The sequence below is a fragment of the Engystomops pustulosus genome, chromosome 7 (assembly GCF_040894005.1).
Source record: "Engystomops pustulosus chromosome 7, aEngPut4.maternal, whole genome shotgun sequence".
NCBI lineage: Eukaryota > Metazoa > Chordata > Amphibia > Anura > Leptodactylidae > Engystomops > Engystomops pustulosus.
Genome location: NC_092417.1, coordinates 112,950,984 through 113,023,072, shown reverse-complemented (window position 1 = coordinate 113,023,072; position 72,089 = coordinate 112,950,984). Strand labels below are relative to the sequence as shown.

General features: G+C 42.7%; 1 protein-coding gene across 1 annotated transcript; it reads left to right on the top strand.

Moving 5' to 3' along the window:
* Positions 1–22,035: 22,035 nt before the first annotated feature.
* Positions 22,036–52,316, top strand: LOC140068933 (5-hydroxytryptamine receptor 3A-like). The gene is made up of 9 exons (XM_072114282.1): positions 22,036–22,111; positions 24,760–24,905; positions 27,865–27,909; positions 34,789–34,898; positions 37,581–37,753; positions 42,427–42,587; positions 47,466–47,673; positions 51,471–51,677; positions 51,755–52,316. The coding sequence occupies exons 1-9, from the start codon at positions 22,066–22,068 to the stop codon at positions 52,024–52,026; spliced, it is 1,368 nt and encodes a 455-aa protein (XP_071970383.1). The 5' UTR covers positions 22,036–22,065; the 3' UTR covers positions 52,027–52,316.
* Positions 52,317–72,089: the final 19,773 nt, after the last annotated feature.

The following is a 72,089-nucleotide window of genomic DNA, read 5'->3' as shown; positions in this document are numbered from 1 at the left end:
ATGTGATAGAACATGAAATCCTCACAGAGCCTCATGTCAGGGTAAATTTAAAGCCATACAGGATCCCTGAGGCCAGTAGGGAGGTAATCTCCAAAGAAGTCCACAGGATGTTAGAACTGGGAGTGATTGAGAGGTCCAAAAGTGGGTGGTCCAGCCCCATAGTGTTAGTGCCAAAGCCAAATGGTGAATGGAGATTCTGCAATGACTACCGCAGACTCAATGAGGTATCCACAGTGGATGCTTACCCCATGCCCAGGGTGGATGAGCTAATAGAGCAATTAGGGCCAGCCAGGTACATCAGCACCCTAGACCTTACTAAGGGGTATTGGCAGATTCCATTGTCTAAAGAGGCTAAGGAAAAAACAGCTTTTTCCACACCTGAGGGGAGTTTCCAGTACATTCGGATGCCATTTGGGTTGCAGGGGGCCCCTGCCACTTTCCAGAGAGCCATGGACCAGGTTCTACGTCCTCACAGGAAGTATGCAGCAGAGTACTTGGATGATATTGTTATTTTTAGTCATGACTGGGAAAGTCTCCTCATTAAGCTTAAGGCTGTCCTGAATTCTCTAAGATTTACGATTAATCCAAATAAATGTGCCCTAGGAATGGATGAAACCAGGTACCTGGGTTACATAGTGGGAAGAGGGGAAATTAAACCCCAACTGAATAAAGTGGAAGCTATTCAGAATTGGCCCCGCCCACTTAACAAGAATAAGGACCGGGCATTTCTAGGAATTGTTGGATACTACAGGCGATTTGTTCCCAGGTTTGCAGAGATAGCAGTTCCTTTGACTGACCTCACAAAGGGTACAAAATCGGCAATGGTGCAGTGGTCTCCAGAAGCAGAGTGGGCTTTTAAAGAGTTAAAGGAAGCCTTGTGTAGTCAACCAGTGTTGATAGCTCCTGACTAGAGATGAGCGAACACACTCGTCCGAGCTTGATGCTCGTTCGAGCATTAGCTTACTCGAAACTGCTCGTTGCTCGGACGAGTATTTCGCCAGCTCGAGAGAATGGCATCTCGCGCCGTTGTGATTTTTGGCGGCCAGAAACAGAGCCAATCACAAGCCAGGAGACTCTGCACTCCACCCAGCATGACGTGGTACCCTTACACGTCGATAGCAGTGGTTGGCTGGCCTGATCAGGTGACCCTGGAATAGACTAGCCCCTGCCCGCGCTCCTCGGATCATTCTCTGTCTGGATGCCGTTAGGGAGAGAGCTGCTGCTGGTCAGGGAAAGCGTTAGGGTGTTCTATTAGAATAGTGTTAGTCAGGAGTGATTCTACAAGAACCCAACAGCCCTTCTTAGGGCTACAATAACGTTATATATATATTTTTTTTATTTACTTGTGGCTGGGCTTGCTGGCACTAGTAGTGCAGCTAGTACCATATTGTGAGGAATTTGCAGGGAGACTTGCGACGGTTGTGTTTAGCTCCTAGTGACACACATATCCACCTCAAACACTGAAGTGGGACAATTTATTAGGGGTTTGATTTAAATTAGGCACAGTCTGCTCATTTAATTTTTTTTTACGTTTATTTACTTTTATAACTCAAAGTCATCAGGCACAGCACAAAATCCAGTTGTGTGCTGTCAGTGTAGGTTAGAAACGAGCCATAGCAATAGGATAGCATCGTTTTGTTTAAAAAAAAAAAAAAAAAAAAAACACAAAAAAAATTAAATAAATTTACAGTTTACACTTTAATTTTGAAAATGTTTTACCCGAGGGCTAGGGGTAGAGGACGAGGACGTAAGCGTCCAACTACTGCAGGGGTCAGAGGCCGTGGTCCTGGGCGGAGTGAGACACCACCTGCTGATGAGGGAGCAGGGGAACGCCGCAGAGCTACACTCCCTAGGTTCATGTCTCAAGTTACTGGGACTCTTGGTAGAGCATGGTTGAGGCCAGAACAGTGCGAAGAGGTGATGTCGTGGATTAGGGACAATGCTTCTAGCCATTTGTCCACCAGTCAGTTTTCCACGCAGTCCACCCATGTCACCAAAATCAGCACTCCTCCACCTCAGCATCCTTCCCCCCAGTCTGCCCCCTCCCAGGAAAATTTGACATTTGAACCGGCATACTCTGAGGAACTGTTTTCTGGACCCTTCCCAGAGAGAAAAAATATCACGGGTTATGGGGATAAAACATTTATTTAATTCTTAAAGGTTGGACTTGATGGACTTGCGTCTCCTTCCAGCCTTATATACTATGATACCATGAAACCACTTGTCCGGTTGCTGCTGAGCTATTTTCCGATGCCCAGGTTTTCCACCGGTCGCAGTCTATGGGTGATGATGACATTATTGACGTAGTGGAAGAAGTGTGTAAAGAGGTGTCGGACGATGAGGAGACACAGTTGTCAGACAGTGGTGAAGTTGTTGTCAGGGCAGGAAGTCCGAGGGGGGAGCAGACTGAGGGATCGGAGGATGATGAGGTGACAGACCCAAGCTGGGTTGATAGGCCGGGTGAACACAGTGCTTCTAAGACGGAGGCGAGTCCTATACCAGAACAGGTTGGAAGAGGCAGTGGTAGGGCCAGAGCTGGTGCATCAGCGCCAAATGTTTCACGTAGTCAAGCTCCCGTGGCGAGGGCTAGATTTTCAGAAGTCAGCTCTCCATACCCCAGACGCTGGAGCGCAAAAGGAAGTATAGTGCAACCCACCCACACGCCCAAGCCCTCAACGTCCACATCTCCAAACTGCTTAGCCTGGAGATGCTGCCCTATAGGCTGGTAGAGACCGAGGCCTTTCGAAACCTCATGGCGGCGGCCGCCCCTCGGTATTCGGTCCCCAGCCGCCACTACTTTTCCCGATGTGCTGTCCCAGCCCTGCACAAGCACATGTCAGACAACATCATCCGTGCCCTGACCAACGCCGTTTCTGACAAGGTCCACCTGACCACGGATACGTGGACGAGTGCTGCCGGGCAGGGCCACTATATATCACTGACGGCACATTGGGTTAACTTGGTGGAGGCTGGGACCGAGTCTGACCCTGGGGCTGGTCATATACTGCCGACACCGAGGATTGCGGGGCCTACCTCGGTCCAGGTCTCAAAGGCCTACTATGCCTCCTCCCACCCCTCCTCCACCTCCTCCTCCGAATTACCATCCGTGGGCATGGCGCCATCAGTCGGTAGCTCTAGGCACAGCAGCAGTGCCATCGCTAAGCGACAGCAGGCGGTGCTCAAATTGCTGAGCCTAGGCAATAAATGGCACACAGCCCAAGAGCTATTACAGGGCATCACGGCACAGACTGATCTGTGGCTGGCACCGCTGAACCTGAAGCCAGGCATGGTTGTGTGTGACAACGGCCGTAACCTGGTGGCGGCTCTGCAACTCGGCAGACTGACACATGTGCCATGCCTGGCCCATGTGTTAAATCTCATAGTTCAGCGGTTCCTCAAGGCATACCCCAATCTGTCTGATTTGCTCACGAAGGTGCGCCGCATCTGTGCGCATTTCAGGAAGTTCAGCACAGATGCTGCCACTCTCAGGGCAGCACAGCGCCTCCTCCAACTGCCCGCTCACCGACTGTTGTGCGACGTGCCCACGAGGTGGAATTCAACATTAACCATGTTATCCAGAGTTTACCAGCAGCGCAGAGCGATTGTAGACTGCCAGATGTCAACTTCCACCAGAACTGGTAGTCAGGTCAGTCAGCTTCCTCAAGTCTACAATGAGGAGTGGACATGGATGTCTGATATCTGTCAGGTGCTGAGTAACTTTGAGGAGTCTACACAGATGGTCAGTCGCGATGCCGCCATCATCAGCCTAACCATCCTGCTGCTTGGCTTGTTGAAAAACTCTCTGGTCAGCATGAAGTCGGAAGCTTTGCGCTCGTCACAAGAGACAGGGGAAGATGATTCCCTTGTTGATAGCCAAAGCACCCTCAGGTCTGTTTCTCAGCGCATATCGGAGGAGGTGGAGGAGGGTGAGAAGGAAGAGGAGGAGAATGTTGGTGAGACAGAAGAGGTGACCATTGTTCAGTCCTTCACTGTTCAGCGTGTATGGGCAGAAGAAGAGGAGTTGGAGGATGAGGAAATGGAGAGTCAGGCCAGTGAGGGGAGTGAATTCTTGCGCGTTGGGACTCTGGCGCATATGGCAGATTTCATGCTAGGCTGCCTATCCCGTGACCCTCGCGGTCAAAGAGTTTATTCCAGCACCGATTACTGGGTATTCACTCTCTTGGACCCACGGTACAAGCAAAATCTTTCCACTCTCATCCCTGGAGAGGAAAGGAGTGTGAGAATGCATGAATACCAGCAGGCCCTGGTGCACAAGCTGAGTATTTCAACAGTATTTCCCTTCTGACAGCGCTAGCGGCAGAGGGCATACTTCTGCGGGACAAGTAGCGAGGGAGAGTAGGCGAGCAGGCAGCTTGTCCAGCACTGGCAGGGGTACGCTTTACAAGGCCTTTGCCAGTTTTATGTCACCCCAGCAAGACACTGTCACCTGTCCCCAGTCTCAGCAGAGTAGGGCTGATCTTTACAGAAAGATGGTGACGGAGTACGTAGCTGACCATACCATCGTCCTAAATGATCACACAGCTCCCTACAACTACTGGGTTTTAAAGCTGGACATGTGGCACAAACTGGCGCTGTACGCCTTGGAGGTCCTTGCCTGCCCTGCCGCTAGCGTGTTGTTCGAGAGGGTTTTCAGTGCAGCTGGTGGCATCATCACCGATAAGCATACATGCCTGTCGACTGACAGCGCTGACAGGCTGACGCTTATCAAGATGAATAAAGCCTGGATTTCTCGGGATTTCCATTCTCCACCAGGTGAAAGAAGCTCAACCTGAATAATTTATGCACTCCTCCTCCTCATTGTCCTCCTCTCCTCTCCTTTGTACACTAAAGCAGAGGAAACTGGCTATTTTTTGCCAGGGCCAACTGGCTCTAGCTATAGTACTCTATGTATTTAATTTTTCTGGAGGGCCACCTACCCGGTCCTCTGTTTTAAACAATTTTTGGGACTGCCACATACAGGCACTCAATCTAGTTAATTTTTCTGGAGGAGCACCTACCTGCTCCTCTGGTTTGAAAACTTTTTTGGACTGCCACATACAGGCACTATCCAAATTAAATTGTCTCCATAGCAGCCTCCACACCTCGTCTTTTTAGCTGCCTCCACACGTTGTCTCCGTTGCTACCTCCACACGTCATTGCCATAGCTTCCTCCAAAAGTCGTCCATATAGCTGCCTCCATACATTGTCCCCTTATCAAACAAGCTGTGTCAGGCAGAATTTTGGGTTGTTTTCATGGCTTCCACATCAAACTTGTTAACTTTGTCGCCACCCTGCTGTGTAATCCACAAAATATACTGGCAAACTTTTATCATTTACCGATATTATTTCAGCGCTTCTTGCGCATCTGTTTACATTCCCCTCACCCGCCATAACCCAAACTTATAAGAACACTACTACACTTGATCTTATACAAAAGGTTCTTAGAAGTGCTGTTTGGGGAGTAGCCGAGAGACAGGGGTTTGGATTGGCGAAAGCTTGCCTGGCAGCGGAGCGCCAGCTCCATGCCAAGATCCAAATAACATAGTTTTAACTGCAGCACCTTTAATCTACTACTATTTCACTGCCTCCATACATCGTCCCCTTATCAAACGAGCTGTGTCAGGCAGAATTTTCCGGTGTTTCACCAGATACATAGTGGAACACGGCCCATCTGTCGTCACCATGCTGGAGACCTGAAGTCTCAATCATAGCAGCGCAATATGGATGCCCCATACTGTCGCTCTTAATCATGGAAGTCGTCTCCATGGCTGTCTCCACATGTTGTCCCCTTATCAAACGAGCTGTGTCAGGCTTATTTTTCGGGTGTTTCACCAGATACGTTATGGAACTTGGTCACTATATCGCCACCATGCTGTGTTATCGACTAAATATACCGTCAACCTTTTGTTCACATAGGAAATCATTTCAGCGCTTCTTGCTCACCTCCTTTTGTTCCTCTCTGCCACCCATTGGTTTGAAGCCTGAGTCCATTTAGGGTATGTCGCCATGACACTCTCTATCCTGCCGCCGCTGCCTCTGCATGCCGTCCCCTATAGTATCAGGGTCAATTATTGCATGTTTTAGATGCTATCTAGCCTCATTCGGTCACTCTGTCATCGCCATGCTGTTGCCCATAATTTTGGCATAATGGTAAGGATTAAGCAGCCTGAGAGGCATCCATGCATGCTGCCCCTGCTGTTTCCTGTCCATTTCTGTTGTGTTTCCATCCTTTTCTGAGGTTCCCAGGTGTTTGGCCAAGCTTCCCTGTGCAGAGCCTTGGTCCCCTGGAAAAATGCTCGAGTCTCCCATTGACTTCAGCATCGGGAAAAGTTTGTCTCGAATAACGAGCACCCGAGCATTTTAGTGCTCGCTCATCTCTACTCCTGACTTCTCCCGTGAGTTTGTGGTCCCAACAGATGCGTCTGATGTAGGTCTGGGTACAGTTATGTCTCAAGTAGTAAATGGGGAAGAGCACCCAGTAATTTATCTTAGCAGGAAGCTGTCCCCAGCCGAGAGAAATTATGCCATTTTTGAGAAAGAATGTCTGGCCATAAAGTGGGCACTAGACTTCCTCAGGTACTATTTATTGGGAAGGAGGTTCAAACTAGTGTCAGACCATGCCCCACTAAGATGGATGCGGGAGAAGAAGGAGAAAAATGCCCGGGTCACCCGCTGGTTCCTGGCCCTACAAGATTTTTCTTTTACGGTGGAGCACAGGCCAGGAAAAATGCAGGGAAATGCAGACGCCCTGTCAAGGGTGCATAGTCTGGTGGCTAAAGGTGCCATAACCCCCAGCTTTTGTCAGAGGGGGGTATGTGAGAAGGTACAAGGAGCTATTATTGATGGCAGATATGTGTCACCGAGGTGCCTGGGCTCAGTGAAGTGAGCCGGTTAATGTTTGGTCAGGAACCTTAGGTTTCTGACAATTGTTAATGTAGCAAAGCTGCTTAATGCAGTTGATCCGGGCCGGCTTTCATTGGAGTAGTCAAGAGCAGGGTGGGTGACTACTCCTACATATCCAGGCCAGGTTTTGGCTGAGAGATAAAGCCAGGAAGCTCAGGTGAGCTGGGGGATGTGTTTGTAGTCTGGAAGTCTCTGCTATACTGCATGCAGAGCTGGAGGGGTTACACAGCCAAGGATACGCAATAGTGACATTGTCGGTTTATGCTGCTGGATGGATACACCACCTACAAAGGATTGAGTCAAGCCTGTTTATATGGACTGTAGTTTCTGTTATATGCTGAAGCAAGCTATTCTGTTTTTGAAAGAAATAAAACAGCTACCTGGACTGTTACTGAAGTTGCCATTTGAGTTGATCCCCTACACCACTTAAACAGCTTAAAGAGCCCAATGGGTACAGTGCTTGGAACAGTACATAATGTTACAGTAAACAGGATGGCTATTTATAATAGCAAAAAGGGTAACAATGTCCATTTCCTAAAAAGAAAGGCATGATATGCACAGTAGCATTGATGAAGAGTTCTTTTAACCTGAAAGAGAAGGCAATGTATTGGCACATAAGCAAAATGTCTCTCAAGGGAAGGCATATTGTGCACAAAAATAAACTTTTTTCTCAGCGTATTTGGCTATAAGTCTGTCAGAGAGCTCTGGCACAGAGAGTCCATCCTCTGGGCACAGTCCTTGGTGAAAAATCATACAAAGGGTCTCTTCTTGAGGTGAGGGACACAGTCCTTTGAAGAAGAGGCTGCGCACTGTCAGCAGAGAGGGTTGCTTTCATAGCACAATGGGGGGAAAGTTCAAGAAGAGTCTCTTGACTTTGTGATAAACATTTAAAAACGCATGCATTTTAAAAACACACAGGTTTTTAAACGGACTGAAAACACTTAAAACGGTCCAAAAACAGGACATGTGGCATCACCCTTAGGCCTCATGCAGACACACCTATGCTCGCCCAGACCGTAGCCCAGGTCAGGCAGAAGACGAGCACTACACACCCCTCCCGCCTCCATAGAGGAATGCAGGGCCGGCGCTGTAATACAGTGAAATATAGGACATGTCCTATATTTCTCCATGCATGGTCACGATGTGGTGAGACAATGGTCCACATTTATTATTGGTGAGGCAAACTGCACTAATGTGCAGTGTGCGCCATGTTCATGATTTTGGCGCCCAAAACACATGAACTGCAACAGAAAAAAACTTGTGCACTTAATCAGTTTAACGGGCTTGCAACACATTTGTGTCAGACTTCTGACATCATTGTGGCGGCTGGTGCGAATATGCACAGGAAGCCTCTTTCTATCCACAGTATAGTGTCACAGCTTACTAGTACAAACACTTCATAACTATGCAACACCCCCCCACTGGGGCCTAGCCTTTTCTTGGTGATCCGGAGGCAGCCGGGGCCCAGAATACCGGAGAGGCTGGCTAGTGCGGCCTTGGCCACAATGTGGTCACAGTGCTTGGTATGGGGACCGGAGGGCTGACCTACAGCCTGGCAGGTCTCCAGCAGGTGGTGTTTGCAAGAAATAAGGAGGGAGAGGCTGACTCCATGGGGCAACCCCTAAGTGTCTGTAGGATTAGTCTCTGGGTAATGGATGAGAAAGCCTGTGATGTTAAACAGCCATATCCAGGGATCAGACGGAGGCAATGTTGTGCAAATCAACTTACAGTTCTTTATTGAATAGCAGGGAACGGCTAAACACGATGAAACAGCAGATTCTTGGATGCTGGGGTGCTCATGGAGAGTTGGTCCGCAGGAAAGGTGCACACAGCCTAAAAGTAGATGCAGGCTGGGCTGGTTCAAATGGAAGAGGGAGTCCAAATGGTGGAATCTGCAGTTCGGCGCTTAAGTCTCTGGGTGCTAGGCACTAGACCTGAGGCACTAGAAGTTCCTGGGATTGATGGCTGTGGCAGCACTGAAGGTGTGATGCTCACTCTGTCTCCTTGGGATCAGACCATGAGGTCTGACTCTCTCCTCTGACTGACAATGTGCTTCCACCTATCAGGGGTTTTTATACTCCCCCTGGTCAGGTGGTAGTACCTCTCCAATCACATTCCAGCTTTCATAGCAGACATATTGGAGCAGATTTATCAAGCTGTCTGAAAGTCAGAATATTTCTAGTTGTCCATGGCACAGCTCAGCTTTCATTTTACCAGTGCTCATAAATATTTTAAAGGTGAGCTGTGATTGGTTGCCATGGGCAACTAGAAATATTCTGACTTTCAGACAGCTTGATAAATCTGCCCCATTATTGATTTATTGCATACACCAGTTAACTGTTGAATATCCAGGCAGTATCTACAGCTACAATTACACTAAGTTCTCCTAGCATTATCCTCTGAATGAGTTGCGCAGGCTCACCAAATAGATCCTGACATGGAGTCGGCACTATTCGCAACTACCCCCTGCCTGTATGTACTAACAAACAGGGACCAACAGGGCAGCGCCAGCCTGTATGTACTAACAAACAGGGACCAACAGGGCAGCGCCAGCCTGTATGTACTAACAAACAGGGACCAACAGGGCAGCGCCAGCCTGTATGTACTAACAAACAGGGACCAACAGGGCAGCGCCAGCCTGTATGTACTAACATAATTTAACATTAATTTAAAAATATTTACTATAAATTCCACTTTTAACCCCAAATAAGTACAGGTGGTCCCCTACTTAAGGACACCCAACTTACAGACGACCCGTAGTTACAGACGGACCCCTGTGCCCACTGTGGCCTCTGGTGTAGCTCTCTGAATCCTTTACTATAGTCCTAGATTGCAATCATCAGCAGTAAAGTGACTGTAATGAAGCTTTATTGATGATCCTTGGTCCCATTGCAGCAAAAATATTTGAAACTCCAATTGTCACTGGGGCAAAAGAAAAAAATTGTCTAGAACTACAATTATAAAATATACAGTTTCGACTTACATACAAATTCAACCCAGGGACTGCCTGTATATGAATGAAAATGTTTAAAAACTTTTATTAGGTTTTAACTAACTCTATGGGGATTATTTACTAAGGGTCCCGTGGCCACATTTCCGCGTGGGTCTTCCAACTTTTCGGGGATCACGTCGCCAGGACAGGCATTTAGAAGAAGATTCTGTCACACGTGACAGAAATCGGGGGGCGGGTTCGGACTGAGCGTGGGATTTGACTTTACAAATGTGTTGCAAGCCATGTACTTACATATACCAGGAAGAAGAAGGTGAACTCCGGCGGACCTAAGCGGGGAGTTATGTAGGCAGGATATTGGGCGCACGCTCGTAGTGAATTGCGGCACAATCCATGATTGTTGGACAATCCGGATCAGGGATTGCGACATGGACAGGTAAGTAAATGTGTCCCAATAAAAACATCTTATAAAATTTTAAGGTAGCACACAAAAAAGAAAGTTATTGGCCTTAAACCGCCGGTCACGAATATTCGCTAAAAATGCCCAGTTACTAGAGCCTTTTCAGGACACAACAGTAAGAAGTTAAAGGAAATTTACCATAAAAATTCATAGACTGTCAGCTCTTGTGTCACCTCCTCATCGTCATAGAATGTAAGCTCTTGTGTCACCCCCTCATCCTCATAGACTGTAAGCTCTTGTGTAACCCCCTCATCCTCACAGACTGTAAGCTCTTGTGTCACCCCCTCATCCTCAAAGACTGTAAGCTCTTGTGTCACCCCCTCATCCTCATAGAATGTAAGCTCTTGTGTCACCCCCTCATCCTCATAGAATGTAAGCTCTTGTGTCACCCCCTCATCCTCATAGAATGTAAGCTCTTGTGTAACCCCCTCATCCTCATAGAATGTAAGCTCTTGTGTCACCCCCTCATCCTCATAGAATGTAAGCTCTTGTGTCACACCCTCATCCTCATAGAATGTAAGATCTTGTGTCACCCCCTCATCCTCATAGAATGTAAGCTCTGGTGTCACCCCCCTCATCCTCATAGAATGTAAGCTCTTGTGTCACACCCTCATCCTCATAGAATGTAAGCTCTTGTGTCACCCCCTCATCCTCATAGAATGTAAGCTCTTGTGTCACCCCCTCATCCTCATAGAATGTAAGCTCTTGTGTCACACCCTCATCCTCATAGAATGTAAGATCTTGTGTCACCCCCTCATCCTCATAGAATGTAAGCTCTGGTGTCACCCCCCTCATCCTCATAGAATGTAAGCTCTTGTGTCACACCCTCATCCTCATAGAATGTAAGCTCTTGTGTCACCCCCTCATCCTCATAGAATGTAAGCTCTTGTGTCACCCCTTCATCCTCATAGAATGTAAGCTCCTGTGTCACCCCCTCATCCTCATAGAATGTAAGCTCCTGTGTCACCCCCTCATCCTCATAGAATGTAAGCTCCTGTGTCACCCCCTCATCCTCATAGAATGTAAGCTCCTGTGTCACCCCCTCATCCTCATAGACTGTGAGCTCTTGTGAGCAGGGCCCTCACTCCTATTGTTCCATATAACTGTTTGTACTCTGTAATGTAATATTATATTTGTATATGTCCCCTATGATTTGTAAAGCTCTACGGAATGTGATGGCGCTATATAAATAAAGATTATTATTATAGATTATTATAAAATCCATCATGATAAAGCAGGAACAATAATCCATGGCCTCCTTCTTTCCCAAATTTTCAATTTTTGCTAATGAGTCAGAAGGACCTTTGGGACTGTTACCAGGGTCTCTTTGTGCTGCAGATTCAAAGAATGTTACATTGTGAAGGAGTACTTCTCCCTACTGTGTGCTGAAAGTGAGATGCAGAGAAATTACATCAGGCAGAGAAATATTTTGACAGTAATCCATGATGACAGTAATCCATAATTTCCTTTAAATTGCATTCCCATACAAATCTATAAGAACATGAAAGCATAAGAAAAAATAAGAATGCTACACAGTTGTCATTTAATATAATGGGGAAGATTTATCAAGCTGTCTGAAAGTCAGAATATTTCTTGTTGCCTATGGCAACCAATTACAGCTCAGCTTTCATTTTACCAGTGGTCATAAATATTTAAAAGGGAGCTGTGATTGGTTGCCACGGGCAACTAGAAATGTTCTGACTTTCAGACAGCTTGATAAATCTGCCCCAATGGGGCAGATTTACTAACCCGCACTAAGGCAGTTCCTCCGACGTCTACCAGGTGTCGCTGCTGCGCTGAAGTCCACCGAGGTCTGCCGGAGTTCACGCTCCTATTCCTGGTGAAGGTAAGCGCGTGTCCAGCGACACTTTTTTTTTTTTTTAAATGCGACGGTTTCTCCAAATCCGTCGGGTTTTTGTCTGGCCATGCCCCCCGATTTCCGTCGCTACAAACCGATCGCGTCCGCCAAAAACCCAGGGCAATTCAGGAAAAAATGGTGCAAATCGTAAATATTCGGGTAATACGTCGGGAAAACACATATCGGGAACCTTAGTATATGAACCCCAATAATAATAATAATTCTTTATTTATATAGCACACACAGATTACACAGAGCTTGCCAAATTAGCCCCTGTCTCCAATGGGGCTCACAATCTAATCAACCTACCAGTATGCTTTGGAGAGGAAACCCACACAAACACGGAGAGAATATACAAAGTCTTTGCAGATGATGACATGGGTGGGACTTAAACCCAGGACCCCAGCACTGCAAGGCTGTAGTGCTAACCACTAAGCCACCAGGTTGTGACAGCATTCGCTAAACTTATGCTTTTGTGGATTCGCAAATACAGTTGACACACAGATCACACACATACTATTTATGGCTCAGAAACTGATTACACACTGATGACACAATGGGGCACATTTACTAAGTGTGCCAGTTTTCTGTCGGACTTTGGACATTTTTTTCACTGCTTGCACAGGTATTTAAGAACTGTCCGACACATATGCGATGCAGGCAACCTGACACAACACAAAATTCTGCACTGAAACTGTGCTAATTCGGACCGTGGGCCACACTTATCATGCAGTGTCCGACAGAATTGTGTTGCACCCCGTATGTTTAAGGTGCACCAAAAAGAAGTTGGTGCTTTCTGTTGGGGGGGTGAGGGAGGGCCAGACTCATGAAGAACATGCGCCAGAAATCATGAATCTGGCACCCTCTGCACACTACACAGGCAAACTGCCCTGTTAGCCTGCACTTCTGTCATTATATTCTATTCTGTGTCATGTACTGAGAAGCAGGAACATTTTTTAACACAAAATAAACAAAAGTAATGCTATTTTCATACAAGCTTTGTTTTTATGGCTTTCAAAGTGCACTCCATAATACACTTACACTTACATCCCTTTATTCTATTGGTAAGTACAATCACAGACTTTGAATAGCTTTCAAAACAATTTTTAAAAAAAACTATTTTATATCACCATTTTCTAACACCTGTTTTTTGGGTGAAGTAAGAAGTTTTGCGGGACAAGGTGACGTTTGCATTGATAAAATGTTTTAAAATGTACATCCTTTTACTGTATATACTCGAGTATAAGCCGAGTTTTTCAGCACAGCAAACAATTTTTTTGCCTGTGACGGGAGGGGGGGGGGGGGCATTACGCAGAGCCAATGGATAGAAGAAGACCTGCCGGAGGGGGCGGCGGAAGGTGAGTACACGTTTTGTTTTTTTCCTACAGGCATGGCTGCAGACTATATACAGGGGGGCAGGGGCTGGCAGGCTATATACTGGGGGGGCTGTGACCAATGCATTTCCCACCCTCGGCTTATACTCAAGTCAATAGGTTTTCTCAGTTTTTTGTGCAAAAATTAGGGGTCTCGGCTTATACTCAGGGCTTTTATTCCAATATTTGTTGAAATGATGTAAAATATGCATTTTGGACAATCTGCAGGGGATAAAATGAAGCTATAGAAAATTAAGAATAAGCTGAAGAACTACAACTTTGAGCAGTTCTTTCAGCTGCTGGGAGTTGATTTCTCAGATTCAAATTACTCATGTGAATTGTAATGCATTTTATTTCTGTACATACCTATTGCTCTGTGCAGGAGGCCTTCATCATGGTATTCCTGCCGCCGTGCACATCGGAATGAGGTAAGGCCTGTTCTTAAAAAGCAGGCTGTGCTGAAACCCCAGTGATAACGCTTCAGCGTTAGTTTCTCCCGTCAGTTTCTCCCGTCCTTCAGGCAGCACTGATTGGTAAAGAGTCAGGAGTCCTAATTATGACAGAAGAACGCAATAACAATGTTAATTAGCAATAAATCAATTAACCAACTGCCCAATAAGTATCTTAGGATTCAAGGAAGAGGTGTGTTTATTTCTTCAGTCCTAATTAGGTTTACTACCAGTATCCTCTTACTCCCCAAAAGCCTGGGCTGTGGTACACATCCAGCAGGGTAGTAGCAGATGTCTTAACAGTGCAATACTGGTGAAATTACATTCTGAGGCTGTACTTTTTCCCCTGTTGTGGCGGAAGTTCAGTGTTTGTTGGAGTTCAGGATAAACTCCTCTACCGCGTCTCCTATTAGAAGCTGGGAACCGCTGTCTTCTCAGATATGGCTTTTGAGTAATGGGAGGTCAGCTTTGTTTTGCACTCAATACACTGAGCAATAGCTGCCGTATTGACGCATCTCTCCCTTTCCTAAAGCCACCATCTGCATATTCATGTACTGTAAGGTGGTTTCTATATTGTTATGAACAAAGCTCTTGCTAACCTTAGGGCTCAGCGCCTCCTGGGTATCCTTCTCTCATGTCAACTTCTGTGTCTGGGCATGAGTTCTGTTATGTGGCGCAGTACACATTACTGCCATTAGGAGCTGTGCTCCCTTTGTACTATTCTGTATACATCTGTGTACCCTTACCTGGGCTGTCCATGCATTGTCTCTCCTGGAATTTTTAGCACATTTTAAAGAATTAATTTGTTATCAATAAAGTTTTTCAATTTTTTTAAGACTATCATTGGCATGGATTTCCCTCTTTTCGTCTAGTTTTTGGTATTTATTTAATATTTGTGAGGGCCACCTCTGACCACTCTGGCATAGTGGAGTAACTTTTATGATTAGGTCTTAATTGACCTCTGTTACTGGTAGTATTGTTAACTATTGTTTTGTTTTATTAAATTAATTTAGTTTCCCACAAGTAAATCCACAGAACAGTGCACATACAGGATGTATATGGTGACCAGCCTGGTAGCTTCCATCACATGGAGGAGCAGGGAACATGTAATAAGTGGTAGAAATCATTAGTACACCAGTTACAGGCAGTCTATAGCCTGTGCTGTGTGAACACTAAGGGTTAATAGCATTTCTGGACAGAGCTGACACTGCCGATGACAAGGTGGGAAAGTGAACAGTGAGAAGAGCAGAGACAGACAAAGTTCTGTATAATCACAGATTGGGATTGAGGGAGTGAACAGGGCGATCTTGTACCTTCTGTGCAGGAGACATCTGCATATACACTCACCGGCCACTTTATTAGGTACACCATGCTAGTAACGGGTTGGACCCCCTTTTGCCAACAGAACGTTGATACAAGGCAGGATGGATCTATGCTTTCATGTTGTTGACGCCAAGTTCTGACTCTACCATCCGAATGTCGCAGCAGAAATCGAGACTCATCAGACCAGGCAACGTTTTTCCAATCTTCCACTGTCAAATTTCAATGAGCATGTGCAAATTGTAGCCTCAGTTTCCTGTTCTTAGCTAAAAGAAGTGGCACCCGGTGTGGTCTTCTGCTGCTGTAGCCCATCTGCCTCAAAGTTCGACGTACTGTGCATTCAGAGATGCTCTTCTGCCTACCTTGGTTGTAACGGGTGGCGATTTGAGTCACTGTTGCCTTTCTATCAGCTCGAACCAGTCTGCCCATGCTCCTCTGACCTCTGGCATCAACAAGGCATTTCCGCCCACAGAACTGCCGCTCACTAAATGTTTTTTCTTTTTCGGACCATTCTCTGTGAACCCTAGAGATGGTTGTGCGTGAAAATCCCAGTAGATCAGCAGTTTCTGAAATACTCAGACCAGCCCTTCTGGCACCAACAACCATGCCACGTTCAAAGGCACTCAAATCACCTTTCTTCCCCATACTGATGCTTGGTTTGAACTGCAGGAGATTGTCTTGACCATGTCTACATGCCTAAATGCACTGAGTTGCCGCCATGTGATAGAAATTAAGTGTTAACGAGCAGTTGGACAGGTGTACCTAATAAAGTGGCCGGTGAGTGTACATCCAGCTCTGCTACATTCACTAAAACATGACCTTCTCCTCTGTGAGCAGAGGGCAGCAGCTCCGCCCCTCCCATGAAACCGTGGCTTGTTTAATGGGAACCTGTCACCATGAACCTCATTTTCACTAAAGACAGGTTGCAGAAGCTTATTACACCTGCAGTACAAATATGCCTCTCTGCCTTTTCTAAGCATTTGCAATACAAAATAATTGTGTGTTATAACTTACCTTGCATCCTGATAAAATCCTGGGGTAGTCTCAGGGGCTGGACAATGGTTTGGACGCATTTCAAAAAACAATATGTGACTTGTCTGTGTTACTCGCTCCTCAGAGCTTAGCCCCCACCTTTGTGCTCCTGTACAACTGTACCTCCTGCTCCTTCTCAGAGGTCACAGCCTGGTGAGATGACATAAGTGGGGGAGGGACAGAGCTGTACAGGAGCACAAAGATGGAGAAAGCCTGGAGCTCAGACAAGTCACATGTTGTTTTTTGAAATGCATTAAAACCAAAGCCCAGCCTCTGTGACTACCCCAGGATTTTATCAGGATGCAAGAGTAAGTTATAACACAAAATTATACTGTACTGCAAATGCTTAGAAAAAGCAAACCGGCATGGGCTTTTACTGTTTTTAGTGAAAATTAGGTCCCTGGTGACAGGTTCCCTTTAACTCTGCTTCTCTGTTGGATTCCAAGGCTTATCAGCACATGGAGAGGAGGCAGCCATTACAGTAATGAGGTAATGTGAGGGCTATAGCAAGGAAACTGCATATACGTAATAAAGATAATAAGCAAAGTTGTTTTACATCCCAAGAGATATTGATTTGTGAAAAACAAAAAACCTTTACAGTTACTCTTTACGACTTACTGCTAGGGTATGATCTCTGCACCTGCCAGGCAGCCGAGCCAGTTTGAGCTTAAGGTTTGTTTCTTTCCTTAATGTCCTTGTTTCTTCATTTGGCATGTTCTAACATGTGTTGTTTGTGTTACAGATACCCAGACTTGGTAAAAGAATGAGAAAGTTACGTCATAGAGACTGTATTAGCTGTGAGCAACCTATACCGGATAATTGCCCTGATGACGTTTGTGCCCCTTGTGCAGCTCCTGCTCAGACTTCAGGAGGAGATGTCTTTTCAGTGGATGAAGGAAAAAATGTCTGGTGTATTTGAGATGAGTTCAAAGAAAAAGAAGTCTAAAAGACATCATAAATAGAGATGAGCGAGTATACTCGTCCGAGCTTGATGCTCGTTCGAGTATTAAGGTACTCGAAACGGCTCGTTGCTCGGACGAGTATTTCCCCTGCTCGAGATCGAGCATTTAATTAAAAAAACACAGTGAAGAACAATGAAGAATAGAATAAAAACAGTGAACACAGTGAACACAGGATCATTTAAGTGAAAAACACAGTGAAAAACACAGTGAAGAATAGATTACAGATGTTCGGCACATCTGCTTACTTGTCGGGAGATACGCGCGGAACGGTGCGAACAAAATAGTATGTGAAGAACAATATATATGTGTGAAGAACACATTGCAGAACACGGTGAGCAGCACAGAGACAACGAGGAGCAGCACAGAGACACCGGGGAGCAGCACAGAGACACCGGGGAGCAGCACGGAGACATGGGGCAGCGGCAGCACGGAGACATGGGGCAGCGGCAGCATGGAGACATCAGGCAGCGGCACGGAGCGGCACGGAGACATCGGGGCACAGAGACATCGGGGCACGGAGACATCGGGGAGCGGCGGGGAGCCGCACGGAGACATCGTTGCACGGAGACATCGTTGCACGGAGACATCGTTGCACGGAGACATCGGGGCACGGAGACATCGGGGCACGGAGACATCGGGGCACGGAGACATCGGGGCACGGAGACATCGGGGAGCGGCGGGGAGCCGCACGGAGACATCGTTGCACGGAGACATCGTTGCACGGAGACATCGTTGCACGGAGACATCGGGGCACGGAGACATCGGGGCACGGAGACAGCGGGGCACGGAGACAGCGGGGCACGGAGACATCGGGGCACGGAGACAGCGGGGCACGGAGACAGCGGGGCACGGAGACATCGGGGCACGGAGAGAGCGGGGCACGGAGACAGCGGGCACGGAGACAGCGGGGCACAGAGACAGCGGGGCACAGAGACAGCGGGGCACGGAGACAGCGGGGCACGGAGACAGCGGGGCACGGAGACAGCGGGGCACGGAGACATCGGGGAGCGGCGGGGAGCCGCACGGAGACATCGTTGCACGGAGACATCGGGGAGCGGCACGGAGCGGCACGGAGACAGCGGGGCACGGAGACAGCGGGGCACGGAGACAGCGGGGCACGGAGACATCGGGGCACGGAGACAGCGGGGCACGGAGACAGCGGGGCACGGAGACAGCGGGGCACGGAGACATCGGGGCACGGAGACAGCGGGGCACGGAGACAGCGGGGCACGGAGACAGCGGGGCACGGAGACAGCGGGGCACGGAGACAGCGGGGCACGGAGACAGCGGGGCACGGAGACAGCGTATCTCCCGACAAGTAAGCAGATGTGCCGAACATCTGCAATCTATTCTTCACTGTGTTTTTCACTTAAATGATCCTATTCTTCACTGTTCTTCACATCTGCTAAATTGTCGGGAGATAATATACGCGCGGAACAGTGAAGAATAGATTGCAGATGTTTGCATACATCTGCTAACTTATCAGAAGACATTCTTTTCAATTAATTAACACATTTTATTCCCGAACCATGGTCCCTTTGAAAAATGCTCGAGTCTCCCATTGACTTCAATGGGGCTCGTTATTCGAGACGAGCACTCGAGCATCTGGAAAAGTTCGTCTCGAATAACGAGCACTCGAGCATTTTAGTGCTCGCTCATCTCTAATCATAAACCATTGTAGGCAATCATCTTCTATATCTTCTAGCAGCTGCTCAGAGGTCCAGATAATTTCTGGGCACAGCCCTGACTCAGAAGGAAGTGTTATGGAGACAGATGGGTCTCATAATGACTCGGTTAACCAAGATGCACTTTTTTATTTTCCCAGGAAAAAAGCCAAAGTATTGCCTAGTCATCCGGATCTTAAAGTCCTCTTTGAACAGGGTGGGTCTAAGCCTGAAAAAATATTTGAGTTGGGGTCTCGTTTTCGAGCATCATACAATATCGACCCTAATGAATCTGAAGAATGGGAATTGCCTCCCAAGATTGTTTCTAACAAGTCTAACAAAATTTCCTTTGTTAGACTTTGTTGCTGCACCAAAGTCTAACAACAGGTGAATATTAATTATAGACCTCCGCTACCTAAACAGGTTCTTGACCAAAATTGCATTCAAGTTGGACTCCATAAAATCAGCCACCGCCATTCTACAACAAAGCAACTACATGGCCAAAATAGACCTGGCCAATGCCACATTCCCATCAGGAGAGGTCACAGGAAATATCTGAGAATAGCACTCTTCTATAACAACTGGGTTTCCTAATCAACTGGGAAAAATCCCTTCTTCTTTCAACAATCAGGATTCAGTTCCTGGGGTTTATTCTTGAGAGAATCTTGAAAATCAAGCAGTCCGTGCACTACCTTTATCAAGACAAGATGCACAACGGTCAGGGTTCTGGGTCTGATGACTTCAATAATAGAAGCAGTTCCTTGCTCAAAGGCACATTTCAGACAGCTACAACTCAACATTCTGGCTGTTTGGAACAAATCTCCATCGGGACTCAACAAACCCGATTGTGCTAACTCCTCAAACCAGAGTCAGCCTCAGTTGGTAATTGAGGAAGAATTTGGCGGACGGCAAATCTTTGTTTTGTTCAACCCCAGATCCTGACAGTCGATGCCTAATCCTCAGGTTGGGGGGCCCACCTCAGCAATCTTTGGGTTCAGGACAAATGGAACTACACAGACCGGACTCTGTCCTGGAATCAAAGAGAATTGAAAGCCACTTATTTAGCCCAGAAATTCTTCCAGACACAGCTAAAAATCCAGCATGTGAAGGTATAGACCAACAATCTGTCATGTTTTAATTACATAAACAAGCAAGAGGGTACCAGGAGCAGACCCCTCATCAAACTGTCAAAAGATTATTTCCTGGACTGAGAAAAAGGGAAACATTTTCTATGAGACCGCTCATTCAGAGGATACTTTACAAAAACAAAGAAGAGAGACTGAATGCAATTCTGATTAGATGGAGTTTTTCCATTCATCGCCACAGAAGCTACAGCTTACGGCTTGGAGATTGAGACCCCAAGTCTCTAGGTCTTTCATCCAGAGTAATAAAGACATTGGGGCTCATTTACTTATCTGTCCGAGGAGTTCACCCAAAGTTCATTGTTCCGACTATCATGCACTCTGCCGCAATTCACTAAGATTGTGGTCCCGATAACCTGCATGTGTCACTTCCCTGCTCAGGTCCGACAGAGTTTACCTTCTGCTTACTGTTGCATCTTGCGACACAATTTTAAAGTTACACCCCGCGAGCTTCTTATATTCTTATAAACCATGCAGTGTGGCAGTGCCCATCTACTCTGTCCCCAAGTATACTTAAAAATTGTGCAGGGCCCATTCCCACCCCCATCCCAAATATACTTATAAATTGTGCAGGGCCCATATGCTATCACACAAAAGGAAGAAAACCGAGTGGGACAGCGATAACAAAACATCCCACAGCAGATTTTTTGGAGCATTAACTTGAAATCAGTCCAGGCAATGAGGAAGGAGGACAGGATTAAGCGCTTGTAGCGCGAAACGGGCCGTCGCCTCTTGCTTTATTCCTCTCTCCTGTAGCAAAGTTTTTAAAGCGATATGGAATAAAAGACTGATTTTACTTCAACAGCGGTGAGTGCCAGCTCTTTCTTTCCTCTTGAATGCCCATATGCTACCCCCCTCCCCAAATATACTTAAAAATTGTGCAGGGACCATATGCTCCACCCCGGACCCCAAATATACCATACTAATAAATTGAGCAGGGTCCATCTAGCCCACCCAATATACTAATAATATGCAGTGCCCATCCAGCCCCAATACCCTTCCCCCCTCCCTCCACCCTCCAAGGCAGTACATATTATATATACCTCACAATTAAGTTTATATATAGTTCTGACAGTATTCTACTCATTTATCAATAATACTGGAAAGCCGCTGCCCCAAGTAGTGGCTTGGTGCTTGGAAAAAAAATGTTAACATACATGGCTGGCGCTGGCACAAGCTCCACCGGCCAACTCTCTGCTATTCCTCTTCAGGATGCTTATTGCGAGGAGGATGCTCACTTTGTGCACAGCACAGGTAGTCTCGTGACCTCCATGCGCCACTGCTCATACTGCGCAATGACGTCATTGCGCAGCCTGTGCAGTTCAGCAGCAGCATGTGATCAGCCGGTTATATGCTGTCTTCACTGTCTGGCCCCAGACCTGCTGTCAGCCCAGCGTTTGTGCTGTCTCTTTGCCGCCCGGCTCAAAACCTGTCGGCTTAGGGCCCTAGCATGCACTGCTGCTTCTGTCAGTCGGCCCGACCAGCCTCAGACCGTCCCCGGATCTGTCAGCCCACCGGGAAAGACTCCGGTGGGATAAATGGCCAGTTGGCCCCTGGTCTTAGCCATGTAGGAGATGTTGGAGGGTGATCAAACTGATCCAATTAATACAGGTAATTAGTGCAGAATAAGGGGGCTCCTTAGAGAAAAACTAACAGATTTCTCAGTTAAAGTATATCTACAATAAAATTACAGACTTCTTCATTCTTTCAAATTTGGCAATGTATAAGATACTTATTGTCCCCACAGTGTGTTATTTCCTTGTATTTTCTTGTACAACTATTTAGATTTTCTTTCATTTCATGTAATTCAATTTAAATAGCAACCATTATTTTAAACAAGTTTATCAACTATTTGCCACCTCTAGGTTCCTCAGACAGGGAAGTCTGTCTCCACCTACACAAATAGAAATGCTCTTGGTGACAGCAGTCCATGTATTTCTGCTTGTCTTGCAATGTCTCGGCACGATTTGGCTCTCCTGCTTACATGCACCTTGTTTGGTAGGTTTCATTAGGTTTCATATTTTTATCTGCTTTTGTTGATACTGATGATTGGATAGGAATAATGTGTTTTTTAGACCGGTGTAAAGTAGAACTAGACAGTCTCTTCTGTGGCAGATTAATCTGTCAATCTGTTAATTAATTGTATCTGATGCTGGATGACTAATCTGCCGCATTATAAGACTAATTTCAAACCTCAATTTCAAACCTCCATTTCTTACCTCCATTAAAGTTAATAATGAAGGTTTAAATTTAAAATCCCATTGACATCAATGTAAATTAAATGTCATCCATTATGTTCTGTTTTTGGGACGGCAAAAATGACTGAGCCTGCATTACTTATCCTCTGATACCTACTAAACCATTACAGATTACATAAAATTTACATTGATGTCAATGGGATTTTTAATTGATCAGTTAAACAACTGTTCTTTATCTTTTTTTAACAGAGGTAAGGAAGGGAAGTTTGAACAGTAGTGTGAAATCAGCATAAGACTGTTGAGTCGTATTTTGCACCTCCTGTTAGTTGGTCTAGTTTGCTGTAATACAATATTGTATTTTCTGGTGCTCGGGCTATTTTCTGTCTGTTCATGCCCCCTAATCACCGAGGACATGCCCCTTTATGGGGGATTCGGATAACTGAATTAAAATGGTCTAAAATCTTCAATTAATATGGCTCCTAGCATTTCTGGTGCAAATTACTCCAGTTATTTGGCATTCCAAATTGCCTTCCATTCCTAGTGAACAGTTGCATCCTTATATCATCCTTTGATATATGAAGATGTAAAATCAAAAACATAGCCGTAAGTAATCCTGAACTGCAAACAAGTTGTAGAAAACCTTAAATGGTTTCTCCACACAAATGACTGGGGTTAATATTGCAGCTAAATTCTATGCATTATACACAATGGGATGTTTGTTTAAATAGATCCCCCCTCCCAATCTAAATATAATATTTACCTTATCTTCATAACAGCCAGTGTTAGAAAGGTTATATATGGCTATAGAACTTGAAGCAAGAATTCTCTGCAGATAGTTAGTCCTGACAGGGACCCTAGCAGAGTTTTCTAATATATAAAAGAAATATACCTGAATTGAGAGGTATAACATATAAAAACTTACTACATTTATGTAAAGTCGAAGAAAAAAAGAAAAGTTTCATTTCCAGTCCCAGCACTCTCGCACCTCTGCCACTCTCCCTGGCTCTCCTGCTAGCCAGTGTCAGTCAAAGAAAGCAGACACAAGTATCTGTGCTGCACCGATCTACCTGTCAATTGCATCTTACTTTGGCAAGTCCGTAATTCTGGTGGGTAATTTGGTTTGCCATAAGCCCCCCTGGGCGGCTTGGGTGCTTGGATGCCGCACACTGTAATATGCAATTCCACTGCCACCCTCAGAGCTTTACCATGATCATCTTGACTTGTGGCAAGTGAGTACATTTCACGGCATTTTAAATGTTGCCACTAAGAATTACTGTAATATAGCTATCAAGCCCTCATAGGGTTTTGTTAAATAAAAAAATATTAAACATATATGGCTTTTGGAATATGAAAATAAACAGAGAAATTTTAAATAAAATGCAAAAGCAAATGTTAATTAATCCTAAACATTAAGTTTACCTGTAAAATAAAGATTATTATTTTAATTCACTTGCAAAATTGCAAGTCCACTGGGAGATGCTTTTGTCCATGTCCTAAGAAAGGAGAAAATATGGTATCTATGTCACCTTTTTGTGGACAAAAGGAGCTGAGTGCTAGGATCCTTAACATGTATGAGAGGAACTGTGTGTAGGTATCCTATATGCATGGCAAGAGATGGGAGTAGGGATTTTCTATATGTAGAGAAGGAACTAGAAGGTGTAATACAACCTGAATTCCCATGTTCCAGTCATTTTCACATATCATGTACAAGCATGTCCTTCTACTTACTTAACAAATTGGAGACCCCCATGTCCCCCTCCTTACATAGTCATAATTGTTATTTATCCTCACACAGCCAACACCCCTTTTGTCCCCTATCTTCAAACATAGCCATCACCCCCAGGTTCGCTTGTCCTTACACATCCTGTAACCTCAGGTCTTACTCCACCTTAAACAGTCAGCAGCCCCACATCTCCTTCCTCCCATCATACACAGAAACAATTGGTTCCTCTTCTTCTCAGACAACCTTCTATGAGGACCTTTGATGATGTAACATTTGACATCATTACAGGTCCTGTAGAAGTACTAGAGAAGATGTTATTTTCTCCTAAGATGAAATGTTTTATTGCATTTGTATTGTGAAACACCTCAGAAACTAAAATCCAGCAACCCACAGAAAAACAAAATGCTACTACTACTACTACTACTATGTTTTGTGGTAGAACATGCATTTTATGAAAGTGTTTTTTATAGTTAGAATAGTTATACTCTGAGCTCAAGCTCAAGGCTCAACTCAACTGTTAGCCACTCAGGCTCAACTATTAGCCACTGGCAAACCATCTTGTCAGTGGCCATTTCAAGACTGTCAGGGAGCCATGTCTGCCTCCCGAATGGAAGCCCATGAAACCCGTGTAGGGGTGATGTTATCAATTATTATTAGATTAGTGCGGTCAAAATTTTAGGATGCAGTTTATTGCCTCTGCATTGTATTTCATCTCTTTCTCTTAGGTGCAAATTACTGCCAGGATGACTGTAGCATCAATAACCTGATTCAGAATTTGACCTTTCCAAGCCAATATATTCGGCCAGTGAAAAACTGGACAACTACAACTACAGTAGATATTGGGATGACCCTCTACACGATTGTTAAATTGGTAATGTTACTATGGCAACTTTAATATATGTTTGCATTTTGCAGGTAATGAGATCCTCTTTTTGTGTTGTCTTGTGAGCTTTTTACAAAGACAGATATACCTGATCCAGTGGATAGGAGATACTGTAATAAGCTTTTAATAAAATTATGTAAAAAAAGAAATAAACTTCATTTTGTTTTGTATTCTAGCACACTTTAATTGAATAGTGTACCCATCACAGGTATTGTAGAAATGTCTTTAATAGCTGAGAGTCTCATGGTGTTTGGTCCAAAGGAGAGTGAGCCATGTATGCCGGGCTTCCATCAGGGCAGTCCTGCTGTCAGGGATCTATTGCCTGCATTAAAGAAAAGGAGTCCAGCACAAGGACCCATTCTCTTAGGGCAATAGTTATATCTGTGTCTTTAAGACACAGAAACTATTGGTTTGGTGATCAGCACAGGAAAGCTTCATTGCTTTGCATATTCTTGTTAATTCATTGCGCTACCAGAAGACCAGGAGGAGTAAGGGGCCAGTAGAGGGTTGGAAGTAAGTTTTTATTATTTTTACTTTAAACTGGGACCAGAGGCTGGGGGCTGCAGCTGCGTCTTTACAGGTTGTATGCTGAAACTTCCTCTGCTGGCGTGAGATCACATCAGGCAAAGAGGGGGGGGGAGGGGGGTGGGGGAAAAATGGAAACAATGTAACAGTCTGAGAAGCTGAAGCTCGGAGGGGCTCGGGTAACACACTCCTTCAGAATGATTTTAAAAGTTTATTTTAGAAAGGAAGCCATGCATAACAAATACACCTGCAAGAAGAACTTGCATTGTGTCAAGCATTGCAAACACATCAGGAAGAACACACCACCAATATAGATAGGGGAATTATATCATTAAACATGATTCATATGCCATTTTTTAGAAGTAGATTCAGATCAGATTTATCATGGGACCTAATTTTCACTAAAGACAAGTTTCAGAAGCTTATTACACCTGCAGTGCAAATCTGCCTTTCTGCCTTTTTAAGCATTTGCATTACAGTATAATTGTGTGTTATAACTTACTTTTGCACCCCGACAAAAATCCTGGGGTAGTCACAGGAGCTGGATGGCACGCCTCCCCCAATTTCTGTCTTATGAAAGCCAGCGAGGCAGTGCCACAATCTGATTGTGTGCAAGGCAATCCCCAGATAAATATCTGTCACAGTGGCGCAAATCTCAAAAGTTTTGAAAATCTGAGGCTTAGGGCTCTTGATGTTTATGGCAGATGGCTGCACCACGTTTTATTTCTATGCCAGGTTTTCACATGTGCATCAGTGCAGGGTCAGATACTTCCCACGCCATCCTTCCCCAGCACCCCCCACCCGCTGAAAATGCTCCTCTTCACGCCCCTCGCTGCCCCCTGCTGGGAGCTAGCATGATGTTCTGACACCAATTACTTTTTCATACTTCACTTTACGGACCTGTAGGAGAAGATTATATTTTCATTGCTACCATTTTGGGGAGTGTACAAACTTTTTTGTCGATTAACACATTTGGATCCTATTTTCTTTAAGAGGGGTCAAGGCTTTTTTGTTTATTTTTAGTGCTTTTAGATTTTCATTACTTTTTTGAACTTTAAAAAAAAGTTAACATTTTAGGCCCCCTAGGGTACATGAACCCTAGGGGATCTGATCACACTCCTATAGACTGCAATACTACTGGGAAATTTGCTACTGGTCTCTAATACTGATGAGCAGGTTGGGCGAAATTCAGGTTGAATAGGTTTGTGATAGTAAAAACTAATATTAATACAAATACTCGTAAGACTGGAAGTGATTTATGTGTAGCACTGCGTAATCTGTGTGAGCTATATAAATAAAGGAATTATTATTATAACTTGACACTGACACAAATACTTTTAAGACTGGTAGTGTAAGTTAACACTGCTGCAAATACTTATAATACTGGTACTTTGAAGTAACACTGATGCAAACATGTCCAAAACTTGTATTTTTAATTAACAATGGATGATACCAGAACAAGAAACTGTAGTGCAACAGCCCCTTTAAGATTTTGATGTAAATCCAAACTATATTGCAACAGCCCCGTTATTATTTTGATAGAACTGCAAACTAAAGACGGTCCCTACTTAAGGACACCCGGCTTACAGATGACCCATAGTTAAAGACAGACCTCTCTGCCAACTGTGACCTTTGGTGAAGCTCTCTGAATGCTGTATCATAGTACCAGACTGCAATGATCAGCTGTAAAGTATCCGTCATTTGTCTGGAACTACATTAAAATATACAGTTTCAACTTACATACAAATTCAACTTAAGAACAAACATATGGAACCTATCTTGTATGTAACCCAGGGAATGCCTGTACACTTAGATTGTACCTTTTAAGATCTTGCTGGATGATGCTAGAAATGCTGATAGTACTGAGTCTGGTCCAGTAGCTTAATGACATTCTTCACAGTGCCCTAAAAAAGGCACCTCTCCCTAATTCCAGCAGCTTCCTGTCCTTGCCTAAGTACACTGAAAAGGGCAATAATTGATATTTCAAAAGTCCCTGCCTGTTTGACTGACGCTATGAAGAGCAGCAACCCTACTTCTGTCTTCTATCTGTAATGGCATCTGGACATGTGACGCTGCCCTTAAACAACAGAGATGTCCTGCTTGGCCAATCACAGCCATGCCCACAGAGAAACAGAGGACATGCCTGTTTTTGCTTCTGTGTACAGACAGTATAAAAGTGTATAAACCTGTAAATTTACCTTTATGGGACCCCTAAAGCCCTTAAGGCAGCCCTGCATACCAGCCCACTCTCCATTCTTCCAATGCACAAGATGATTATGACCTGAGCCAATTTTTATATCCGTTGGATATATCATACATTTGAATATCCATTTATATTACCATTTTTCTTGATCAGCCACATTCACAGCTAATTAAACTATGTTGTGTTATTATTTTTGATTTCTATTCTTTCTCTTTCTAGGACACAAGCATGCAGTCTTTAACTACACTAGTTTGGTTCAGCATGGTAAGATATGCAATTGTGTATACATTAAAATGGTTTAGTTGAAAAACACTGATTATCTGTTTGTTTTTATGTATCTGCACCACAATTCTGCATCATGGACAAAGTGCACCAAAAAATAATAGTAATAGTTCCCGAGTGGTGCATGGTGCAGCAAATTAACCCCTTTCCGACTTGCGGGGGCCGAGCCCTCTCCATAGCCAGTAATTCTTTGCTGCATATTGCAGCAAAGGCTTACCAGTAACACCCGCGATCGGTGCTAGCAATGCTGCTGGCAGCTTCATCAAGATGGCGGCGGGCATCTTGCCGCGGATCGTCACTCCCCGTGTCGTCATCATGGAGCGGCGATCCGTCGCCATGACAGCCTCGGGTCTCCCTAAGACCCGAGGCAGGCTCGTTTTAACCCATTCATTACAGTGTGCTGATAGAGGAGGAAAATCGTCATATACTGCCATACTGTAGTATGGCAGTATATGATAGGATCAATCAGACAACCTAGGGTTAAAGTACCCTAGGGAGTCTGAAAAATAGTAAAAGTAAAAATAAAAAAAGTAAAAAAAAATGATAATAAAAAAACCTAAAAATTGAAACCACCCTCCTTTTCCTATAACTGATATTAATTTTAATAAACAGTAAAAATCATAAAAACATTAGGTATCGCCACGTCCGAAAATGCCTGATCTATCAAAAATAATAACGGTTTTTCACTGCTTTTACCAAAGTCGAAAATGGCACTTTTTTGCCGTTTTGAAAAATATAAAAAAATCGATAAAAAGTGATCAAAAAGTCGCACAGTCCTATAAATTATAGCAATGAAAACGACATCAAAAGTCGCAAAAAATGACACCACCCACACCACCCACAAAATTTATTGGCGCCAGAAGATGGCAAAATTAAAAAATACATTTTGTACAGGAGGTTTTAATTTTTGTAAATTTTTTTAAAGCATTATAAAACCTATTCAAATTTGGTATCCCCATGATTGCACCAACCCAAAGAATAAAGTAGACATGTCATTTGTGGTGCACAGTGAAAGCTGGAAATCCAAGCCCACAGGAAAACGTTGCAAAAGCGTTTTTTCACCATTTTCACTGCATTTGGAATTTTTTCCCGCTTCCAGTACACGGCAAGGAATATTAAATACCATCACTATGAACTGCAATTTGTTATGCAAAGAATAAGCCAACATAGAGCTCTTTATAAGGAAAAATAATAATAGATTTTTGAAGGTGGTGAGTGAAAAATGGAAGTGAAAAAACTAAAAAGGGCCAAGTCGTTAAGGAGTTAAATGAAGACTATGCACTAGTTTTGATTAATCTTGTACACTCTGCTCACTCCACAGGCAAACTGCATATAGTACAGACTGCACTAGTTTTGATAAATGTGAGCCAGTATATATAGAGATGGGCGAATCGATTCTAACGAATCAGAATTCGTTTCGTATTTCATGAAAACTTTGATTCGGCACGAACCTGAAGTTTACATGATTAGTGGGATTGAAGGTTATTTTTTCCTCTTTATTAGCAAATGGCCGCAAGCACAACATGTTAAATGGGGCAGAGAACTCTCGGAAGAAGAAAGGAACACCCTCGATCACATGTGCAGGCATGAAAGCCAATCAGCGACTGGCAGGCTTATGTGATGTCACGACCCTATAAAAACAGGCAGCCATTTCCAATCTCGTCATTTCACACTGCATGTGCTGTCTGTAGTGTCTATCTGCTTGTGCTCAGTAACTCCTGGAGTGATTTTTTTATTTCTCAAAGTCCAGGTTGTCAGTTCTTGGGGTTCTGTATTCCCCACATTTCAAGTGCTTTTTTGTTGATAAGGTAAATATCAAGTATTCCGTGTCCAATCCACATAGTTGCTATAGTGACTTTTTCTCAAAGTCCAGGGTGTTAGTTCTTGTGGTTCTGTACACACCAAATTTCAAGTGTTTTTTGTTGATAAAGTAGATATCAAGAAATCTGTCTAATCCACATAGTTGCTGTAGTGATTTTTTCTAAAGTCCAGGGTGTCAGTCCAAGTGTTTTTTGTTGGTAAAGTAGATATCAAGATTAACCAATTAAGATTAACCAATATGTCAGACAGTGAGGTGGCAGGTAGAGCAGACACAGGTCGCAGCACAGTAACTGGACGCAGAAGGGATGACTCTGTGAGGCCAGAACTGCCGTTGTCATCTAGCAGCAGTGTGTTGATTAACAACCCAAAGGTTCTCGATTGGTTGACTAGGTCATCCACTTCCTCCCAAATGACATCTGACAACCTCAGCCTAGAGTCCATGGGTTTGTCAGATACAACACATACTCTATCTTTTGGCGTGTGTGCGGCCGTGCGCCGCTATTCTCTATGGAGGAAGGAGGGGCCGCCTCCTCCTCCTCTCCAGTTGGCATGGCCCAGGAGCAAGTCAGCGGTGCTCACCTATCCTCAACCAGCCTCTGTCCTGTTCATTTCCCTCAGCCAGAGATCTACTAGGTGGTCTGGGCTCAGTGCCACTATACATCGAGGATGAATTCTTTGAGGACAGTCAGCAGCTTCTTGGCAGTGAAGAGGTGGGGCAGACATCCGCTGCTTCATGCACTAGGTGGGAAAGTAGAGATGTGGAGAGTGGCATGGGAGGTTATGTTGGACTTGCAACTAGCCTAATCAGACTGTGCATACTGAAACCGTTGAGGAGAATAGCAGTGACAGCGAAACACAAATCGATGATGATGTAGTCAATTGCATTTGGGAGCCAGGTGAAGCCAGGGTGACGAGGGTGTCAACTTGCACGTCAGGCAGTGAAGCAGGCAGCAAGTCACTACTGTGGCCGTGAGTCAGCAGGGTGGCAGCAGTGCGAGGATGGGAGCCAAATAGTCGCAGGGTACAAAACCCACTTCGTAGGACCAGCCCTTCACAAATATGTAGGACAGAAGGTTGGCCAGTCATTGAGCTTATCATTTTCCAAGGTGCACGGCGGCATGGACGTGTGGAGCTGTAACCACGGTCAAGGCCAGTAGATGTCCTTTACGGCTCACTGGGTGAATGTGCTTCCTGACCAGCCACACCAACAACTTGAAAAGTAGACGCCACTTTCTCCTCCACGTTGTCAAACTGATGCTCCTGCACCAATGTCTGCCTGCTCCTGCATCAATGTCCGCCTCCTCCTTCTCCACCACCACCTCAGCCTCCACAAATCTAAGTGCTGTTCCATCATACCACACCTGCAGGACACGTCAGTTCTATACCTGGTTTGCCTGGGTGAATGACATCACACAGGGGAGGAATTGCGCCACGTCATGCAAGAAGAAATCAATGTGTGGCTTTCTCTGCGACAACTGCAAATCAGAATTGTGACAAATTGGGAGGAACGTGGTGTCTGCACTGCACCAAGGAGGGATGTTCCATGCGTCCTCCATGGTGCACATGTTCAATCTGGTTGTCAAAAGGTTCCTGAAGTCTTCCCACCATCTGCAAGACATTCTAAAAATGGCCAGGAAACTTCGCATCCACTTCAGCCATTCTTACAAAGCCAAGCACACCCTCGAGTTGCAGCGGCAGAACAGCTTCCCCCAACATATGCTGATGTGCGATGTTTCCACCTGTTGGAATTCTAGCCTCCATATGTTAGACCACCTATATGAACAGAGAAAAGCCATTAATGAGACAGGAGTACTCCCCAGTGTAACTTTGATGTCAACCACTGGCTGCTCATGCGTGACACCTCCCGTTTGCTCAGGCTCTTTGAAGAGGCCACGTTATTAGTCAGTCGCCAGGACTATGGGTTGAATAACGTCATTCCACAGCTTCATGTCCTGGAACAAATGCTGCAAAATGTGGCTGGTCAGGGCACTGGGGAAGTGTCGACTACATCCCATGGCCTCATGAGTCCGGTGGGGTTTGAACTGAAGGAGGAGGAGGACATTGGAGCACAAGCAGAGTCTGGTGCAATTAGTGGTTTTTCCACTCAGGTGACAGGAAAGGAAGAGCAGGAGCATCCGGAGGAGGCAGAAGACAAGGCAGTTGACCCAGAAGCACCGTGGCAGTATACAGTGGAGATGGAGGCCGGGAGACCCTAGAGTCACTTACGCAGATGGCCCGCAGCATGCTGCTTTGCCAAATAGTCAACATCCGGCATAGGGATGACTTTTGGCACTCCACCCTCTTGGACCCTTGCTACCGGTCCAAAATGGGTGCCTTTTTCCCACCTGCCGAGAGGGAGGAACAACTGGTGTACTATAGAGAAATACTGTGCAGACAGTTGGCCGCTGCCTATGTGCATCATTATACATCCTCTATCAGGTCTGACCAGGGGATTCCTGACAGTCATCGTGCCATAGCTGCTGTAGGGAGATGTGGGGGTAGGAGCAGTAGCAGCCCCATCAGCAGCAGCTTAAGTCTGGAATCCTTAATGAGCAGCTTCCTTCACCCGCCAAGTGAGGAGCGTAGCCACCACCAGCAGCAACAAGACATGGAGCAGACACTGCACCAGCAGGTGGTGGCCTACTTGGACAGGTAGAGGATCCCCTGGACTACTGGGCAGTCAAACTTGATGTGTGGCCGCAGTAGAGAAGCTGTTCTGCCCAGCCAGTAGTGTGGCATCAGAGGCAGTGGTCATTGTGGCGGGGACCATCATTACCCCAAGGAGAACCCGCTTGTCCACCTGTAATGTGGAGAAATTGACCTTTGTCAAGATGAATTAGGTGTGGATCGGCCAGGATTTAAACACAACAATGCCTAATGCATTAGATTAGATCAGCCATGACGCCTCCCCCAAACATTGACAAATGAGTCTGGATTCTAACTATCTGCCTCCCACAATCTTTACCAGGGACTGGAATTGTCACCCACCACCACACTCTGTCATTGCGCCTCTTTCTGACCTCCTGCTGCTGCTGCCGGCACCTCCACACTCTGTCATTGTGCCACACTGTGGCCTACCATGTTGCAGCCACCTCTACAACCTGCCATTGTGCCACTCTATGGCCTACCATTTTGCTGCCACCTCCACACTCTGTGGCCTATCATGTTACTGCCACCTCCAGAATTTGTCTTTGTGCCACTCTCTTACCTTCTGCTGCTGCCGCCACCTCCACACAATGTCATTGTGCCACTCTGTGGCCTGCCATGTTGCTGCCACCTCCACACTCTGTCACTGTGTCACTCTGTGGCCTATCATGTTACTGCCACCTGCAGAATTTGTCATTGTGCCACTCTGCGGCCTACTCATGCTGCTGCCAACTGACCGCTGTCTCCCTGGAACACCCTTTGATTTCCATAATGCTGTTTTCACCCTCCAGCACTCTATGATATTGCCACTATGTTTGGTTTTCCCCTTCATTTCATCTGTCAGAAGGAAAGAAAAGCCTCAGGAGTGGATACAGAACACAGAGGACATATCAGAGCAAGTATCCCATTTACTGGTCATCTCTGTTTTGGATCAACTCATGTTTGTTTTTGGCTTTAGCAATGCTAATGGATTATTGACAGATTAAAAGCAGACAGACACTGATGGATGAAAAGAAGTGCAAAATGATCAGTGACGTCAATGTAAAATTACTGCCGACATCCTCTCCACTCTTTTGGGGGGTTTCTACATGTATCTGCGTTTAACAGAAGAGGTTCTGTAGTAATCTATGGAATCATCTGTTGTCAGTGTAAAAAAAAGTGTTCTCTTTGATGTTATAGTGGAAACTCGGCTCAGAACTTTTGAGCTGGCACAGACGTTAACTTGTCAGGCTGTGTTCCTGCTTCACTTATTTGGTGAAGTTGGCCTCTGTAAGTGCCCAAGGAAGAGTGAAGCAATTCTAAGAGCAGTGGCTGACATGTGTGTGTCATACTAAAACACAGCATTGTTTGAAGACCAAACCACGCTCCCTATGCATATTTAAGCATGGCACAACGTTCTACAACAACCTATAGGCTCTCTGCAGGCAGGAAATACCTGTTTTTTTAATGTGATTCGACATGATTCGATTTGGGTCGAATCAAATTTTTTCGAAAAATTAGGCAAACCTAGTCTAAGTATTTATATAAAACAAGTGTAACTAAACAGATGCATTTACATTTATTTCAGAAATGAATAGAGCATGCAACAATAATTTTATTAAACTGTGCAATAGTAATGTACTTCATAAAGTAAAGCTTCTGTATCTTACTTTGTTTCTATAGTGAAATTGAAGTCCTATAAGTAAAGGAGGCTAATGATTTTCTCTTTCCATATCTAGAAATTTTTCACTTGATGATTTAGTTGATTTAGTTTTCTGAGGAGATTGGACAATTCAGTGACTGACTGTAAAGATTTAAGTCATTGGAAACATTAGCAGGTTCCTTATATATCACATGTTAGTGGAGTAGGGAAAGAAGGCTGATTTACACACATTTCTTAAATAAGGACGACTGGGAAAAGAAGAACACATGAACAGTTTGTCAATGCCATCAATCACATCTTGGTAGGGAGGAGCTACATTACACAGATAATGAAATTTAAATCCTTTCACAAAATTTGGCCCCCATGGATAACACACAGATCCTCATGGATAACGCACAAAGATCATAGGTCTTTGGTTGACCACCGGAAGTCAAAGTCTGGATGTGTGTTTTGTCTATCCCCACCCGCCCCTGACCTTCCTACTCTAACCCCTCCCCTACTGTGTCCCCCAACTGCCCCACCTTTCTCCTGGTAGTCCCCCACCCCAGTTGTATCCATTTTCATTAATTTAATAGTTTGATGTTCCCAACTCATACATTGTTCTCTTTGTTATACTGTATATGCTGTTTTGTACTGTAGATTTCTACAATTTTTCCCATAATCATTGTGTTATTACTTGTCACATCCAATAGAAAGTTGATAAACCATAACATAACAGGGACAGTTGTATTCTTTTGTATTCTATGTTGCAGACATGGGAAAATGAATTTGTGCAATGGAACCCAAATCAATTTTGCTTCATCAATAAAATATTTATGTCTAGTGATACATTTTGGAAGCCAGACTTATATATCTATGAAAGGTAGGTCTAAGGAGAGTGTTGTACACATTATTATGGCTAATGGAGAAAGGTTGTCAGTAAAACTATTAAAGTGTTCGACTTGAATGCATGGAATTGAAATAATTGTAAATATCAACCAGACATGGTAATTTCTACCACCAGACAAGGCATGCATATGTATTTCATACATTGTTCAACAATAAAATTAACCGGCTTTACATTTCACCCACTAAACACACTAGGTATTTTCACGTTGCAGAATGGCTGAAGTATATATATCCCAGCAGTCATTCTGCAAGAATCAGAAACCAGTCGAGATCGGTGTCTGGTGTCTGATGTCCATACCTAGATTTTACCTGGACATGGTAATTTTGCATTGCATCACACACCATGCTAAGCAGCATTAACTTATTTGCTGCGGTCACATAGTGGAAGGCGTTTCTGCTACAAATTTTTTCTGCAATATGAATATGGCAGTGGTGGCGAACCTATGGCACGGGTGCCAGAGGTGGCACTCTGAGCCCTCTCAGTGGGCACTCAGGCTGTTGCCCAAGCACAAAATTCACCAGACAGGACTTGAGGGATCCTCCTGCAAGCCCAGGTAGCCCAGGAAGAAAAGGTGTGGACATGGTCAGATTATCATTGGAGTCATTGAAGTTCCTGCTCTTGGCCCAACAATTCTCTCTGTTCAGGGAAGCTCCAATGGGAATCTGAATTTTCCCTCCTTCTGTCAACGATATTGGTGTGCTCAGGACCCTTGAAAGCTGTGGTATAGCACGGAGCAAGAAGATTTTCATAATTTAATGGTAGAATTGCTGTGTTGGCACTTTGCAATAACTAAGTGGGTCTGGTTTGCATTTTGGGCATTCAGTCTGTAAAAGGTTCGCCATCACTGAAATATGGTATTGTCATAAACAAACTACACTGCTGCTGTATTATCCTGTAAATTTACAGTGAAGAAATTTTGGACAGAAAATCCTCACGTAATGGGCAATTACCCCTTTGTGTGCAATGATTCAATAAGACTGTAGAGTTATGTTTTCATTTTATTATAAAAGAAATTAATGTTAATACTTACTAATAAATTCAATTATGAATCGTATCCTGATTAAAAAAGTAATATGTGATTAGGGCATTACTCATCCATTAGACCTATTCATCGACCTATAACAATACAGCCACATGAGTGACGATATAGCAGCAATGTGCATGCTCAGACTCTCTCTCGGTACAAACCTTTATGTTGGTCTTCTTCCTCTGCATTTACCTGCCCTGCCATGATGATTTACCTGCCCTGCCATGTCAGCCTTTCACGACAAGAATCAATGGACCCTCATTCTTGTATTAAGTAAATAGGTAGAGGTCCTAGAGTTAGGACCCACACTATTAAACAATTTGGGCAAAGCTATTGAAATAACAATAGAAAGAAAGCCACCGCTGACTCACATAACCTGCATCCTCAATATAGACGAGGTCCTATTCCTCCTTAGCTCTCGGTGCATGGAAAGGCAGTCCTGCCGGTTGACTGAATGATGCACAATGAAACGAAGGTATTCCAGCACTCAGAATCTTCTTTAAAAAAATATTTGAATTTTTATTTTGTAAATATTAAAATTGCAAGGTCACATCCTGGCATATCATCCAAAATGGATGATATGCCAGGATGTGACCTTGCAATTTTAATATTTACAAAATAAAAATTCAACTATTTTTTTTAAAGAAGATTCTGAGTGCTGGAATACCTTCATTCTATTGAAATAACATCTATGATGATATACCCTATGATGATACATATAATGTGATAATTGTGGCCTCTAAGGTATTATTAAAAATGTTCTGAAGCAGCTGAAGTGTCTATGAAAGGGTTTTACAGCAGCTGAGGTGTTGTATTTGGATGCTCTGCAGCAGGTTTTGTAGGCTATTGATGTGAAGGGTGTTTTTCTGAAACCTGCCTTGCTGGATAAATTTCCTAGAAACTGCCCTTCAACCAGACTCCCTGGTCAGAGTGGAGCTGATAACCTGTGAAATGTTAAATGGAATATGTCACCAGGTTTAGGGCCCCTAAATTGGCAACTTCTCTTTATACACCTGAGATTCTGGGATGCAAACTGGTGACCTAAGTCTGTATATAGCTCATTTGGACTGATTTCACAACTTTTATTTTGCTGAAGAATAGTTGTGACTCATCTGAAGCAGCTCCTGGCAAATGTGCAAATGAAGCCAAAAAAAGTAAACTATCCATCCCTTTATTGTGCATACACAGTGAAGCAAGAGATACACTCACCAGCTTCAAATGTGGCTCCCAACATGACTATTCTCTGCGAGGATAAATGAGCCATGAATCTCAGCACTATAAAACATGATGCTGATTCAGGGGCCTTGTACATGATGACAGATTCCTTGTAAATGCCAGGGAAATGTTCGGCATTAGGGGCCCACTAACAGTAGGCCCATCCCCTTTTATATTGATTGACAACAGAATGAGTAGGAGTCCCCTCCCCAGATGGACAGCAAATATGTAATGAAAAAATGGAGTGAAAACATATCAAGTTTTTCCGTAATGTGGGTCAAATGCTGGAACCCACATGGAGGCCTTTTTTGGTTCATACATGAAATACACTACTGTAGTAACAAGTAACATATTTTTAGGCTAATAAAGAGGTGAAACAAATTGTAAAATTATGTTTGTTCTATAAAATCCAGGATAGAAGGTGAAGATAAGTCTCCTTATGTGCCATACTATTCTATTAACTACAACGGACTAATGAAAGATTCAGTGCCATTGCGGATTGTTAGTTCCTGTAAACTAAACATCTTCAAGTTTCCTTTTGATACCCAAAAGTGTAATCTGACATTTGGTTCATATATTCACCCAGGTATGTTTATTACTGTTGTTACTATAGATTGTTCCATAAGGGTAAATACTGCAAAATGATTACTATGTATTTATACTGTCCATTTCTCAACATTAAAACACCAAGAGGTAAAGTTGTTTTAATCATGGAAATATTAATGAGACAAACACACAATTCATAAAAGAAGGCTGCTGCCTTTGCAATCATGAATCTATAGTCAATGATACCAGGTGTGCTTCGTGGATAATACTGCAGGTCTAGCTACAACATTTAGACTACACAGGCTGCTCACAGTAGCACAAGCAAAATGCCCCCTAGGAAAACCTATACCTTGGGTTTCACAACCAAATCATTGCTGAAGTTGGGCCAGTAAGAGGATTTATTATAAAGACCTCTTGACAGCAATGACCATGAATTTTACAGACAAAATCTCTAGATATCACTACATTTTATACCTCTTAACTTTGAACTATTATGTTTGTTATGTGAATGTCACTTGCAGTACAAATTGGATCACTATGTACTATTCTTCTAACCTGAAGAAGCACATAGTTGTAGAGCAGCACAGTGGCTGCAGCCTTGCAGCACTAGACAACATATGCAAAGAGTTTTTATGTTCTCTCCATGTTTGTGTGAGTTCCCTCTGGGTCCTCCGTTTTCCTCCCACACTCCAAAAACATTCTGGCAGGTTAATTAGATTGTGAGGCCCATTGGGGTCAGTGACCGATTTGGCAAGGTCTGTGTAGCAATGCTTAATCAATTGAACTTCATTAAAAGTTTGATTTGTTAAGGATCCGTAACTATTAGCTACTAGGAGCTCTGCAACTATTGTCTACTGGGTGCATTTATGGCTATTGGCTACTGGGAAAACTTGTGGCTACTGGCAGTGCTGCAACTACCAGAAAGGACTAGTTCTGCAAGTTGCAGCTACATACAGGGATGGAAATGCACATACACTCTCCTTGTGCTTTAAAATAATGTGGGGCTTATTTACTAAGGGTCCGCGGATCGCACATTCGTCAGATGTTTTTGGGATTAGTGCCGCTGTGACAGGCATTTTAACTGGGGGTTGTGTTGCACGTGATCAGATTGTGGCGCAACTGCGCTGGCTTTGATGCGACAGAAATCGTGGGGCAGGCCGTTGGACGGTCCAACTGATTCGGACTGAGCGTGCGATTTAAGATTCAATTTGTGTCGCAAGATAATGCACTTACATACATCGAGAAGAAGAAGGGGAGGCAACACATGCAGGATATCAGGCGCACCATCTTCGTGAATAGCGGCAGAATGTATTCTGGTTGGGAAATGCACTTTCGGGGATCACGACAGGACAGGTAAGTAAATAATACCCAATGAAAAATAAATTTGGAACAATTGTCAAATCTTGCTCTTAGTCCAGTTTGTTGTTGTTCTCCCAAACAATGGGGAAAAAATGTGCTTTTAACTTTTTTTCCATTACCACATGCCACCATCTACCTTGATTATGTTGCTTTTTTCAGACCACTGTTCTTGTGTTACTGAGATCCAGAATTGACTTTAAAGGGGTATTCCCATATGGGCATTTACATTTAATTCAATTCATAATGCCATATGTAAACATTTCTTCAATTGGGTGTTATTAAAAAAAATGTTCCTGTGTGAAGATAATTTCTCATAAATGTGGCCACGTTGTCCCATACAAATGAGATGCACGATTGATCTGTTTATATATGGCAGATTAATTAAACTGAATGTGAATGCCCAGACGAAAATACCCCTTTAATCATAGGTTCCTTAACCCCTTAGGGGGAATCTGTCACCACATTTGCACATCCAGTGACTGACGCCCTTCTTTTAGCTAAAAATTGTTTCGCTTACATCCTCATAAATCACCTTTTATCCTATATTACCTGGCATCAGAGAGGGGCATTTCCTGCACAGCGGGCCCCTCCCATCTAATCCTCTCAATGCCTCTGTTTACTGGTCACAGTTCATGACATGTGACCAGAGTGACATCATCTCAGGTCCTTTAGCTTTCTATGAGATTCGAAATATATAATATTAGAAATCCCAATACATCACTCCATTTTCAAAACTGCACCCCTAAAACTATCAAAAACAGTTTTTAGGAGTACAGAGACACCACACATGTGACCATTACATATATGGGCGCCCAGCGAGGCATAGAAGGGAAGGGATGTCATATATACTGTGAGACACTGAAGGGGTTAACTCTGGATGGGCGGTATGTTTCCCCTAGGTTTTGCTTCTATGCAAGGCCTTAGTGCTGAGGTGGGTTTGTCCAGCACCTTGGACACAGGTGATGGGAACAGCCTAATTAGCCTGGATAAAATGACTCAGCAGAGTTGAGTGGGTTGTCTCTCTGTGGAAGGAGGCTGAGAGGACACAGCTCTGACCTGTGTGTCTGGAGCAGCCACGTGATCTTTGTTTAGTGTGAGCTAGTGGACTATTTGTATAGTTAGCACCCTGACGGGTAGGTTTTCTTTTGTTTATTACAATACCTGAATGTAAAGGCTGGTTTAATTTTGCTGCAATAAACGCAGGCGAGACCTGTTTGGACTGTACCTTGGTGTCCCTGTCTTGAACTGCATCCCAGCACCCCGCTACCACGGTCTCTACTGGGCCAAATCCCCACAATACATATAACAAGTCTCCCACATATACCCAATAATATAGATCATATGCTATATTCCTATCATTTTAATTATTTGAATACCCATAACATTTATCAGTAAATAGAATCCATTCATAAAACATGCTGTTTACAACTTGTTTAGTCCTCCGAATGTACAGTGGGCGTTTTTTTTACTTAAACCAATCAGCTTCCACAACTCCAACAACCCTACCTATCCATTCATATTAGAAAAACACGCTTCCAAGTACGGATAGGTTATGTGATGTAATACGTCCTATTATTGAGCTGGTTATTTTCTCCAATAGCGTGTTAGGTGGACTTTGTGATTAATCCTATCCGCTTTAGAACAAACGATACACCTCCCCAGTCCTTCCAATTCACCCACGCCCCTTAACCTTTCCAAAAGGATCACATGGTATATTCCAACCACATGTTAGCAAGAATCTTTCCAATGGTAAATAAAGCGGGATATTCCTTTCACCCTATCACCTTACATATAACAAACACACCCATCTATCAATTCGGAAAGGCAATAAGATTACACTACAGAATCACAACTTCCAAAGACAGCATATGACGCCATTCTAATGTTCTACTGCCAGTTGAAAACCAGACGAAGTCTTGTAAAACTTTATTAGATCCTACAGTTTTATAGTAGCTCTAACTTTTTTTCCATTTTTAATATGGCAATACTCAGTGTAACATACATATATCTATCCCATATTACTACACACCAAAACCTAATACCAGTTATATGTATATTATATCCCATATCTATATATGTACCTAGTAAAAAAAGTTCCTCTACTGTATATATAATTTCCAAAAAACATTACCATGCCAAATATCCGATTTGCCAACTCTTTCTAATTTCTGTCTAGTATAAAGGAACTATTTCCTTCCTACATAGAATTGCTTCCTGAATAAACTCAGAGTAAAATTCAGATAGTCAGGACAACTCCTTCTCTCCTCTCATGCACTGTTACAAGCCTCTGTTACAAGCTCTATCAAGCCCTGTTACTCATACATTCCCCTCCTATCTCACAAGAGAAAGTTTAGTCTAATGCAGGTCATATACAAATAAGCTTTTCAGGATGGGATAAGGAGAACACACCTCTTCCTACCAGCCCTTGTAAGGCAGCACACTTAATATCAAGCATGGCTTTCAAGACGCCTAAGGACATGATGCGGGATTAAACCAAACCAGTATATCTATTCCAAAAATAACAGTTTCCCAACCTGTGTGGGAGGTCGTATGAATGCTCATACACCAATAGAAAATTTTCCACAGATTGGGGCATCAAAGGATTGTCAAAAGTACATATAGGCAGTCCCCAGGTTACAAACAAGAGGTTCTGTACGTCTGTACTTTAGTTGAATTTGTATGTAAGTCAGAACAGGTATATTTTATAAATGTAGCTCCAGATAAAAAAATATTTTGCCCCAGTGACAACTGGATGTTCAAAAATTTGTGCTGTAATAGGAACAACAATTAAAAACAATAAAAGATCATTATATACACCATACAGCTGATCATTCCACCTGTCACAGTGGGCAGAGAGGTTTGCCTGTAAGTCAAGTGAAATATTTGTACTACCGTATTTTTATCCCTCACCTACATTTGGCTTAAAAATAATGTGATGCAAAATACTGAAAGGTGAAATTGAATTTTACCAGTACAGACAGTCCCCGGGTTACATACAAGATAGGTTCTGTAGGTTTGTTCTTAAGTTGAGTTTGTATGTAAGTCGGAACCGTATACTTTATTATTGTAACCCCAGTAAAAAAAATTTTGGTCTCTGTGACAACTGGGATTTTAAAAATGTTGGATTGTCATAAGAACCAGGATAAACAATAAAGCTTAATTGCAGACACTTGTGATAACTGTTAAAGCTCTTTATTGTAGCCTAGGACTAAAGTACAGTAAATTACCAAAATCCAGAGGTCCGTTTGTAATTAGGGGTCGTATGTAAGTCAGGTGTTCTTAAGTAGGGGGCCGCCTGTATTACTATCTCTATGTAAATAACTCTTCTCTGAACCTGTTCTTTCTACCTTACAGTACAAGACATTGTCATGCTGGCAAACATGAATTCTTCTCAGGTGTTTCAAAGTACTATTGATGTCTTTGTTAGCAAGGGAGAATGGAACCTGTTAGATATAACAGTGGGAAACAAAACTGTTATAAGTGAAGGGGTATCTTACAGTACAATTTACTATGAGGTGAGAGCTAAAATATAATTTTATGCTTTGTCTTGTATCTTAAAGCAAACCTGTCACCAGACACCCTTTTTGAACCTTCTCTACATCACCACAGACAATAAATAGCTTATCCCCAAACTTTTTTTTATAAAACTTCTGGCATTAGTAGTTAAAACAATAACTTAAGGTTAAGTTTACCTGGCTCATTGCTAGCTTGTGTCCTGTGTTTCCGGGGAGTGTTCAGCATGGAGCAGAGTTCCCCTCCCTCCTCAAATGCTCATAGTTTCCAAAAAAACCCTCCTCCTCTCAGTCACCCATTGCCCCCACCTCTGCTTCCTTCTCTTGCAGATAAAGATGAGCCTTTGAGGAGGAAGAGGAACTGTGCTCCATGCTGAACACTCTCCAGGGACACAGGATACAAGCTGGCAGGGAGCCAGGTAAACTTTAATATAAAGTATTGTTTTAACCACTTAACAGTTTGAGGATAAGCTTTTTATTGTTGGTGGGGACATGGAGGTGACTCGGGGTGCCTGGTGAGATAATCCCTTTAAGCCATACTATTAACCCAAAATGCCGTTATTAATATTCATCTGCTTAATGCTACATTCACACACCTGTATGGGGGATGTGTACACAGCCGCCATTTATACGTCCCCCATAGATGGCAAAGGGCACACGGCGCTGCATGGGAATGGTGCGGTGCGGCACCATACTGTTCCGTAGCCAGGAGAAAGATAGGACATGTCTTGTCTTTCCCCCGTAATATGGCGCCATGCACCATATATCGCTATGGAGAGGGGCGTGGGTGTGAATGTACCCTAAGCCTGTTTTAATTTTCCTCCAAAAAAATCTGAAACACAGATCATGAATGAAAAAGCTGTGAACACATTTCTAAATATATACCGCATAAAACTGTCTCCATCAACCTTTAAAACTTATGTTCTATGTATAATCATATACATAAACAGAACAGAAGGGTAGAAGGAACTTCATATTTTCACAGCCTCAAGTAAAATGGAGCAGACAATTCACCAGTGATCTACTTGTCATTGGTGACAAGGAATATCCTTCCCAGGAAACAGTAGCTAGACCAGGGGTATACATATTTCTGTCAGTACGGCTAATAGCTTGTGGCAGGCCAGTATTTGGAATGGCTGATAGCCATGGGACCCCTGGAACAATGGGTCACATAGCAGTCATGTAGTCTGCCACCCTGGACAAGACATTAAAGGGGTTTTCCGACTAACCACAGGATAGGGACTAACTTGCTGATCACTGGGGGTCGCAGTGATGAGACCCCCACAGATCACGAGAATGAGGGGTTGATGGGGTCCCAGGTCCCTCAGTCGGAACCCTTGTCACTCCATGAGAGTAATGGAACAGATGGCCGCACATTACCATTCTGCTCCATACATTTCAATGGACCTGCTGGAAATTGCAGAGGGCCACGTTTGGTGATCTCTGTCAGCCCCATTACTCTCCGGGACCAACAAGGGGTCCGACTGAGGTACCTGGGACCCCATCGGACCCCTCGTTCTCATGATTTGTGGGGATCTCATCCTGTGGGTAGGGCCTAACTAGGTTCATGGGAAAACCCCTTTAGTGACAAACTCAAAACCATCGAAAGGTTCAATATGGGATAACTATAACCCTATGTGGGTTCCACTTTATAGCTGGAACCAAGATTTCTCTGTGAAAAAAAGCCCTTCTTCAAAGGAGCCCCCATAGACAAAAGGGAGCAGGGATTTCAAAAAGAGTTATGGAGTTATCATAGGTTCTGGTCGTATACCAGTTACATTCCTGACATCTTAGGAAAATGCTGAATGCCTGTCTGGGTCTCAATCCATCCTAGGATGGGTGTGTGTGGACAGAACTCCAAATGGAAACATGGTAATAAAGCCGTGTTTTGGGGGATCCAAAGACACCTATATCATCTTCATATGATATTCCAATGCAACGTTTAGACAAGTCTTATGTTTGGGAGTTTTAGCTACTCTACCAAATGCAAGGTAAACTACTACCCTCACAGGGACAGGCAGGAAGTGTCTGACCAAGTTATGCCAGGCAAACGCTAGCTGTTGTATTCCATAATGCTGTGTTGGAGGAATCCACCCAATTTACCTGGCCATGTCTATATTCTTGGTCTAACCTTATATACTACCTGGGGATGGTTTCTGTATCGCCAAATAAAAAACTGTCTAAAGAGTATATAAAGATAACTCCACTCAAACTATACTGTCAAATATGCTAAAGAGCATTACTCCATATTTAGATTAAAATAAATGTTTTTTATTTGTTTAAATCCGGAATTCACTTCCTACATATGGTACTACAATCAAACGTCTTGGAGAATGGAAGATGCTGCCCTTCTTAAGGCTTTTAATCTGCAATCTCAAGTTTTTAGGCCATTTTTCTAAATGATTTTTGGCTGCTTCAACACTATTTTATACATATATTTCCTAAATGAAATTTTAAAAACCAAAAAATGGAACAATGGCCTCCCCAAATGCTAGCTGCTATGGTTTACATACAGTATTTTTCCACTAAATAAAACTCATTGGATTTGTGTCATTTGTAAGCCATTTATAGGTATTCAGTGGTTCACCATTGTACACTATTACTCATTGGTGATATACTATATCATCCCATTTGCCAGTGACATTAATTTATTGTTTTAGCGTAAAGTTTACTACTTCCGTTCACATTGTCTGCAAAATACAGAACTGTACATAATGACTGTTCATGGATCGCGTAAGAATGCAGTAAATAAATAAGGCCCTGGGTTGGAATAAGAATACATTTGTGAAACCATGATATTTATAATGCAAAAAATAGAAAAGTTCAGTGGCACATTTTACTACATATCTTCTTAAAAAGCATACATGTCATGATGGTAGGAGAAGGAGGCAAATGGAATGAGAAACAGCTGTTTCCCTTTCTCAAGCTCAAAAAGCTGCAGCGTGTGCACCTGTCCTAATGTCCTGTCCGTACTTTAAAGGAAATCTTCTATTTGTTTTCATGCATTGTGAACGAAAACATACCTTGAGAATGCTGTAGCGACACTGATGCAGAAACATATATTGTTTAATCCCTGATCCAAACGGCTTAGAAAACAATTATAAAATTCAGGACCTTGGCAAATCTTGGTTTTATGCTGGCTTCCGTTCATAAACACATTACACAGAGCTTGAACTATCCAGACAGGACTAATCAACCTAAACTGGATGACTCATACACAGCTGCTGGGGGCTGGTGCAGCGATTGATTACTTCTGCCTGTCAGGGACAACACAGTGAATACAGTGTTCTCGGCTTACACTGGGCAGGATAAGGCTAAAGCAGTAAATAATTAGGGTAAGAGGATAGCGCTGGAGCAGCCACAACTTGTGCGCATGGGCCAGCCAGCGCACAATTGTGATGTCAGAACCAGCTGACATCACAGTTGTGCGAGGGCCAGGCTGTGTGCATGGAGCTGTCGCAGACCTGGCGCCAGCGCACATGAAGAGCTGCCCCAGGTGTCGGAATGCTGAGTACTCCATTTATTTTTTCATATACCCGAGTACAAGCCAAATGGGTAGTATTCAGCACAAAAATTATGCTGAAAAACTTGGCTTATAGTCTGTATATATGGTATATACGGCATGTGACTTTTGATGACACCAAAGGTATGAAAAGATTTGTAAAATATATAAAAATATTCTTCTCAGTGAAAAAAATTACAACTACCCTGGGAAAATCCTTATTTGACTTTAATCAACCCTACAGATTCACATGTATATTATGGGGGCAGTGATCTGGTCTTATAATTTGATTCTATGGCTCCCTCCACCGCACCATGACCAATATAGGCCATTTTCTGGCCTTTGCAGGGAGAAGGGGTAAAGAGCGCTCACCCCACCTCTTCCTGGCTCTTTGCTTGCCCTGGATCCTGTCAGGGTGAGCACACCCTAAAAGGAAAAATCTATCGACTGGGGTCACTTAAAACAAGTTTACTGCATCATTTTATTGCAAAAACTACCAAAACATAAAATATTCTTTAAATCCCTCACCAATTCACTATATTGCGCAATTAATATTTCAAATCTGCTATGAAAACATACATGAGTATAAGCCGACCCGAGTATAAGCCGAGACCCCTAATTTTAACACAAAAAAACTGGAAAAACATACCGACTCGAGTATAAGCCGAGGGTGGCAAATGCATTGGTCACAGCCTCCCAGTATATAGCCTGTCAGTTCCCTGTAGGATAGTGCCTGCCCAGCTCCTGTAATATACAGCTTGCCCTGCCCCTGCCTGTAGTATACAGCCTGCCCAGTCACTGCCGTAATATACAGCCTGCCCAGCCCCTGCCCGTAGAACAATTCCTTTAGGGAAAAAAACAAACACTGTACTCACCTTCCGACAACCCCCGGCAGGTCCTCTTATATACCATGATGCACCAGCATCGGCTCTATGTCTCCGCATGGTCCGTCGCAGGGATCGTGACGTCAGCCGTTCGCTGACATCATTGTGTGTCCCGAGCGGCTGACGTCACGATCCCTGCGACGGACAATGAAGGTACATGGAGCCGATGCCGGGGCATCGCGATATAGAAGAGACCGTGTTTGTTTTTTTCATGACTCGTGTATAACCCAAGGTGAAGTTTTTCAGCCATTTTTTGTCCTGAAAAAACTCGGCTTATACTCGAGTATATACAGTAAGTCAAAAGTTGAAATTCTGTCAATTGAATGTTTGAACCAGAGTGACCTAACCTGCTAGCGAGAAATTCATCCTACTGTTGAAACGGTACAATGGAGCAGTAATATGGATGTATAAAAAAATCGGCAAGAAATGTAGTTCATATAATTGCAATATTTGACATGAATTGTATTTTATTAATTTAGTATTTTCTCCTTTTAGATCACTATAAAGCGAGTACCTGTAGTTTACATAATTACACTTATTGTCCCAGCATGCTTTATGGTTCTTTTGGATATTGTCAGTATGTTCATACAGATGGAATCTGGAGAAAGACTTGACTTCAAAATAACTATTGTGCTGGGCTTCTCTGTGCTCCTTTTGATTCTAAACACCATGCTTCCAAACTCTGAGGTACCTCCAATTTTAGGTATGTGTTCATCTTAATTCTTATTTGCAAGCCTAAGAGATACTATAAGATCTTGGGATGTGTAGGGCATGTTTACACAAATTCTCATTAGCCACCATCGCTACAGCATCTGTTCTGGCTTACATCATACAAAGTCTTAATGAAATGGTATTTGCATATGGATCTCCTTTCTCCTTCCTAGTACTTCCTAGTGGTGAGTACAATGTTGCCATCATCAATAATCATTGGAGTTCATATAATTTTACTCCTACCGATTTTTATTAACTAATGTTTATAAGTAATGATAAGTGGACCCATGGATTCGCAGTTCAGCAGAATTATAAATCTGTTCAGGTCTGAACCCAGACTTAAACCCCAAGCAGTAAAACGGTGCTGGCACCAATCGCAGGTATTAACTGGTTAAATGCCACCAGCAATTTCACCAGCGCTATTTAAATCACTGTGACAGCACACACTGCCATTTTGGGGAGGGTCATCGTTCCCGATCATTGTTTTTTAGATGGTTTGCAGATTTATAGTAACCATTTACAAGAAGGTTCTTTCCCAATTATTGGATGAACATAAAGGCGCTCATCCAACAAATGAGCAAATATTTGTCTGTGTAGTGAAAAGATAATTAATGACAACATACAAATGAGATAAAGAAATGCACCAGAGGGCTCACCAAACATAAGTGAACTAATACTATCAATTTTATTTCAAGACAGACAAAAAACAATGACATACGTTTTAAAAACATTTAAGATATGTAATGTACATACGATACAAAACGGTGACGAAGTATAGATCAGCCGTACAACACCTACTGTTCAGTCACCTGCTAATGACTGTAACCCTCCCTGTATGGAAGCCTGATGGTGGAAGGCTCCCTTCCACCACTGTTCACTTTTACCCTTCCGCCTGCCCCGGTCCAATAGCAGTCACCCAGGATGTCTTTATGATTGATCAAGACAGCCATTGGGGCAACGGTTATTCACATTGGTGGGGATTATAACCTTCATTTCACTGCTTTTTGATAGGAACATTGATGCTATTTTGTCTATCTTGATGATTTACTTGGATGTTATAATGGGGTTTAGTGCAATATGATGTGCTACTGGCCATCTCTCCTATAGGGTCATGACCAATTGTTATCACACCTAGGGCTCTATTATTCGTTTGATCTCTGTTCATGTTTTCCCTTTTTAGGCTTGCATACAGGTGACTGAACAGTAGGTGTTGTACGGTTGATCTATACTTTTGTCACCGTGTTGTATCTTGTGTACATTACATATCTTTATACAAAATTGATTAATCCTCCGCCTCTACGTTCATCCACTCCACATTTAGGAAAAAAGGTGCAGTACCTTTCCAACCAGAGATTTTTGGTACTCACGGGGACAGTCCTTACTCCATACCCAATGTCCTCAGCGTTGCATGCCTAGGGCATGAAAAATCCTCATACAGGGTAAGGTAGCTCGGCACGGCGTCCCTCCTGGGGATTCTCAAGGTAGCTCGTTGCTTCAGTGCTACTCCTAATTGTTCCCACCCGGGAACTTGTTCCTCCACTACTTGTTCCACTTTCTTCGTTTCTGAAGCCCCGGAAGAAGCCATATCAGGCGAAACTCGGAGTCGGGCGGTATACCGAGCGTGTTTGTTTTATCCATAAGGCCTTTTTAATCTTTACTCTTGTGAGTATTTCCATTAAAACAACTTTAAAGATCAAAAAAGTACTGCACCATCGTTTTTTTCCTTTCTCTTCCCAAATCTAATAGTAATTAGAAGAAGGAACGAAGAAAGTGGAACAAGTAGTGGAGGAACAAGTTCCCGGGTGGAAACAATTAGGAGTAGCACTGAAGCTACGAGCTACCTTGAGAATCCCCAGGAGGGACGCCGTGCCGAGCTACCTTACCCTGTATGAGGATTTTTCATGCCCTAGGCATGCAACGCTGAGGACATTGGGTATGGACTAAGGACTGTCCCCGTGAGTACCAAAAATCTCTGGTTGGAAAGGTACTGCACCTTTTTTCCTAAATGTGGAGTGGATGAACGTAGAGGCGGAGGATTAATCAATTTTGTACTAACATTTACTGGTTATTTTTTTGGATCTTTTTAACTTGTATCCTCCTTGCGCCGTTTTTTTCCATTCTTTTTTGCGAGTAAGGGTAAACTGAATATCGTTCTTCTATTTATTACATATCTTTAACCCCTTAAGGACGCAGGGTTTTTTTGCTCATTTCTCATCTCTCCACCTTCAAAAATCCATAACTTTTTCATTTTTACGTGTACAGACCTGTGTGAGGGCTTATTTTGTGCGTAACAAATTTTACTTTCCCGTAATGTTATTTATTTTAACATGCCGTGTACTGCGAAGCTGTGACTGTGCACTCAAAATAACACCTCAGCTTTATTCTTTGGTTCGGTGCAATCGCAGTGATACCAAATTTATACAGGTTTTATTGTGTTTTAATACATTTTCAAAAATTAAATGAATGTGTACAAAAAAAATTTTTTTTTGCCATATTCTGAAGCTAATAACATTTTCATACTTTGGCGCACGGAGCTGTGTGAGGGGTCATTTTTTGCAAAATGAGCCGACCTTTACATTGCTACTATTTTTAGGTCTGTGTGACATTTTGATAATTTTTTATTCCATTTTTCTGTGATGTAAAAAGGTGTAAAAGTCGCATTTTGGACATTTGGGCGCCATTTCCCGTCTCAGAGGTCACCGCCGGCCATAACCGTTTTTATATTTTGATAGATCGGGCATTTTGGGACGCGGCGATACCTAATGTGTCTGTGATTTTTACTGTTTATTATGTTATATCAGTTCTAGCGAAAGGGGGGTGATTTGAATTTTTAATATTTTATTAATTTTTTTTATTTTTTAAACTTTTTTTCCACTATTTCTTAGACCATCTAGGGTGCATTAACCCTAGATGGTCAGATCGCTCCTACCATATACTGCAATACTACTGTATTGCAATACATGGCATCTTTGCAGCTCATTCATTACAATGAGCCACTGGCTCATTGTAACGAATCTGCAGATGCCAGATAGCCTCGGGTCAAACGAAGACCCGAGGCTACCATGGCAACCGATCGCCGCCCCCTGATGACGTTGGGGGGCGCGGCGATCGCAATAAAGATGGCGGCGCCCGCACGCCGCCGTCTTCTAAATGCCGCCGGCGGCAACAAAAGGGTTAATAGCCGCGATTGGTGCAAGCACCGACCGCGGTTATTAGCGGTGGGGATGTGCTGCAATATGCAACAACCCCCACCTCTGTATGAAGAGGACTCAGCCTGTGAGCCCTGTTCATACATTCCCTATACCTCTGTGCCGTAGAGCTACGGCGCAGAGCGTTAAGGGGTTAATGTTTTTAAAATGTATGTCGTTGTTTTTTGTCTGTCTCTTAATAAAATTGATAATATATGCTCACTAATGTTTGGTGAGCCCTCTGGTGCATTGCTTTATCTTATTTATTGGTCAATGTGTTTTTGCTTGCACTGGCTGTTTTGACAATTTGGCTGTGCTAGCCAGTTTGATTCATCCTCGACAACATAAAAATGCTTATTGGCAGGAAGCAAATAAACCAGTTACCATGTATACTTTATTATGATAAAAACAATCATATTAATAAATCTTTGTTCCAATATTTATGATAATTGATACAGGTAAACAGAACTAAACTGCTGTAGATTGACATGCAATATAAACATTTTATAATCACCTAGTATGAAATGTTTAGAACACAATAAGCTAATCATTTATCTGTATTTTCTCTAATTTTTTTTTAAATGTCATACGTTTTTGACAGGCATATTTTGCTGTGTGTGTATGGCTATTATGGTGGTCAGTATATTGGGATGTGTTGCTGTCTCTTATATGTTAATGCTCTCCGAATCTCAACCAACCGTCCCCTCCTGGATAAAATCCTGGATCTTGAAGTTCCTGTATCGTGTCCTGTGCTTTAAAGGAAAATACTTTATGAAATTTGGGATCAACCTTTCACTAGCAGAAACATGTACGTAGGTATATGTGGGTGAGAGAACGGAATATTACAATACTTTATGGATTTCTAACAATCTGCATACTTCCTAGATGTTAATAAAAGGGCAATGCAAAAAAGAAGCTTGCAAACTGAAAAGAACCTTCACAGAAGCAAGAATGACAGTATGGAAGCAAAACTGTTAAAGATGCTCCTGCAAGAGGTCTTGAAGATCCACAAGAAAATTGTTGAGTCTAAGGAAATGGATGACAGCAAGACAGAATGGCATGCCGCAGCCCTTGTAGTGGACCGTCTTGTCCTTGTCATGTACCTCTTGATTGTAGTCATTATATTTGTCACTGTGCTCATTGTCTGGTCCACATAATTATTACACATTGGCAGTTGCTATGTTCATAAAATATCTGGGGCACGGGCCCCAGTGCACATGTACTAAATCATCAGTGTCCATTCCTGTACACAACTCCCCTCACACAAGCTTGTACCAAAAACAACCATACTTATAATTTTTAGCCACTGAAAACACAGATGAAATAAAGTTCCCTAAATGTGGCCTAAGATGTAATAATACAATGTACATTTGACCTCTACTAATTCCCCCTCAATGTGACCTGCACTGAATAATGACATTTCTATACCCCTAAACTTAAGTCCCCTGATTGTGGCCACTTTCTAATTATGTCTACTGAAAGGAGCCCCCACCTAATGATACCTACACTTAATAATGTTTTCCCCACTAAAAAATAACCCCATATTGACACCAAGTGATGTCCCCAAAGTCCCCAGTAAGTTATGTCCCCCATAATCCCCAATAAGTTATATCTCCCACAAAACCCCCAATAATGTTCCCTACAGCCCCTCCTTAAGTCCCCACAGCCCCCTCTAGTGTCCTCCACAACTCTCCCAGTAATGTCCCCACAGCCCCCTTGTAAAGTCTTCACAGCCCCCTCCCCCCAATAATGGCCCCCACAACCCCCTAATGTCCTTACAGTCCTCCAAGTAATGTCCTCATTAAGCCCCAGTAATGTCCTCCACAGCTCCCCAGTAATGTCCCCTCACAACCTCCCAAATGCGCTTCCCTTTCACAATGTACAATAAAAAAAAAAATCAGTAATACTCACTTTTCTACCTCTCTCACCTCCTCTTTTCTGTGAGCAGGACGGGTGCTGTGACATCATTATACCGTGCCTCTTGCTCCTGGCAACTGATGGCAGCAAAAAAAATCATGGACAGAAAATAGAAGAAAATATCAGAAAATAAGATGAGAAAAGATTTTGATGCATTTTGGATTAGCATTTTGTCAAAGCATACATTCGAGAAATTTTCCATTTTAGGCCTTAAAATCTACAACTGGATTGTATAATAGATCATATAAGGAAAATATATATGCAATTCTATATACTTTCAATAGCCAACTTACCTGGAAATTTCCATAGAAGACAATCACATTTATGCAAGGTAGACCAGTACTGTTTGAGATTTCGGGTTAGTCAATGTACAGTATACCTCTCTCACAACCCCTTTTTGGGAGCTACAGCAGCTACTATATAAGACTTTGAGGAGTTGAAAGTCCTCAGATTAAGTATATTTGTATAAAAAGAGAGTTTTGAGGTATTGCAAAAGGATTTGGGGCTTACATTTCTGTAACTCTACCATGTGGGCAAGGTCAAGAGCCACTGGTGCAACAGGACCCCAGTTCATTCTCATGCGAACTTGGGATCAGGGCCCACACTATATATCAGAATATACATATACCATATATACACAGCACAGACATATGTACACATACATTATTTATGCGTTACACACACATATAAGCACAGCACCATATATATTAATATACTGTTCAGCAGCCTCCTTAATTAACCCCTTAAGGACGCAGGGTTTTTTCTCTCATTTCTCGCTCTCCACCTTCAGAAATCTTTTTCATTTTTCACTGTACAGAGCTGTGTGATGGCTTATTTTGTGCGTAACAAATTTTACTTCTCCATCACATTACTTTCACATGCCGTGTACTGGGAAGCTGGAAAACAATTCTAAATGTGGAAAAATGTGAAAAAAACATGTTCGCGTGACATTCTTGTGGGCTCAGTTTTTACAACTTTCACTGTGCGCAACAAATCTGCTTTATTCTTTGGTTCGATATGATCATGGTGATACCAAATAGGTTTTATTGTGTTTTAATACATTTTCAAAAAATAAACTAATGTATACAAAAAAGAAAAAAAAAATCGCCATCTTCTGACGCTAATAACTGTTTCATAGTTTGGTACATGGAGCTGTGTTAGGTATCACTTTTTGTGAAATGAGCCAATGTTTTCATTGCTACCATTTTGAGGTCTTTGCGACATTTTAGTCACTTTTATTCCATTTTTTATGTGATGTAAAATGGTGTAAAAGTCGCATTTTGGAAATTTCAGCGCTATGTTCCGTTATGTGGTTCACCACAGGCAATAACCGGTTTTATATTTTGATAGATCAGGCATTTGGGGATGTGGTGATACCTATTGTGTCTGTGATTTTTACTTTTTATTACTTTTTATATCAGTTCTAGGGAAACGGGGGTGATTTGAACTTTTAGGTTTTTTACTTTTTTTATTATTTTTAAAACTTTTTTGAAACTTAGTTTTTAACTACTTTTTAGACCCTCTAGGGTACATTAACCCTAGATGGTCTGATCGTTTCTACCATATACTGCAATACTATACCATACAGGACCGTTGAAAGCTTTGGTACAGCACAGTGCAAGAAGATTGCAATAAGTCAAAGCTTGAATTGCTGTGTTTATACTTTTCGCATTAATAGCCCTGGATATGGAATAGTTGAATTGAATATGTGTGACTGAAATGCGTTGTGGATGGAATTCTGGGAGGTGGCATTGGAATCAACCAAAGTCATATCTATAAATACAGCACAAAGATAGTCCCTAAAAGAATGAAAATGTTTGGTCTCAAGTCGGATGGTAAGATTCTCCATTGTAATCTAGATGCGGCTTTTAATTTACAAGAAGATATAAACTTGCAGGTCTATAGTTTCCAGGTTTATATTTTGACAGCTTTTTCAAATATTGGTGCTGCATTTGCTTTGTGCCTGTTCTTTGGATCAGGCCCTGTCAAAGTAGAATGTAACAAATAAGGTTCTGTCTTTTACATTACTTAAATTACATACTAAATAGTAAATGCAGAGTTTACTTTGTCACTTTACATTTCACCTGACATTTCATTTCCTGCTATAAAAATCTTCCCCAATTATTTCCTTGTTATTTACACGTGTTTCAGTTTTAACTTTTAAAAGTTGTAGTCTGAGATATTGTGTGATTCGAGAGGTTTTAAACTGCTATGACTAGGTCTGCTGCTATCAGAGTGGAGACATTCGAAACACATTGGCTTGGGGTCTACAGAATGTCAATGCTCAGTCTTTGTTTGACTCTTGCAGTCTTGTGCCTCTCAACTCAACTCAAAGACTGGGACCACCACAGGAGTTCCAGCATTGGATCACCAGTGGGTCAATGAAGTGAACAAGTTGTATAGTGTTACTGGTGGTGCTACATGGAGAAATGACTATAAACTTCAATTGGAGCCAAGCCTGGCTGTGATCATAGTGCCATGGTCACCTCTGCAATCGGGTCTTCATCTGGGGTTACAAGTGTTACATGTGGAAAGGAAAATCCTTAGATTTTATAAGCTTCTTTTTAAATATGTTTCATAGGAAGCCCTGATTTCAGATAAGATCACAGTGCCTCATGGGGTTCATAATATTTTATGCTATTACTTCTAAACAAACAGAATGGTGAAGGCAATAATATATCTGCATTTGTGAAACTATGATCATCAAAGAAATGGCTGTGGCCTCGTTTATTAACTCTACACTTACACATTCTATTATTGCAGTCAATGGAGCTTTATTAAACGTACATTGCATAAGTCTTCTATTTCATTCAGAGGCATTCACAATTTCTGTCTCATTCATGTTGAAAAAAAGTATAGGGTGTATAGGAGTTTAAATATACTTTCTTTTGTCTAGATTTTTTTCTGCATATTTTCAGTTTTCTCATTATTTTCCCTTAGAGTCAACAACATTTGACTTTTGCCTACCCCTCCCATGCTTTATTCTTAAACAGAGTAGCTAAAATAACTAAAGATTTATGACATCTATATGGACAAGAAAAACTGGTTGTAAAGGCATAACATAAGCTTAATCAAACCAAGGAAGTTTTATGCAAATAAAAGATCTGTATTTTTAGCATTTGCTTGGATTTCATGTCTTTATGAAAACATTCTTGAAGAGGAATTATGACTGCACAAGATAAGGTCCTACTAGTTTATACAGTCTCATACCTGGTACAAATAATAATGAATATTACCATTAAAGAGGACCTTTCATCTCTACCAATGTGTAATTTTAGTACATCTTATGTATATTTCTTATAATATAGAATTCAGGAGCATCGTTTGTATCATTCCCGTTATTTCAAACAGAAATTTGTGAAGAAATAAGGAGCACCGGCAAATCAACTTAAGAAAGAAACTCTAGAATAAATCTTTCATGAGGAATACAAATAGGCAGTCTACAATGAGGCAGTGATTTGAGTAGAGATGACTAACAGGATATCATCTCAGAGGGGGCAATAGTTCTTTGTGACTTTGTTTTTTGCAGAGATTGCTGATGGCATCACAGTGCCAGTCTTTCATGTCCTTATAACGTTATCAAGCAATCTCAGCACTCTTGGGTAGCAGATACTTTATCTTACTAGTCACAGGACTTATGTATTCCGACAAACATTCTACTGTCCACTACCTTTCCCCTACTTCAAACTCGATACTGCCACTGTGTAGAGAGCCACTAGTACCTTTCTCCACATGACTTAAAGCCCAACGCTGTGGCCCTTACCGCCAAAGCCACTTTTCACCTTCCTGACACGGCCCATTTTTTCAAATCTGACATGTCACTATAAATGGTTATAACTTTGGAAAGCTTCATTATATCAAAGTGATTTTGAAATTGTTTTATACTTCATGTTAGTTGAAAAATTTTGTTTATGTATGTTTATTTTTGTTTATTTATGAAAAAACTGATATTTTCTGTAAATTTTTAAAAATTCTCGATTTTTTAAAAATTTTTACAAATTTTTCCAATTTTTGAAATTCAAAATTCTAATTCTACTTTTTCCACATGCATCCTCTCACTTTTGTAGGAGGTAATGGGGCTTTGAACTTTAGGTGCGATTTTTCACATTTTCATAAAAACGCTAAATCATGCTATTAGGGGACCTGCTCAGATTTCAAGTCACTTTGAGAGGCCAAAATAATAGTAAAACCCCATAAATTACCCCATTATAGAAAAACACCCCTTAACATGTGTAAAACATCTTTTATGAAGTCTGTTAACCCTTTAATTGTTTTACAGGGGTTAAAACAAAATTGTGTGCAATTTGAAATTTAAATTTCTTTGGCTAATTGAAGGCGTTTTTTAAAAAATTTACATATTCTCAGTGGATAACATACCAAAATGCTCCACAAAGTTTGATACTAAATCCCTCCCAAGAATAACAATACCCCTTATGTGGTGATAAACTGCTGTATGGGCACACGCCAGGGCATTGAAGGGAAGCTGCGCCATTCAGAGCAGATTATGCATTGGCACTTTTTATTGGCTATTCAATCTTTATTTTTTTTGCCAATTTGGACAAATAAGGGCTTATTTTCTTCGACATGAGATGCACTTTACAAATACTTCATTTTAGTAGGTCATTCACTTACTGATGAGATTTAAAAACTCTTGAATGTATGGAGTAAAAGAAAATCATCAATTTTAATCTCCTTTCTTTTTGTATCTTTTAGGGGCGGTAAAACCATACACTAAAAATTCTATATTAACTTTATTCTATACAGTGATACCTCATTTTTATAGTTTTTTTTATTTTTACCATTTTACTGAAGAAAAACTAATATAGAGAAAATCTCATTTATTTTCATATCGCCATCTTTTTGGAAACATAACTTTTATATTTTTTGGTTGACAGAGCTGGTTTAGGGATTATTTTTTACTCGTTGAATTGTCCTTTTCAGTTGTATCATTTTGGCGCACGTAAATTTTTTTATCACTTTTTAGAACATTTTTATGAAAAATGTAAAGTTTTTGGGGTTTTGTTTTCATGGAGCAGGTCCAATAATGTTACGGATTTATTGTACGGATTGTTATGGACGCGGCAATACGGACGCAGTGTTTTTCATAATTTTGTGGGTTTTGTACTTTGTTAGGTATGTATGGGGAATGTTGCTGTTTAGGGGCTTTTCACTTTATTTAATTCTTTTTATTAAAAAATGTTTTTAATAAGTGTTTTACACTTTTTTTTATGTTTACAGGTTGGCTTGAACAAGCATTGCTCTGATCATTTGTTCAAGCTCTTATTCTTATAACACAGTTTAATACAGATGTATTACACTGTGTTATATAACACACTAAGCATGCTGCGCTGTGTTACTGCCGGGTCCTGCTTGGAGGCATGATCCGGCTCCTGCAGAAGATTGGGCAGCCCCTAGGCACTGAGGAATCTACAATTGCAGCCTACACCTACACCTTCTGGCATTTGGCAGCCGGTGCCAGAAGCCGAACTTAGTTAAAGCATACATTTTAAATTAATGTATTAATTATTAAATTAAAAGAGATATGTAAGGATCTAGACGATGTGAATACATTTATTAGTTCATTAGCAGTTAAAGGGCATTTTTTCTCGTCTGGTAATGTCTCAAATGCTGAACCTAATGTGAATGGTGATCAAGATTATGTTACCACTAATGAGCTTCAAGATCATTTGTTTTGCGATCAAAATACAGTGATAACATTAAAAGATCTTTACATAGATGATACTCAATTTAACATGGATATGTCACTTCTAACCCTCAATTGTATCCTAAAAAACCAACCGTTGCTGTTTTACTGAATGAATTACATGAGGCAAATACCACCATTAGTAGTGGAGAGAATTTAAGTAAAAAACAAAGTAAAGCCATTTATGACAGCAAATTTACTGAAAAGCTTACAAGGGAGGTGCCTCGGTAGTAATGGATTCTAAATTATATGAAAATTCTATATATGTAATGTTAAATCAAAACCATACATACCAAAAAGTTATCATCAAAACTTATCACTTATCATTATATTATACCTATCATTGCAGGTATAGGTTACAAAGGGTGGGAGTGTGAAAAAATAAAACCTTTTTGGTCCAAATTGGATGACATGATCCGTAGAATTTGCCCAAATGCCCCTTACATCACTCCTAACCTTCTCTTTCTAAATATCAGTCCGAACCCACACCCCAGATACTACACGGCAAAATTTTTCACCTCCTCCTACTGATGGCCAAGTCCCTTATACTACTTCTCTGAAAACAAACTAGACCCCCCCTCTAGAAAAGGGATTAATAAAATCTCTCAACTAGCCAGACTAGAAGAACTTAGTGCTTATTACCGTAGAAAACATAGCATCTACAAGAAAATATGGGATCCCTGGTTCTCATTTTTCTCATATATGTAAATCATACTTGCATGAGGAATAGGGAGAAGATGATTAGATACCTCTTGATCCCAAACTCTGCCCACCAACTTAACTCCTACATTCAACCTGCGCCCCAAACTCGAGGTTAACCAATGAAGACAGATGGCATTAGGAAACTTTACCCCCCCCCCCAACCGTACCCTCTGCCTCATTTCTACCCCGTTAATGACATCCCCCACCCACTTTTTTTCTTTCTTTCCACATAGTGAGGATTCCTCATTCACCCACCCTACCCTTACATAATGTAGGGCACTCAAGAGAGGCCGATTATGTCCCCCTTGGGCCCTCTTTTTCCCCCTCTCTTTGTCCTTATATCCCATTATGTTTAAATATGCCACTGCATTTCATTCTTGCATTGCTTTTCCAATGTTATCTGCTATCTTACTGTTTGTTTTCTCCTACTGCTAAGCATGCATGTTCAGTAATTGGCAACTTGTACCACTTGTTTCTATACTATGCTTGCAACTATTGTTGTCACATGTATGATTTACTATTACTTGTTATTTGCATTATAAAATGAATAAAATCAATTAAAAGATTTTAAAAACAAAAACAATTGGATATTGAAAACATAATTGAAATCCTTTATGAATTGTGAAACTGATCATGTAGTTTATCTAATAGAGTACAAAGAGCGACTTATTTACTAAGGGTCCGAGGATGCACTTTCGTCGGACTTTCTGACTTTTTAGGGTTTTACACGGCTGTGACAAGTATAGTATTTAACGGTGGATTGTGTAACACACGATCGGATTGTGGCGCAGCTGCACAGGCTTTTATGCAACAGAAATTGGGGGGTGTACCATCGGATGATCCAGCGGATTTGGACTGAGCACAGGATTTAACTTTCAAATTGTGTCGCAAGATCAAGCACTTACATGCACCCGGAAGAAGAAGGTGAACTCCGGCGGACCTTAGCGGGGAAGCGACAGATGCACGATATCGGGCGCACGATCGTGGTGAATCGCGGCACATCTGACAATGCACTTTCTATAAACTCCTCCGGACGGGTAAGTAAATGTGCCCCAGAATGTAACTTCCAAAACATAGGTAGCACTAAAAGAAAAATCAAGGATCGCACCAGTGAACATTTATCTGATATAGCTAAAAGAATAGTGGTGCATCAGGTGCTACGAAGCATTTTATAGACAAACATAAAAGATTTACTTTTATGAAGATTGGTGCTGAACATCCTTAAGTTTCAAGTATCCGAATTAATTATTGTTGCCCTCCATGTGCATTCATATATAACATTATAAGGAACTTGCCAGCAGAAATTAACCCCTTAACGCTCTGCGCCGTAGCTCTACGGTGCAGAGGTATAGGGAATGTATGAAGAGGGCTCACGGGCTGAGTCCTCTTCATACAGAGGTGGGGGTTACTGCATATTCCAACAAACCCCCACTGCTTGCACCGATCGTGGCTATTAACCCTTTCGTTGCCGCCGGCAAAGTCGCCGCCTGTATTTAAAAGACGGCAGCGCGCCGCCATCTTTGTTCCGATCGCCGCGCCCCCGAACGTCACCGTGGGTGTCGATCGGTCACCATGGTAGCCATCGTTTGACCCGAGGATATCTGGCATCTGCAGATTCTTTACAATGAGCCAGTGGCTCATTGTAATGAATGAGCTGCAAAAATGCCATATATTGCAATACAGAAGTATTGCAGTATATGGTAGGAGCGATCTGACCATCTAGGGTTAATGTACCCTAGATGGTCTAAGAAATAGTGGGGGAAAAAAAAAAGTTTAAAAAATAAAAAAAATTTATAAAATATTAAAAATTCAAATCACCCCCCTTTCGCTAGAACTGATATAAAACATTATAAACAATAAAAATCACAGAGACATTTGAGACGGGGAAATGGCGCCCAAATGTCCGAAATGCGACTTTTACACCTTTTTACATCACATAAAAAATGGAATAAAAAATTATCAAAATGTCGCGCAGACCTAAAAATGGTAGCAATAAAAAAGTCGGCTCATTTTGCAAAAAATGACACCTCACACAGCTCCGTGCGCCAAAGCATGAAAAAGTTATTAGCTTCAGAATATGGTAAAAAAAAAAATTCTTTTTTGTACACATTCATTTCATTTTTGAAAATGTATTGAAACATAATAAAACCTATATAAATTTGGTATCACCGCGATCGCACCGAACCAAAGAATAAAGCTGAGGTGTTTATTTTGAGTGCACAGTCAAAGTCGTAAAAACTGAGCCCACAAGAACGTGACGTGCTTTTTTTTTTTCAATTTCTCCACATTTGGAATTTTTTTTCAGCTTCACAGTACACGGCATGTTAAAATAAATAACATTACAGGAAAGTAAAATTTGTTACGCACAAAATAAGCCCTCACACAGGTCTGTACACGTAAAAATGAAAATTATGGATTTTTGAAGGTGGAGAGCGAGAAATGAGTGAAAAAACCCTGCGTCCTTAAGGGGTTAACCTAATAAACCACTACTGGTTTGTTGTTGATCCGATGAACACCTTACAGTTCATGTTCCTTTTGTGGACCCAAGTAGTGGTATCACCCAGAAAATCAACTTTTAAGTAAGTTGTAAATGTGAATGTAGCCTTACACTGCTTATAACACTGTCTATACTTCCTGCCTAGAAAACCTGCTCAAATGATACTTGTCCTTCCATAGGAAGTTGAGTGGTCACACCACAAATATAGGACATCTGCAATATTTTGCGTCGCGCCCACCTATATCCCCAAGTGGTGCTTCAGATACAGGATGGGGGTCATTTACTAAGGGGCGTGGCTGAAAGATAACGCAACGGATTCGGAAAAAAACGCCGCATTTAAAAAAAAAATTGGTCGCACGGGCCATACTCACATGCACCACGATGAAGACGATGAACTCTGGGGCACCTCGGCGGACTTCGGCGCAGCAGCGACACCTGGTGGACATTGGGCACAGGACCTTCATGAATCGCCGGAAGACCCGAACACTCGTCGGAGAAGCCGCCGCTGGAACGCGAATGGACCGGGTAAGTAAATAGCCCCATTGTATCTGCACACAAGCCGCAGTTGGTCCGCAGGCAGCAGTAATGATATGTTTGTGCACTCTGCATAGGTTTAAGTATACGAAGTCTATAATGTTTAGGATTTTTATTGTTTATATGTTTTATATCACTTTTATGGTAAAAGGCCGTACAGTGAGCCAAGGCGATGTGTTCCAGACCCTCACCTGCGCACTACCTATAGCCTGCACCCGCAAAGGCGCAGGCTAAGGTGCAATTCTACACCAAGTCAGACCTGACGTAGATATGCACGCCAGCACAGAGCATTGCAGCTCTTTCAGGAGAGCGGAGCCATGGTGGGTACAGGATCATGGGTGTTAACGGTAGTGTTTCCTGCAATATGCTGGTATGTATGTATGTATGCCCGTGAGCCCTCCTGACATACTGTTATGTCGGTTTGCGTCAGGGGTAAGTAAATGACTTATAGCCGCTGTATATGTTAATTATTTGCACACATCTCTAATCACTGAAAATCATCTGCTACACAGTCCATGACTGCCACTGTCTGTTTGTACACAGAGACCAAGAGGGCACCACCAGCCTCTACAAAGTGACATAGACCAACAGGGCAGCGCCAGCCTGCATATACTAACAGAGACAAACAGTTCAGAGCTAGCCTCTATACACTAACATAGACCAACAGGGCACCGCCAGACTCTATATACTAACATAGACCAACAGTGCAGCGCCAGCCTGTATATACTAACATAGACCAACAGTGCACCGCCAGCCTGTATATACTAACATAGACCAACAGGACAGCGCCAGCCTCTATACACTAACAGAGACCAACAGTGCACCGCCAGCTTGTATATACTAACATAGACCAACAGTGCTGCGCCAGCCTGTATATACTAACAGAGACCAACAGTGCAGCGCCAGCCTGTATATACTAACATAGACCAACAGTGCACCGCCAGCTTGTATATACTAACATAGACCAACAGTGCAGCGCCAGCCTGTATATACTAACAGAGACAAACAGTTCAGAGCTAGCCTCTATACACTAACAGAGACCAACAGGGCACCGCCAGACTCTATATACTAACATAGACCAACAGTGCAGCGCCAGCCTGTATATACTAACATAGACCAACAGTGCACCGCCAGCCTGTATATACTAACATAGACCAACAGGGCAGCGCCAGCCTCTATACACTAACAGAGACCAACAGTGCACCGCCAGCTTGTATATACTAACATAGACCAACAGTGCAGCGCCAGCCTGTATATACTAACAGAGACCAACAGTGCAGCGCCAGCTTGTATATACTAACATAGACCAACAGTGCAGCGCCAGCCTGTATATACTAACAGAGACCAACAGTGCAGCGCCAGCCTGTATATACTAACAGAGACCAACAGTGCACCGCCAGCTTGTATATACTAACATAGACCAACAGTGCAGCGCCAGCCTGTATATACTAACACAGACCAACAGTGCACCGCCAGCCTGTATATACTAACATAGACCAACAGGGCAGCGCCAGCCTCTATACACTAACAGAGACCAACAGTGCACCGCCAGCTTGTATATACTAACATAGACCAACAGTGCAGCGCCAGCCTGTAAATACTAACAGAGACCAACAGTGCAGCGACAGCCTGTATATACTAACATAGACCAACAGTGCAGCGCCAGCCTGTATATACTAACATAGACCAACAGGGCAGCGCCAGCCTGTATATACTAACATAGACCAACAGTGTAGCACCAGCCTGTATATACTAACATAGACCAACAGTGCAGCGCCAGCCTGTATATACTAACAGAGACCAGCAGGGCACCACCAGCTTGTATATACTAACATAGACCAACAGTGCAGCGCCAGCCTGTATATACTAACATAGACCAACAGTGCAGCGCCAGCCTGTATATACTAACATAGACCAACAGTGCAGCGCCAGCCTGTATATACTAACATAGACCAACAGTGTAGCACCAGCCTGTATATACTAACATAGACCAACAGTGTAGCACCAGCCTGTAAATACTAACATAGACCAACAGTGCAGCGCCAACCTGTATATACTAACATAGACCAACAGTGCACCGCAGACAAAAGACAGACGTGGCAGAGAGGGGCAACACAACCGCACACGGACACCCTGCTTCATGTACAACCATGACGCTTGGAATATTTTCCTGGTTTAGGGGTTCAGCTCAAATGTGGGGAGGTCGGCAATGACAAATCTCTCATGGACTGCAGGACTCAGGTTCAAACTGTGCATTTATTCCAGAAAAACACCAGTATCAAACAAACAGCAAACAAAATCCTTGCCTGTCCAGCTCTAAATATATATCTGGCGGCCCTCGCTATTCAATGGAGGGCTTCTCCCTGCCATAATGAAAAATACTTTCAGCAACCCTGTGTCACTCATGTGTGGCTCTCACACAGTCCAGGTAGAGAGGCCCTTCTGAGTGCTCCACACCCTTCTTTAAGGGGTTTCACAACTGGTGAATTGTTAGAAGCTTTGGTCTGGTGTGGTGAACAGACTTATTGCACCAACACTTGGGAAATAGCTTCTAGTGTGATCTAATGCATATTCTGGCCACTGTAATGCACATAACATAACATAACAATTTTCTCTCCAAATCAACAGTGAACGGTCACACTGGGTAAATGTTGGATCAGGGAAATATTATCACCCCACAGTCCATATCCCACATACCTCAAAGATAAACCTACCTGTAAGATAACTCATACATTGCATTGAATTGCATGATTTTGTATGAAAAACTACACTACAAAGTTCCACAGTACAGCTCAGTACAACATGCAGAAGCTTATTATGCTTTTTTAACCCCTTCCCGACATTTGATGTACTATTACTGCATGGCGGGAGGTGCGTTCCTGCAAAATGCAGCAATAGTACGTCAAGCTTCTGGCGCCGACTCCTGAACGGAGCCAGCGTCAGAAGCTTCGGGTGTCGGCTATATATTATATATTATAAGATCCCTTCACAAAAATGTTCCAAAAAGTGATAAAAAAAAGTTATGTACACCAAAATGGTACCACTCAAAAGGACAACTCAACACGTAAAAAATAAGCCTTAAAGGGGTATTCCGGGAATAGATACGTCTGACACAAAAACCCATGATGATATAAATAAATGAATACAACAATACTCAATGTCATTAGTCACAAAACGGAGCTTAAAGGGGTATTCCAGGAATCAGCATAATTCATATACAAGTGGGCACTCAAAATATAAGCTAATGTGTAATTAGTTGTTATTTAAAATTTTGCTCCCCTTAGCAGAAAATGCTGGTGACATAGACTGTAATGAAGAATTAAAATGCTACTGGCCCTTTAATCAGTCCGTTAATTTCCTCCGCGCGGTCCGTTGCAGGACAGAAGATGGCTGCTGGTCACATGTCCACATCACATGTCCTGTACCTCCCTGGGCAGGGTCATGTGATCACCACTACGTTTAGCTGTTGTCGGTTGGTTGCAGTGCATCCAGTGTGGTCAGTGTTGTGATGATGGGAGTTACACATCATCATGGTACCAGAGCAAGAAAGTCAGTTATATCATTACTGGGAGCAGAGCATAAGAGGTAGGAGGAGTTACTGAGAACTAAAGGATCATGGAACTTGTAGTTTCCAATGGCGGCCATCTTAGTGATAACTCCACCTACTTTAGAGAGGCCATATATTTTGTAAATCATAAAATCAAATTATTTAAGCTTTGTTTTGTGACTAATGACATTGAGTATTGTTGTATTCATTTATTTATATCATCATGGGTTTTTGTGTCAGACGTTCATATTCCCGGAATACCCCTTTAAATAATTTGATTTTATGATTTACAAAATTTATGGCCTCTCTAAAGTAGGTGGAGTTATCACTAAGATGGCCGCCACTGGAAATTACAAGTCCATGATCCTTTAGTTCTCAGTAACTCCTCCTACCTCTTATGCTCTGCTCCCAGTAATGATATAACTGACTTTCTTGCTCTGTTACCATGATGATGTGTAACTCCCATCATCACAACACTGACCACACTGGATGCACTGCAACCAACCGACAACAGCTAAACGTAGTGGTGATCACATGACCCTGCCCAGGGAGGTACAGGACATGTGATGTGGACATGTGACCAGCAGCCATCTTCTGTCCTGCAACGGACCGCGCGGAGGAAATTAACGGACTGATTAAAGGGCCAGTAGCATTTTAATTCTTCATTACAGTCTATGTCACCAGCATTTTCTGCTAAGGGGAGCAAAATTTTAAATAACAACTAATTACACATTAGCTTATATTTTGAGTGCCCACTTGTATATGAATTATGCTGATTCCTGGAATACCCCTTTAAACCAGCCCTATCAACCAAAAAATATTTAAGTTACGTCTCCAAAAAGATGGCGATGCAAAAACAAATGAGATTTTCTTTACCGTATTTTTCGGCCTTATGGCCAGTGCGCCTTATATATGAACTTATACAGAAATGTACTATAGACAAGATTTACTGTACATTTATCAGTGTTTAATAGCCCCATCCCCAGAAATTTCCTGCACCTTTCCCACACAGTATACAGGGTCCCTAGATCCTGAAGTGCCCCCATCCTGCCCTCCCCTAGCATGGAGAGACCGGAGCTGCCATAGTGCCGACCACGAGGCAATCATCATCATCAGTAAACAATCCCCCATACCTGCCAGCCCTGTAACAGGGGAAAGAGAAGGAGCCACAGGGAACCCCACAGGAATAACACCCAGGCTGAGGAGGAAAGGAGAAGGGGCAGAGGGAGACAGCTTAACCCCTGCTGCATCACCCTGCATTAACCCCCAGCAGCCCATACCTCTGAACTGTGCACAGTTCTGCCACCTGCTGGTCATTTTTAGGTACTGCATTTGATCCTGCGCCTTATACTCCAGTGCGCCTTATATATGAACCTAGATGTCTTAGCAGGCATTTATTAGAGGTGCGCCTTATACTCCAGTGCGCCTTATAGGCCGGAAATTACGGTATATTCGTTTTTTTCCTGTAAAATTGTAAAATATATAAAAAACTATATAAAAGGTATCACCGTAATCGTAGTGATCTATAGAATAAAAATATTATAGTACTTTTAGTGTACGGTGTACGACCCCCAAAATATACAAAAAAAAGAAACCCAAAATTGACAATTTTCTTTTCCTCCATACATTAAAGAGTTAATAAATTCTCATCAATAAGCTAATGAACCCCTAAAATGAAGTATTTGTAAAGTGCATCTCATGTAGCAAAAAATAAGCCCTTACATGTCCAAATTGACAAAAAAATAAAGATTGTATAGCCAATAAAAAGTGACACTGCATCATCTGCTCTGAACGGCGCAGCTTCCCTTCGATGCCCTGGCGTGTGCCCATACAGCAGGTTACCACCACATATGGGGTATTATTTTACACGGGAGAGATTGGGTATCAAATTTTGTGGAGCGTTTTGGTAATTTATCCACTGAGAATTTTTACATTTTATGAAAAACATATTAATTTAGCCAAAAAAATAGAATTTTAAAATTACATCCAATTTTGTTTTAACCCCTGTAAACCAATTAAAGGTTTAACAAACTTCATAAAAGTTGTTTTACGTACATTGAGGGGTGTAGTTTCTATAATGGAGTAATTTATGGGGCTTTACTTTTATTTACACCTCTCAAAGTGACTTCAAACCTGAGCAGGTCCCTCAATAGCAGGATTTTGCTTTTTTTATGAAAATGTGAAAAATTGCACCTGACGTTCAAAGGCCCATAACATCCTACAAAAATGATAGAATGTATAAAAAACCACGGAGGCATAAAGTAGACATTCGGTCAATGTTAGTTATTACGTTTTTTGGTGTTATGACTCACGTGTGGAAAAAGTAGAACATTTTGAATATCGAAAATTGCACATTTTTCCAAATTTTCACCAAATATCTGATTTTCTCATAAATAAATGCAAAACATACCACCAAAATTTTTTAACTAATATGAAGTACAATGTGTCACGAGAAAACAATTTCAAAATCAGCATAGACTTACCGGCAACGGAGAGGGCTCAGCCCATGATGCTCTGTAGACCTGCTGTTGGTATTATTATTACCATTGTTTGTACTCTATGTGGGACATGTACAAAAATTACAAAACAGAATGGTATAGGAAAATACACAAAATATACCTTCAATAGGAATTAAATATCACAAAAACTTGATTAGGAAAAAGGCTTATAAGTCATAAGGTATAGAGTCATGTAAATCTTTATTGATACATAGACAAAAACAAATTTAAACAGGACAACAAATAATGGACCACAATCAATTAAAAAGTGTATATCCACAATATTGGCACATATAAACCATGAGGTAGGTTACATATATATATATATAGTACTCCAATATTAAATTATAAATAACAAGCATATGGAGGGCAATAGAAAAATTACATCTAAGACATTCAGTAGAGACCTGTATATTCATAACGTAAAGAAGACTAAAATATCATATCAAAAAAGGCATCACACACCATATACCCCGACATGTGTTTCGCTAAGACGATTTATCAAGGGGAGTGTTTGGAAAAACTGAATCCAATACCTGCACTTTTTAGGTTCAAATCTGTACCTGGTCCAGGGCAGTTTCAGAGGAAGTCCTCATCCACACCACCATTGGGGGGGGGGGGGGGGCGTATATACAGCTGACATATATACGTCGCATATAAGTCCGCCATATTTGACAATTGGCGCATGGCACCGTACGGAGCAGTACGGTGCCACACATCTGCTGTTCCATACCTGGGGAAAAGATAGGACATGTTTCCCCTGAATACGGCGCTGTGCACCATATTTCTCTTTTCAGCGCTCACCACCTCCTCCTCTCTCCGGGGCCGACATGTGCCTGCTGTGCTAGGGCACACGTTCACGTGAATTTAGCCAAAAGGATTTTTTTTTCTTTTTTTTTTTTCTAACATGTTTTAACATGTTAATTAGGAATTAATTGACATACTTTAAGGCTGCATTCACAGGTGGCATTTACATAGCATTTTTACATTACTGTTTCACATTGCAGAAACGCATGAATTTTATATTTGTGTTTGGCTGGTTAGGAAGTATAAGAAGCTGTGAAAATGTTAACATAGCTACTTACACTTACCGTATATACTTGTGTATAAGGCAAGTTTTTCAGCACAAAAAATGTGCTGAAAAACCTCACCACGGCTTATACACGAGTCAATTTAAAAAAAAAATTATATACTCACTCTCCAGCGGCCCCGATGTTCGGCGCGGCACCCCCCATGTCTGCGCGGCTCCGCTTATTTCTTCCTTGCGGCTCTTCTTCTGTCTTCCGTCTTCTTTAACCCCTTAAGAACGCTGGGTATTTTCGCTCATTTCTCGCTCTCCATCTTCAAAAATCCATAACTTTTTAAATTTTACGTGTACAGAGCTGTGTGAGGGCTTATTTTGTGCGTAACAAATTTTACTTTCCTGTGATGTTATTTATTATTCCATGCCATGTACTGGGAAGCCAGAAAAAATTCCAAATGTGGAAAAATTGAAAAAAAAAATGCATGTGCATTCTTGTGGGCTCAGTTTTTACGACTTTCACTCTGCGCCCCAAATAACACCTCTACTTTATTCTTTGGTTCGGTACGATTGCGGTGATACCAACTTTATATAGGTTTTATTGTGTTCTAATACATTTTCAAAAATTAAACGAACCTGTACAAAAAAGAAAAATTTTGCCATATTCTGACGCTAATAACTTTTTCATACTTTGGTGTACAGGGCTGTGTGAGGTGTAATTTTTTGAGAAATGAGCTGACGTTTTCATTGCTACCTTTTTTAGGACTGTGTGACATCTTCAAACGAAGACCCGAGGCTACCATGGCAACCAATGGCCGCCCCCCAATGACGTTTGGGGGAGCGACAATCGGAGGTAAGATGGCAATGCCCATGCGCCGCCATGCTTCCAGTGCCACCGGCGACTTTGCCGGCGGCAAACAACAGGTTAACACCCGTGATCGGTGCCAGCCCGTGAGCCCTCTTCATACACCCTTCATAGCTCTGTGGCGGATATATAGCCTGCATAGAAAGCCTGCATATATAGCCTGCAGAGAAAGAAAGAAGCGGAGCCTAGCAGACATTGGGGGAGCCGAGCCGGAGGGTGAGTATATAAGTTTATTTTTTTTATTATAAGCGTGGGCTGGCTGTATACTATGGGGGGGCAGGCTGGGCTGGCTGTATACTACTGGGGACAGGCTGGGCTGGCTGTATACTAATGGGGGCAGGCTGGGCTGGCTGTATACTACTGGGGGTAGGCTGGGCCGGCTGTATACTACAGGAGGCAGGCTGGGCTGGCTGTAAACTACTGGGGGAGGCTGGGCTAACTGTATACCACAGGGGGCAGGCTGGGCTGGCTGTATACCACAGGGGGCAGGCTGGGCCGGCTGTATACTACTGGGGCAGGCTGGGCTGGCTGTATACTACAGGGGGCAGGCTGGGCTGGCTGTATACTACAGGGGGCAGGCTGGGCTGGCTGTATACCACAGGGGGCAGGTTGGGCAGGCTGTATACCACAGGGGGCAGGCTGGGCTAGCTGTATACTACTGGGAGCAGGCTGGGCTAGCTGTATACTACTGGGCAGAGGCTGGGCTGGCTGTATACTAGAGAGGGCTGGGCTGGCTGTATACTAGAGGGGGCTGGGCTGGCTGTATACTAGAGGGCCTGGGCTGGCTGTATACTAGAGGGGCTGGGCTGGCTGTATAGTACATGGGGCAGGCTGGCTGTATACTACATGGGGCAGGCTGGCTATACAATACATGGGGCAGGCTGGCTGTATAATACATGGGTCAGGCTGGCTGTGTACTACTGGGGGCTGGCTAGCTATATACGACTGGGGGCTGGCTAGCTTTATACTACTGGGGGCTGGCTGGCTATATACTGGGAGGCTGTGACCAATGCGTTTCCCACCCTCGGCTTATACTTGAGTCAATAGGTTTTCCCAGTTTTTGGTGGTAAAATTAGGGGTCTCGGCTTATACTCGGGTCAGCTTATACTCGAGTATATACGGTACGACTAAGGAGAGAAATGCTTTTAAACCAAATGCATGGTAACGTGTCAAATTCTGTGATGCTTTGAAAAATTCATTCCAAACACCATGTGTGACAGTGCCCTCATATGTTCCCTTTGCTGCATATTTTTGTGAATATACACATGGTGTGTATAAACTCCTTAGTGAAGTCACAGTTTTTTTGTATATATTTCTAACCTGATGAAGGCATTTGTTTTACATATACTTGTTATATGAATAAAAACGTGGAACCTTAGAAGATGCGCTACTGCACTGGATTCCTTTCGCTTGCAAGATATTCAGCGGGTTAAGCACTGTGAGCTGCTGAAAACACCAATGTATTGGGGGGAATTTATTATACGCTGTTAGGCTATATTCACACTGCCGTTGCCCGCCCGTACCGTACCGTAGCGGGCAACGGCAGCGGCACCGTAGCGGGCAACGTAGCGGGCAACGGCACCATAACGTAGCGGGCAACGGCAACGCCGGCGCACGGCGCCGTATTACGGGAAAAGATAGGACAGGTCCTATCTTTTTCCCGGGTACGGAACGGTACGGTGCCGCACGTGTGCGGCACCGTACCGCTCCCGTAGGGTGCCGTGCGCCCATAGAAGTGTATGGGGGACGTATATCGGCCGTATATACGGCGGCCGTATATACGTCCCCCATACGTTCGTGTGAATATAGCCTAACACAAATCCTCCCCCCTCTGAAGCTGCCAGATATCTAAGTAAGCTCTGGCCTCCTGATGTATCTGGCGGCCAGACTGCTTGGCGTACAATTCTACATCTACGCTAAGCAGTAGGTGATAAA

Excerpts from the sequence above, each read along its gene's own strand:
- LOC140068933 (XM_072114282.1), top strand. The coding sequence starts at position 22,066 with ATGTCTCGGCACGATTTGGCTCTCCTGCTTACATGCACCTTGTTTG. Across the intron at positions 22,112-24,759 it reads GCTTACATGCACCTTGTTTG|GTGCAAATTACTGCCAGGAT; the intron begins GTAGGTTTCATT and ends TCTTTCTCTTAG. Across the intron at positions 24,906-27,864 it reads TCTACACGATTGTTAAATTG|GACACAAGCATGCAGTCTTT; the intron begins GTAATGTTACTA and ends TTCTCTTTCTAG.